Source organism: Numenius arquata, chromosome 15, assembly GCF_964106895.1.
Source record: "Numenius arquata chromosome 15, bNumArq3.hap1.1, whole genome shotgun sequence".
Lineage (NCBI taxonomy): Eukaryota > Metazoa > Chordata > Aves > Charadriiformes > Scolopacidae > Numenius > Numenius arquata.
In genome coordinates, this window is record NC_133590.1 from 13025860 (window position 1) to 13097544 (window position 71685).

The 71685-nt window shown below is 42.1% G+C and overlaps 2 protein-coding genes across 3 annotated transcripts; both read left to right on the forward strand.

The window, feature by feature from the left end:
* Positions 1-2221: 2221 nt before the first annotated feature.
* HMX2 (H6 family homeobox 2) lies at positions 2222-4264 on the forward strand. Its single transcript, XM_074159104.1, has 2 exons — positions 2222-2498; positions 3714-4264. The coding sequence occupies exons 1-2, from the start codon at positions 2222-2224 to the stop codon at positions 4262-4264; spliced, it is 828 nt and encodes a 275-aa protein (XP_074015205.1).
* A 1362-nt stretch (positions 4265-5626) lies between these two features.
* Positions 5627-20162, forward strand: BUB3 (BUB3 mitotic checkpoint protein). Of its 2 annotated transcripts, XM_074159016.1 has the most exons (9): positions 5627-5699; positions 6143-6280; positions 8474-8668; positions 9808-9877; positions 11288-11439; positions 14552-14710; positions 16145-16322; positions 16674-16890; positions 18948-20162. In XM_074159016.1, exons 2-9 carry the CDS (start codon positions 6272-6274, stop codon positions 18955-18957), a joined length of 990 nt encoding a protein of 329 aa, XP_074015117.1. In that variant the 5' UTR covers positions 5627-5699; positions 6143-6271; the 3' UTR covers positions 18958-20162. The 2 variants fall into 2 exon arrangements, with proteins under 2 accessions (XP_074015117.1, XP_074015118.1); XM_074159017.1 differs by lacking the exons at positions 5627-5699; positions 18948-20162 and having other exon boundaries at positions 6272-6280; positions 16674-16894.
* The last annotated feature ends 51523 nt before the right edge of the window (positions 20163-71685 follow it).

The window sequence follows — 71685 nt, forward strand, 5'->3', positions numbered from 1 at the left end:
CGAGGGGTGGCAGCCCCCAGGGCAAAAGCCGTCGAGGGGACCAGCCCGGCATCCCCTGGGGGGATGCCGGGCTGGTCCCCTCGACGGCTTTTGCCCCGAACCCCCTTGCCCCGCTCCCCGCCCGCGGGAGGGGTGCTGGGGTCTGGGTGCGGGGGGACCAGCCGGGGCGGCAGAGCGGGATGAAGGACGATTTCTTAAATTGTATTTCAGTGCGGGGTCTTTCCGGGTTAATGAGCTGACATCATGATTAAAGCTGACCATTTGTAATGTGTCGCGACCCTGTTGAAAAGCACTGAAAAGGTTAATGTGGTAAAACAGGACAGCACCTGCCCCTCGCAGGGAGAGGAGGAGCTGGAACACTTTTCCTAATCAATTAGTCCATTAATGAGTCTATCAAGTAGTTAAGTAGTTAAAGATTATGCCGCTGGTCTGGGTAACAGTCGTCATCTCGCTATACCTAATTATATTATAAGTACTTTATTCAATATACCAGACATAATATGGTGACTCGGAGTTAATGAAAATGTCATTTTAAAACGTCTTGACATTTGTCTCTATTGATTTGTATATTTCCATCTCATTCTTTGCTTTCCCCGATTTGATTTTTTTGGGGGGGGCGGGGGTGGGGGTAGGGGGTATGTTTTGGAGAGGAGGAACGACGGTACCGGGGTGGTGGTGGGGGGAGGCATCAACAGCCGCAGCCGGGCCGCCTCCACCGGCGGGGACCCCCCCCTCGGGCAACCCGGGGTTAAAAACCCGGTGCCGAGGCCCCCGCCAAGGCCGAGGTTATTGCACCTGGACGCGAATGCGATCAAAACCACCGGGATTTCCGAACTGGAGCGGCGCTTGCCACCCTCATCTCTCCGCGGGATGCCTCCCCCCGCCGTAGCCGGGGGCTGCAGCGGCCCCACGGTGTTGTTTTCCCGGAGCTGCTCCGCGGGATGGGGGGGGGGGGGGGGGGGAGAAAGGGGAGGCACTGGCCCAACCAACCGCAAAACTCGCCCCATCTTCGTTAATCAAAGATATTTCCAGGTGTGGCTGGCGGGGCCGATTGCGGGCTCGGGATCAGCCCACGGACACGGGTGGCCCCAGCGGGGAGATGGACCGAGGGAGGGGGTCCACCGCCCCCTCGGGCAGCCGTCGGGGCTCGGCCTCCGCCTCTCATCTCCGGGGCAGGCCCCGGAGAAACGGCGGGGCTCCAGGCCCCCTCAAACTCGGGGCTGGGGAGTTCGTCGGGCCCAGCCGCGCTCCTGGGCATGGTGGGGGACCCCGGTGGCGTCCTTGCCCTCGTCCCCTCGCCCCCCCCCCCCCCCGTTGTCTCGGGGGCAAGCGTTGCCCCCGCAGATTTCCAAGGGAAGGAGTGGCAGGGGCGGGGGGGGGGGGGGGAGAGCTGCGATCGCTGTGATTTATTTCCCCCGAGGGGGAAGAACCCCAGACTCTTGACAAAGTTTATTTGGAAATGCAGGAGGAGGTCTCCCTTCCCTCCCTGCCCCCCCCCCCCCCCCCCCAACCCCTTCCAGACCCTGGAAGGAAAAGGCGGGAGGCATTTCGTGAGACGTTTGTTACGGGCTGCGGCGCAGCGCAAAATCCCGTTTCTCGAAGGTTTTCCCGGTGCTGCCGAGCAGGCAACACACCCTAACAGGTTTTTTTTGTTTGTTTTTTTTTTTTCCCCCCTTCCTCTAATGAGCAGAAGGATATGCACAAGATGTTTATCCCAACACCCCCGCGCCCCCTCCCTCCGCCAGCGTAAGACATTCAGCCCACGTCCCTGGCGCAGAGGGCGAGGAGGGATGGCGGGCGCTCAGCATCCCTCCCCCCGGGGCGCGGGGTGAGAATAGCCCCTGGAGCCTTGGGGACGGCGGTGAGGACCCCCGTGGGGGTCCCCTCCACCCACCCATCCCCCGGACCCCTCGGGTTTCCAAACTTTCCGTGGCCGCCGCCGCCGTGATTGGCGCGGCGGAGGCCACCTCCATGCAAATGAAGCCCCGCCGCCCGCCGCCCGCAGATCAATAGGGACGCGGGGGAAGGAGCATGCAGTCCGCCTGGGCAGGCGCGGGGAGAGCCGGCAGCCGCACGCCGAAAACACCCCCCCCAAAAACAAACCCCCCGCCGGCTCACCGCAGGCTGCCGGCCCCCCCTCCCCACCTCCTCCCGCACACCCCGGCCCCCCGAGCCCCTCTAAAGCGAGAGCTTCCCTCCTCTGCTTTCTTATGAACCCAGGATGAGCAGCAAAGAAGACCCGAGCAAGTGCTGTCCGGCGGCTGCTCCCATCTCCAGTTTCACCATCCAGTCCATACTGGGCAGCGGTAGCGCCGAACCCCCCCGGGAGGCCGGCGGCAGGACGGCCGCCTGGCCCCCCCGCGCCCGGACCCTCTCCCTCTCCTCGGAGGACGAGGAGCCGGAGGAGAGCTGGAAGCACCGCGGCTGCTTCTGCCCCGAAGCTCAGGGCCCCGCCGAGCCGTGCCACAAGCACCAGCCCCTCAGCTTCACCTGTCTCGGTGAGTACCGGGACCGGACGGGACGGGGCGGACGGGCCCCGGCCCGGCCCCCACCGGGGGGAGGAGGAGGAGGTGGGGGGGGAACATATCCGCACCCTCCTTGCTTTGGGGCAGAACGAATTTGCGCCGTGTGTGGCTGAAGCGAGGAGGAAGGAAATCCATCAAAAATAGGGTCGCTTTTTTTTTTTTTTATTATTATCTTTTCCTTTTCCTTCCCACCCCGCCCGGGGGCGATTCCCCCGAAGGGGCGCGATGCGATAGATTTAGATCTCGTTTTTGTAGAATCTGTTTATTTACAGCGCTCGGGCAAGGGGAAGAAAGATGTTTTGGGGTTGGTGAGGGTTTTTTTGGTTAGTTGTTTTTTTTTTTTTTTTCCGCATTAATTCTGACTAAACGGTCTGTGAAATGCAATGCTATAAAGTAAAATCTGTCGGCTCGTGTCGGGTAGGAAAGCACCCCTATAGCCTGGTTACTCAGCAGCTGCCTTCACTGAGGCGTGCACAGCCACCTGTCCGTCATTCCATCCCTCCATCCATCCCTCCATCCATCCCTCCATCCATCCGTCCCTCCATCCTTCCATCCATCCGTCCCTCCATCCTTCCATCCATCCCTCCATCCTTCCTTCCTTCCATCCCTCCCTCCATCCCTCCCTCCATCCATCCATCCCTCCCTCCATCCATCCATCCTTCCATCCGTCCCTCCATCCTTCCTTCCTTCCATCCCTCCCTCCATCCCTCCCTCCATCCATCCATCCCTCCCTCCATCCATCCCTCCATCCATCCGTCCCTCCATCCTTCCATCCATCCGTCCCTCCATCCATCCCTCCATCCCTCCATCCTTCCTTCCTTCCATCCCTCCCTCCATCCCTCCCTCCATCCATCCATCCCTCCCTCCATCCATCCATCCTTCCATCCGTCCCTCCATCCTTCCTTCCTTCCATCCCTCCCTCCATCCCTCCCTCCATCCATCCATCCCTCCATCCTTCCATCCATCCCTCCCTCCTTCCTTCCATCCGTCTATCCATCCATCTATCCCTCCGTCCCTCCATCCCATGGAGGGACAGGGATAGCCTAGAAGGGAATGGCTTCTCCCGGCGTCGGTGGTGTTTTCCAGCGGGTGCCCGCTCGGTGCTTCCCCCAGCCGGGACGCGGTGTCGGCCGTCGGGGGTGCCGGTACCGGCCGCCGTGCGACCCCCGCCCTCTCCCTCTCTTGCAGGCAGCGCCAAGGGGAGCGGAGCGGCGGCGGCGGGCGGCGGGGAGCCCCGGGGGCCTTTCCTCTCGCCCCCCCAGCAGGACTGTAAGGAGGAGAAGGAGAAGCCGCTGGGTCCCGCGTCTCCCTCCTGCGGGGACCGGCAGCGGGACGGCGGGGACCGGCAGGCCGGTGCCGCCAAGAAGAAGACGCGCACGGTGTTCAGCCGCAGCCAGGTCTACCAGCTGGAGTCCACCTTCGACATGAAGCGCTACCTGAGCAGCTCGGAGCGGGCCTGCCTGGCCTCCAGCCTGCAGCTCACCGAGACCCAGGTGAAGACCTGGTTCCAGAACCGGAGGAACAAGTGGAAACGGCAGCTCTCGGCCGAGCTGGAGGCGGCCAACATGGCCCACGCCTCGGCGCAGACTCTGGTGGGGATGCCGCTGGTGTTCAGAGACAATTCCCTCCTCCGGGTGCCGGTGCCCCGTTCCATCGCCTTCCCCGCCCCTCTCTACTACCCCGGCAGCAACCTCTCGGCCTTACCGCTCTACAACCTCTACAACAAGATCGACTATTGAGCCGCCGCCGCCGCCGCCGCCGCCATGCGTGTCCCCTCCCCACCGACTGCCACCACCCTCCCCGCGCCCGCCCCGTCGGGGCCGGGGGCTCCGTGGCGGGGTCTCGGTCCCCCTCCGTGGCGGGGACGGAGGAACGGAACTGATGGGAGGGACAGGCAACCGGAGGAAGCCCGGGGTGACCGGAGGAGGAGGAGGAGGAGGAGGAGGCGGGGAGCAACTCCCCTTCCCCCGCTATCCTGCCACTTGAAAAAAAAAAAAAAATTAATTAAAAAAGCGTTATTTCAGATCTGTAAATATTTTTAAAGAAAGAAAGGAAAAAAAAAAACCAAAAAGAAAAATAAAACGTTTTAAGCCTCGTTTGTAAATTTGCCGGCTCGATTGCGTGTTCCCAGCCGGGAGGTGTCCCACGGGACCGGGGGGTGCAGCCGGGTCCGGGGCTCGGCGGGACCGGGGCACGGGAGAGGCAGAACGCCGTGTAACGCCCAGGGTTTATTTTTCTGCCCCGTTATCTCATTTCTGCAGGAAATCCCGTCCCCCCCCCCCCTTGCCCGTGGCCGGATTCAGAAACGGTTTTTTGTTTTTGGTTTTGTTTTGTGTTTTTTTTTTTTTTTTTTTTTTTGGAGTGTTTTGCTAAAAGCCGCCGTGACTTAGAAAAAAGCCACCGGATAACGGGGCCGGCAGCTCCCGGTGGGGGACCCCGGCGCTCGGCGGCTCCGTTCCCCGCCCCGGGGGGAACCCACGGCCGCCTTCCCACGCGGGACGGAGTCAATCGTTGAAACGATTTAAAAAAAAAAAAAAAAAAAAAGCAAATCCGGCGGCAAAGTGGTTGTTTAAAACGGCGGGCACCGGCTCCGGCCGGTACCGATGGCGGGGGACGTTTGCAGCAGCGAAAAAAAAAAAAAAACAAAACGGAAAAAAAATAATTAAAAAAATAAGAGAGAAATAAAGGACTCGAAGGGATAAATAAGGTGATTTTCAAGGCGTAGGAACGAGACCGGCGCTCCACAGCCGGTGTTTTCAGCCCGGTGCCGCCCTTGACTGGCAGGTAGCAGGTGCCCGTGCCGTCGCTCCACTTATCCGGGGTGCTTTTTTAGGGGGAATAATTAATATTTCGGGTTTGCCCGTTAATGTTATTACAGCCCAGCAGTGGCTGTCCCTACCCCCGCGGTGCTATGGCCTGTTTGGGGCCTGGACCCGCCGCCGCCACCTCCCCGTTAGCTGATGATACCGGGAGCGGTGGCCGCCCGGTGTGTCCACCCAGCCTCACCGCAGGGACTACAACTCCCAGCGTGCCCCGCGGCGCCACGCACGGCGCCTCTCGTTCGAACCGGCCAATGGCGAGGCGGCGCGGCGCCGGTGGGCGGGGAGAGCGGGATTGCGCTTGCGCGGTGGAAGTAGTGGCGGTTGTTGCTAGGCCGCAGGCGGGAGCGCTCAGGTGAGGCCTGGGGCCGGACACCGGGGCTGGGCGCCGGGGCCGGGGACAAGCCCCGGCGCCCAGCCTTGGGAAGGTTGAAGGGTTTTGCGGGGTACGGTCGGGTCTGCGTGGCGGCGGAGCGGGCGCTGCGCTCGAGCGGGTGCTGCGCTCGAGCGGGTGCTGCGGCCTAGGGACGGCCTCCCTTCCGCCGCCCGCCCTCTCCCCGCCGTTGGCCTCGGTTCTCCCCGCCGTTGGCCTCGGTTCTCCCCGCCGTTGGCCTCGGTTCTCCCCGCCGTTGGCCTCGGTTCTCCCCGCCGTTGGCCTCGGTTCTCCCCGCCGTTGGCCTCGGTTCTCCCCGCCGTTGGCCTCGGTTCTCCCCGCCGTTGGCCTCGGTTCTCCCCGCCGTTGGCCTCGGTTCTCCTCCTGTTCTTGGGGCCTTTTCTCTCACTCTCTTCCCTCCGCAGCATCTCCGCCGCCCCAGACGTGTTTCTCCAGACTGCCAGAGCGAGCCTCGGTGCTCCTCGTGTTCTGCCGCTGCCAAGGCAGGAAGAAAGGTTTTCCGTGGCGTTGCGGGAAGCGGCCAGAGGAACAAGATGAAAACGGTACTTTTAATGCCTTCTTAGATAAAGTGCAGGCTGGTGGTCCTAACACTTTCTTCGAGCAGCGCTAGCTGGCTAGCAGAATGATGAATGAGCGTGCTATGTTAAGAGGAGCTATAAAAGCAATGATTTCTTATCTGTTCAGTAAAAATGAGCTTTTGGGAATGATGGAATGGCAAAGGTGCAGCCTGTAGTTAAGTCAGCCTGGCGGTTTCTGCAGCGTGCATCTTCCCTATAGCGTCTTCTTTATGAGTTATCTTTTGTGGTGCTTGAAAATTTTACCCGGACTTTGTTGTTTGGGGAGGGCATGGCAATTACAGTTGGGAAGCAGTCGCATTTGGGAAAATATGCAGAGCTCTTTGTGTGGTTTTTTTTTCTTTTCCGTTTCTTGAGTGACATGTAAAAGGTAGGATATACTTAAGTTCTAACATTCTGTACGTTTTTCTGGGTTAAAAACACTTCTGGGAGATCCTTCCAGGTTTCTGCTGTACGTAACGTTGCTTCACGGAATGCTGCTTGTTGATTGCTTTTGGGCTGGTTTGTAACTGTTGTACCAGGCGCCTTAAATCCTCGTGTTTGTTGTTTGAGTTTTCTGCCACAAGTAGATAATTAGTGCATCCAGCCTCATTCTCGTAGTTGTTCTGAATTCCTTTAGGTTTTGTGTCTTTATACATCCCTCTGAAATACTCACTGAGGTGCCTTTCACCGTTCAAAGTGTGACGAAGGTGCTGCCAAATTCTCTATAGCATTCGTATAGAAATACATGTGGCAAATTCTCAAGCGGATCTCCCCCCCGCCCCCCCAAGTATTTCCAAAGCAGAGCTAAAAAAGGACTTAAGGAAGAAGTTTTTATTTCCAATTCTTAAAATTCTTTCTTTTTTTTTCTCATTTCATGTTTAAATAGCAGAAATGCTACTCTGTGTTTATACAGTGGGTATATTTTTTTAAGGATGTCTTACAGATCACCTACCAAAGCTCCTACTTTGGAAATTTTTCAGTGTAAGAATGTGTAGTGCTCACATTATTACACAACTTGATGATTGTTCAGTTCCTGGCAAGTGCTGAACTCGAATAATAGTGCTCTAAATGTGAACCTTGTCCTAGTTCATCTGCTCGTTCTCTCTTGATTTATTCTCAGAGGTCTAATCTTACCTTTGCAGTTGTATGTACAAATTCAGGAGTGATAGTGTTATGGAAAATCTGAGCTAATTTACTTCTCTGCCCTTTCAGCATAAGGGAAAATGTGCTGTTAAGGCATAATGAAGCTTTAACAAAAGTTTTGGTCATTTTGTTAGTGTCCATATAATGAACAATTTCTTCTTTTGGAGTGTTTGTAAGATCTACGCTGTCTTCCTAGCTGAAACTTGCTGCTCAAAGTCTCTGCTCTCCTTTCAATTTTTGTGTATGTAACTAACCAGTCCTGTGACGTGAGCGCTAGTTACCTTCATGGGCATTGATCTGTCATTGAATTGATGATATTTTTATATCTAGTCACATCACATTTACATGTTTTGGTCTACATTTCATTACCCCGCAAAGCATAAATTTCCTTTCTTATCTGACCTTTAGGCTCCAGAAGGGAAAAAAAAAATAAATCTTGAAGCTGTTTCATTGGAAATATTTTATAGCACTTAGGGAAGCTGAAAGATTGGAAAGTTGCAGAGAGCCTGAAACTAGTTAAAAGATGATCCAATTGCACTTCTTGAAAGTATATGACAGTCATACCAAATCAGCGCTTTACGTTGGCGTTTTCAAATGAGATACCTTTCTCCCTGCATGTCTTTTAAAGTAACTTCTTGATGTTTGCAGTAACTTATAAATACTTACTTTTAAAGATATAGCCACATACACAGTAGCATGAGGGAAAAATACATTTGTAAGTAATGATATCTAGGCTTATAGATGATCATAATAAAAGTACACTTTTTGTACTGTTTATTCTGTGCCATATTTGATATTTAAATTTAAAAGCTCTCTATAGGGGGAGGAATTTATTGAGGTTCTGGACAGTGATTTGCATCTTGAAATTTAGAGAGTTTGTCGGAAATGTGGGTGTTCTGAACTTCTGTGTGAAAGGTAGTAAACTTCTCAGGTCTGCTAACCTTAACATGGATCGGTGACTGACTAACTGGCTAGGCTTATGTTCTTGTTATTACTAAAATTGTATCTGTGCGTTACTGTCTTTTTTTTTTTCAGATGACAGGATCAAACGAGTTCAAACTAAATCAAACTCCAGATGATGGTATTTCATCAGTAAAGTTTAGTCCAAATACATCTCAGTTTCTGCTTGTTTCATCCTGGGACACGACTGTCCGGCTCTATGATGTTCCTGCCAACACCATGAGACTCAAATATCAACATTCAGGAGCTGTCCTTGACTGTGCTTTTTATGTAAGTGGTTTTTTTTAATTATTATTTTATAGACACAGAGTGCTCAAGGTACATGAGAAATTGTCAGTCCCTGAAATCAAAGGGATGGTGAAATCTTACCTGAAATGTAGGTTCAAAAAAAATAGCTTACTTATGCCAATTATTATTCTTTTAATGAATGTAATTCTAGTCCTAAATACAGATATTTCCTGTGAAGGGTGCAGGCACTCAAGTAATTTACTTCTGGTGGAAGTGGTGGGCAAAAGTAATTTGAGCTAGTTTGTGCTGTTTCTGCAACGCTGTGGTAAATTGTGTGCGTGTTTCCTACAAAGAGTTGCACGGGTAGTATATAGCCAGAAATCTTTATTCGCAGTAAGCGCTCACAGCCACTTAGTGTTTTCTTTTTAACTTTCTCATACTTGGTTGTTTTGGAAACACGGCATTGCTCCAAGTGAGCCAGTTACCAGATACTTGATTTCTGGATTTTTTTAATGCACTGGATTTGAAATATGAATAGGTTAAGTTTATTGGTGCCACTTTCTTGTTTTGATTTTTTTTTTTTTTTTTTTAATTAGGAGGCTTCATTTAGCATCTTTTTTTGCATTGTATTCTGGCATGTCCTCCAGTGACTTGAATCTTGATGTGTAACTGAATGTTTTAAGGATCAGTTTAGATTTTTAATTCTACTCGTGCTTTTTTCTGTGAACGTTTTGTCGCATGGCTAATACCTTGCTGTGGCTCGACATGCAGGTTCTCGAATGGTTTCTAGTTTCCAAATTAGTTTTAGGAGGGATACACTTTGCTTGTATGGAACTGGGTTAGGTTGGTGGTCATTTAAAAAATAAACATTATGTGTTTTGTTGTTATAGAAATATGTTATTTGATGTAGCCTCTAACTGCCTTTTTTTTTTTCTGTTTAGTTTTACTTTTAAATTAAAAAAAATAAATTGTATAGCTCAAGGTGCTTTACTTAAACATATTGCAAAGCTTCTGTCATCTGCCTGTTTAGATCTGGGCCGGATCTTAACCCTTGTGTCTTTAATTCCTGACTTCCCAAAACTATTGAAATCAAGTCCTGTGTTATGAACCCGGGCGATTAAATATATAGCAACCAGGGAAACTTAAGGCATGTCATAAGGTGAAACTTTTTTGCTTTATAGGATCCTACCCATGCCTGGAGCGGAGGGTTAGATCAGCAACTGAAAATGCACGATCTAAACACGGACCAAGGTGAGCAGATTGAATTTTGTAAGTGGTCTCAGCAGCTGGCCTAAGCTTCAGATTTATATACTTAGATGAGTGGAGTATGTTTCAAGTTTTTTTAGTTGGGGGATATTTGCTTTAAATAGTAGCCGCTGTTGATTTAAGGTGTCAGTGCTCAGCAGTCTCCTATGCTGTGCAGCCCTTTCTTGTCACCGAGGCACTGGACAAGGCGGTGTTCCTCACTCTGTAGTTGAAGATGGTGCTAGAACACTTCTGGCAGCAACAGATTCAGCCCTTACGTTAAACTGAGGCTGGAAACTCTTCCCATGATGAATATGCATTGATATATTTTACACGTATGTTTCTTTTTTAGTTTTTACTTACCTTAAAGCGAAAACGGAAGGACGGGAAATAGCTATATATTGTCACACAGTTGATTTCAGGTTCACAGTGTATGTGACTTTATTTAGCAGAATAACTGGTGGCCCCAATAAATACCACCTAAAAGCATGGAAGCGTTTGGCTGTTTGCCAGAAAGTTTCGTAGACGCTTGTTGCAGGATGCCTTGAATTGGATTTCTCAGGATAATCCTGCTCTGCCATAGGCTACTGTGTCTCAATTAGGGGGAATTAGCTCAGCTGAACTAAAAATGAGCGTATTATTTTTCAAAAGTTTGTGGTTTAGACATATTTAGAATGATTTATCACATACGTGCAGAATGTATGTAAAGCTTTTGCGTTGTCAAACGTCATGGCCTTACGCTACATTTTTTTTCCTAACAGACGTTGCTTGAAAGTAGCACAGTTCCAGTGCCTCGTTGTGCAAAATACGGAGCTAGTTTGTCTGGCTGCTTTTGTGTGTTTGTGTGTTAAAGAGAAAAGGGAATCTCAGCCTGAGACAAACGTGGTCACCAGAACCAGCCAATAGCCAGGGCTCGACAAACTTGTGTGTGCACTAATGTTATGAAAAAGGTCAAATAATTCTGTTAGAGATGACTTTCTAGAAGTGTTTATATAAACGTAATATTTTTATTAATATATGACATCCCTTTCTTTTGTCATAATGTTAATATATACAAGCTTAAGTTGCTTTCTCCATTAGTGTCTGCGCCACAGGTGGTGATGCCATTTGATACTGAGCGCTTCTTTATACTTCTGAAGATCTCTCTGTGGCTGCCTGAAGTTGTTAACTTCTTTTCATAATCTCAGGAGACACAAGTTTAAATTTAAACACTTCTGATCTTGGCAAAAATTATGCTGCTGAAGACTGAGCTATCCTTAAAGGGACTCCTGGTGTATCGATACACCTGTGGGAATGTCAGAAAATAGGGTGTTTGTACTGCAGTAGTGGGTCCCTTCTTAAAAAAAATTCTTTATTTTACACATTCTGACTGTTTGTAGAGCCAATAAAGTTACAATATATTATATTTTCTTCCAGAAAACCTCGTTGGAGCTCATGATGCTCCTATCAGGTGTGTCGAATATTGCCCAGAAGTGAATGTCATGGTGACTGGAAGCTGGGATCAAACGGTTAAGCTGTGGGATCCTAGAACTCCTTGTAATGCAGGAACCTTCTCTCAGCCTGAAAAGGTACGTACGGGGTGCTGTGTTCTAGGTGATATGTTAAATAATACACCCAGCGGCTGGTCAAACATCACCACACAGGACACTGCCTTCAACTCAATTGAATTTGAAAAGTTAGGTTTAATGGTTTTTAAGCTGTGAAAATATTGCATTTTAAAACATCGATATTCAGAATATATTGTGATTTTTAGGTTAAGGTTTTGAGCTTCCATGAATAGGAGAGGGTAACATTTCTTAGCACTTGTGGTAGACCAAATTCCTATAATTTAAAACAAACTTGAGGAAGGAAAACCTAACAAAACCAGCATGTGAAATTGATGCAATCATTAATAATCCTTGGCTTAATTGTAATATGCACTATCAATTTCCTTAAACGCTAAGACTTTTAGATATAGCGAATCCTGGCAGTTTTGAAATGTGCATAGAAATACAGTAGGAGCCCCTTTACGTTGCCTGAAATAATATTTTGGGTTTTTTTTCCACTTATATTAAAAGGTTGAGCAGAATTGCTTGTATTGTAATTTATCTGTCGTTGGACTAATGCCTAGTAAATGCAGACATTCTGCTAATACTCAAATCCTCTGTGCTAATGAGAGACTATGAGAAATGAAGTAAAATATAATGTCTTAACCTTTTCTAATGGTTATATGGTGTGTTAATCCTTATACTGTTTGCAGTGGTGTCATTGAAAGGATTATAGAACAATAATTTTTGGTTTTTTCATAGTCTTCTAAGCACAGGCTGAGTTGCTGGATAATTTAACATATGAATATTTTTTTTCCCTATACTTTTTTTAAATTTCATGTAGCTCTGTCACATTGTATTATCAAGTCATAATTATGAGCCATCATTACATTCCCTATTGCATCTAAATAGCTATTACTTTTGTTACAACACAGCTGAATCTACTTCTGGCAAGACCTTTGTGCAGAATAAAGTAATTGCATTATTTCTAGTTTTGATTTATCGTTGTATGTAGCATGTAAAGAACTGTGATAAATTGCTGACAGACTTTCACATAATGGACAGCCACAGTGAATCAAGCCGCTTATTGGTTCAGCAAGGTTCATTATGTCATTTTTTTTAATGCTGCCTTTGATAAATGTGTACACCTACTCAACTGCATGACAATGGTTTCATTTGATTTATGATTGTGTGGTGTAGAAAGAATACTTACTGTACAGGTGTGACATCGGTTTGTAAAGGAGATTTAAGATATTTAATGTTCTGTATGGCTTCGTTTCCGTACGTTTGTACAAACACTTTTTATATAAAGTTTATTCATATTTTTGGATCAATTCTTACATCAGTAATGAAGGGAGATTTAAAAAAAAAAAGTCTTGTTGAAGTGTGTAACTACTCGACTCAAAGTTTTCTTGCCCTTTTTATATGTAGGTGGGATTTGGCAGTTGGGATCATCAGAAAGTTTAGGCAACTCCTGTGAACGTTAAAGACATTTCCCATCTTAAGACCTCAGTCTTAAGAGGGAAGTTCAATTATCATATTTGAGAGCAAGAATGCACGCTGAGTGAATGTGGATTGGTCAAAGGAAGTTTATTTACATACACACAGGTCTACCCACACATACACACTTGTCTGCTTAGGTTTTTTTATTAGAAATTGTTTGAAAACACAGTTTCTCCAGAAATGTTTATAGCAAATGAAGAGAAAAGTTGCTTTTTCGGATATTTCAATGCAGTTTTGCCAGAACCAAATAGCTTTATATTTGGCTTTATCAGAGAACCAGAAAGTGAAACCAGGGGCTTGAGTGAAACCGTACAAGCACGTGCCAGAAGTAAATGGAATCCTTCTGGCGGGATACCAGGTCTCTTACACTTGTGATTCTTGATCTGAGGTATATACAAGATCTGTTTCCTATGTATTTAGCTACATTAGATCGCTTTTGAAAAAGCTTATTTTTACAGTTTGCTTTTGTTAGTGACAGGACAGCTACAGGTGGCTGGATTCCATCCTGCTTGCGTATCAACTTGTAACTCATTTCATAATACACAGTTTTTACTGAACCTTTTTTCCTGTTCTCTTTTAACATATTTCCAGAATAACTGCATCCCAAGTAACGGTTGGAAACAGAACGATTCAGAATGATGCTGAATATTTTCATGAGAAATTTGATAAACGAAAATTAGAACCTCTGAGCCAATTTTTGGAGTAGAGTTGAAATTCCAAATGATAGTCTTTTTTAACGATGTCAAGCATATTGCTTCCATCAGTTTCACTTAGTTTTATTAAAGTATACAAAGTACTGTGGTTGTTTTTTTTTTAAATGATTTCTTGGCTATTTATTTCCCTTTATTAACATGAAGTTCAACTTGAAATATTCTGTTTAAAAAGAAAACCACATGATTACCAGATGGAGGAAAACCAAGAAGATGTGTGCCGTAGTATTGTAGGACTAAGCTGCAGGATCATGAATTGATAGTGGGGAACGCAAGCTGTGCGTACCAAGCAAAGATGATTTCCAGTATCCGTACCCTTTTTTCCCCCCGTTACTTTTATATCTCTTTTCCTCTCGCATTGAAATATCCAATAAGTTTAATGCTTGATATAATTTTTGAGGAAAACTCGAATAATACTTATTTCCCTTTTGAATTATACATAAATAGTTCTGCACATGTGTAGCATTTAGAACATGGGTAATACTAGAAAAAGGAAGAAATCTCAGGTGTGGAAAATTATTTAGATATTGCTGAGATCTGGACACTGGTAACTGAACATGCTTGACATTTAGAATTCCACAAGTATATATGCATATTGAATTTTTCTATTTTTGTATTTGCTAAATTAGTTATATGTAGTATGATGCTGCATCGGACTTGATTTTTTTCTGGATGTGCTAGGGTACAGAATTCAGGGTGAGCTTTTAAGTGCTACATCAGTGTCTTATCACTAACCAGCTGCAAACTACTGCTCTTTATCCCAAATTTGAGTTATGAATTGAAGCTAAAGACAGTAGCTATAGGCTTAATAGTTATAGTCTTTATTGTAGATGTCGCCTGTTTTGTTATTGCATATTGCTGACACTTTATTTTGTACAATGAACAACGGGTACCTAGGCTGATAAGTGTTAAATATTGTATATTTTTTACTATTTTTAAAGGTCTACACGCTTTCAGTGTCCGGAGACAGACTAATTGTGGGGACGGCAGGTCGGAGAGTGCTGGTGTGGGATTTGCGGAACATGGGTTATGTTCAACAGCGAAGAGAATCAAGTCTGAAATACCAGACCCGCTGTATCAGAGCGTTTCCGAATAAACAGGTACAGGAACCATGTCAATAATTACATTTCTGCTGAATATTCTTTAGGAAAAAATGGTAGTTTATTTTTCAAGTTTTCTGCATCTTTCATTTTAAAAAAAATTCTGGTCTTCAAAGTTTTGTAATTAAACTTTGGGAGGAGGGGAAAAAAAAAAAGGTGTTGAGGCTTTTTGTTCCAGGTTAACTGTTTTTAATAGTGTAGCTTAGAAGTGTTTGCCACTGACTCACCAGCATATTATGTTTTAGTTTTTTTTCTCTGTTTTGTGTCCTTTTTTAAAATAACCTATTTAATGCATCACAATGCTGATGTGTAGTTAAATAACAAACACTGACACCCCCCCTCCCCGAAGTTGCAGAAGAAGAGCAGAGGACAGAATTGGCAACCTTTATGCATTATAGCCCTGGGTCCTTCAGCAAGCTGTGAACAGGGGCAGGATTAAAACTCTATGAATGCCATTTATATATATGTATTTATTTATTTTTTTAAACTATCGAGTCTGTGTCATGCGCTCAAGAATCCATGATCCATTATCTAGGGGGAATTGTACAATTTAGGTGATCATACAGCTGTTCCATGTAGGTTAACATAGAGAAATACCACAGATACACTTTCTGAAGTAAAACAAGAAGGTTAGTTTTTTCTGCCTAATTTGGAGGGGAGTTTTCCTGTGTACATAGTGATGGTTACTTGTTCTTGAACTGCCATGAACGCTTTGTCCATTTTCAGTTCTAGTTGTACTAAAACAAGGTGATCTTCCAGATCGTATTGTATTATGGGTTTTAGAGAACCTCACTATAGCTAGATATCATTATGATCCTATTTCTGAAAAGATCTATTATGGGCTTAACTCTGAAGTTATAATAAGCATCTCAGGTTGCTCTAAGTCAGGACTGTAATTAACGGGATAAGTGAACACCACTTATAATCAAGTTTCACTGAAAATACTATTTCAACTTGAGTGATTAGTTGCTAGTATAAAGCTCTGAACTAATTTTAATGTAATTCTGAAACGAAATAGTCTTGTGAATATCTCTAATATTTGAGATATTTAGGCCCTGGGGGATAGGTGGGCAAATACAAGGGGTTCTTAACTCTTTAACATTTTTTTCCCCAAATCAACCTTTGTTTAGGTCTGCAGGTGTAATTAAAAGCTTTACTGTCAGCTTAAAACTATGGTGAAATGAGAATGGCTCAGCAAGGTTTTTTCTTTTTTTCTCCTGCATTATTACTTTTGTAGAAGCAGATTTTATTGATGATGCCACAGATCTGTGGTAACAATTAATTTCTGGTTGTACACAATTTAAGACTGTTTAAGTTTCATTTATTTGAATTTAGAGGGTTACAAGATAAATTATATTGCAGTCTCTTCTCCGGTTGTAAACTTCTAAAATGCATATTCTAAACTTCTAAACCCTTCAATTTTTTTTTTTGTAGGGTTACGTTTTAAGTTCTATCGAAGGTCGTGTTGCGGTGGAATATTTGGATCCAAGTCCGGAAATCCAGAAGAAGAAATATGCATTCAAATGTCACCGCTTGAAGGAAAACAACATTGAGCAGATTTATCCAGTTAATGCTATTTCTTTCCATAACGTCCACAACACGTTTGCTACAGGTAGAGCAGATATTTAATTTTTTGTAACGCTTGCATCAACTCATTTAGTTTTTATATTTAAACAGGTCAACTTTTACTTCATATGCCCTTTTTAAGCATTTAAATTGTATTTCTTGCAACGAACAGTTTTTAAATTATTTGCTGCAGCGAGAGTTGATTGCTTTGGCAGGGATTTTGGGAAATACTTGTTATGCTCTTTACTGAATTATGCAACTCTAACCCGGTGTTTTTACTTAATAAGTAATTCCAGGTAGTTTTCTCTTTTCCCTTTTTTTTTTCTTCTTGCTGTTTTTGAGTCTTGCCGTTTCCCCAATTACAATTTACAAACAGTTTTTAAACATTAATTTTCAGGAGGTTCTGATGGATTTGTAAATATTTGGGATCCGTTTAATAAAAAGCGGCTGTGCCAGTTCCATCGGTATCCCACAAGCATAGCGTCACTTGCCTTCAGCAATGATGGAACTACCCTGGCAATAGCTTCTTCATATATGTATGAGATGGATGACATTGAGCATCCTGAAGATGGTATCTATATTCGCCAAGTGACAGACGCAGAAACAAAACCTAAGTGAGTATGCTTCACCTGTATTTGAGCTTTTCTGAGCATTCATCCCAAGATTTATTAATTTTCCTAAATTCATGAATAGCATTATTGATGCCAGCAGATAGTGCAGCTTGACAGTAGGGTTGGTTTTGATTTTATCTTGTTCGCCCAAGCTTTCAATATCCGTAGGTTGATAGACGTCTGATGGATAAAATTGTGCCTAGTTGTTTAGTAGGAGAAGAATGTCAAACCCTTATCCTTTGTGAATAGGTGCTATTATATGAAGCTGTGGAGTTATTGCTAGCTCATTGCTTCAAGAATTAAGTGAAGAATTCAAGAATAATTTATTTGAGTAAATGTTACTGTGTTTGGATATTTAAAACTTGGAATTAATGAAATCTTTACACGCTGAGTATGCGCCTAGCTGTCACAGCCAGAAGTGACTGTAGATACCGTTCTGGGAAGGCTGTGTAAAGGCATGGAAAAGCTCTCTCAGTTCCCGTGCATTGGAGTTTGCTGCAGCCCTATGATAACACACTTTTCTATCATTGTTGCTGTCAAAATGGGACAAACTGATTGATGGAGGTAAAAGATTTCTGTTAAGCTCGCTTTGGCGTGAATGTTACATAGAAAAATTGCCGTCACAGTGCAGGATTGCACTGCTCTGCATTATGCACGGGAGCAGTTGGTTTTATTCTCAGATTCCCGGGGTTTGTCATTGCTATTTATTTTTTTCTAGTCCTCAAACTGTCTTACACTTTATCTGGTTGTCTCCATTATTTAGTATCTGAGTGGCTACGTAAATAGACACACATAAGCGATCAAAGTTCTTGAGTTTAAAACCTCAAGACCTCCCCCTTCCCCCCTCCCTCCCCTAAAGTGACTTGTATATTGTTTGGAGCAGCCATTTCATTGCCGTGGAGATGCGAGGTGGAAGTTACAGAAGAATAAATACACCATCTCTCACTTGGAGTTGTTTGTTTGAAAATAAATTTGGTACTCATGGAAAAATAGAACCAGAACTATTTCAGTATTTTTATCTGTATTATTTTATATTCCTCAAATAAAAAAAAATAATAAAGAAAACCCCAAAGATGAGAACTCAAATTTATTTTTAAAATCAGATTGTACTTTTACATACATTTGGGAAGGTAAAAAAAAAAAAAAAGAGGTGATAAAAGAATACTTGCTGCTATTGGTCTTGTAATGGTAAGAGCTACTTTCGGTTATTTTTGTTCATTGCTAGTTATGGTTGCTAATTCTGTAGATGCTTCATTCTGCCGTATGAGGAGGTTAATCTACAATTAAACAATATTTCCTCTTGGCCCTCCATTATTTTCTGAAACAGATGGTTCATCATTTCCTGGGCTGTTAAACACAGCAAGGTTAAGGTTAGACTCTTGGGAATCAGCTAGTTTTGAATCTTATTAGGCTGTAGAAGGAAAACTAATAAGAATACTCCTTAATATCATTTTGTGACTGTAAACAATTATTTATTAGCAAACAATTGATCCCAGAAGGGCAAATTGTTTGAGTCAGTAATGAGCTGAGAAAAGACAGAGCATATCTGTGTATTTGGAAAATAATTGTAACGTAATTGCAATGCATTTAGACAGGCATCTTTTTGGACCTGTTTCTATCTTTAAATGAATTTCTGAAAACATTAACAAGGTTTGTATGCTTTTCTGACATTTACAAGTTGCTTGTGCCAACCTTAGGGCACTAAGAATGATGCATATATTTTAATGTTACAGTACTGTGAGTCATCTCTGGCTCATTCTAAAAATAAGTTACTTAGGACAGAAGACTAATAGTTGTTTCATAGTGATCTTTTTGCATATTAATTTAAATCGCTTGGCATTTCTGCACGATGCACTCTTAAATGCATCAAGGTGGTGCCATATTATATAAAGAAAACTTGGCAAGATCAGCTTTTTGAGCACTAAATTATTATATATTGTATCTTGATACAAGTGACAGCGGTCTTTTTACACATTCCTGCTTTTGTGGACTGTTGAATGTTTTACCTGCTTATGATGACTCTGAATATTGCTTGCTGAAATGCGGTTTATTTATTTCAGGTCTACTTAGACTTCTGTTGCTACTTCTCTCCAAGACCTGCCCACCTGCTCCTAACAAGACTAAACTAAACCAGTAGAAGTGAGAAGAACAATCTTTGTACTGATGTTTTTAACGAAGAAATATTTGTTTGTATATTGTAGTATGTCTTAACCTGTCATTACTTTACTTGCCTGCTTATAATGTTAGTGAAACTGTTTTCTTTATCTGCTGTCTGCAGCTAAATTAGTTCAGTCCTGTAGGCAACCTTTATAAAAACTTACCACATTTTGTAGTACCTGATTATGAAAACTTCCAGCGGTCTCATAATTGTTCAATAAATATCATAGGTTTTTTGAAAACAAATGCTTTGTGTAACAACCTTTTACTGTTTGTGAAACAAATGTTAAGACCAAACCTTTAAGTTGTGAGAATTCTTGAGTTCTAGATCTTCCTGATGGAAAAATTTCTGAACCTTTTGTTTTTTTCTGATGAAATGAACTGGGAATTCCTTCATTACTGGGGAACATTGGCTCTCCAGGCAATGGTTTCACAGGGCTGCGAAAACCTAAAGCTGTGTTAGATGGGCTTGTTTATCTCAGTGGCTTGATTGTTGCTGGAGAGCAATTAACTGTTTCTGGAGGAAAGAACTTGAACGTGTGGTACTTTGCTTTTTTTCACATACTGCATAAAAGCCTAAAATTAATGATGCTTGGGAAGAATTGCGGGTAGATGGGAGCAAATGCAGTATCACCTTGGTAGCTGAGTGGTCTGTTCCAAGCCTGCAGATCCGACCTGGTAGCCCAGGATTAACACAAGTGGTAAGGTAGAAAAGAGGAGCCTCCCCAGAGTGGGAATGTCATTCTGGCCACAAACCCCATGAAAATATGCTGTTTCTTTGAATGTCTTGTGTGCCTTAGTGCCAGTTGGTAAGAACTCTAATCGGATTTTGTATCAGCCTCCTGAGGAATTTGGAGTTGGGGGGTGGGTGTGAGAAGATGCTTGAACTTGGACCAATTAAAAATTTCTTAGGAAAATGGTATTAGAAAAACAACTTGAACACTGTGTGTTGATTTTTTTTTTTTTTTTTTTTCTAAATGGGAATGTAGATCTGATCAAGAGACTAAACCTCCAAATCCATCTTCTGGTAAAAAAGGATATATTAATGCTGCACACTCTTGACTGGCTTGTAATGATAAACACTTTATGATTTACCACCAATAAAAGCCATCTCATCCAACGCTGTTTGCAGAACAGACTGTCAGACTGCACCCTTCATAGTAATTTGTGTCTGGGAAGTACTTAATATTTAAGTATTTGCTTTGTAGTGAATAGTGAGGAGGGACAGAACAAAACTCTGGGGGGCCTTATCAAAGATGATTAAGGTGTGGATATTTTGGAGTGCTGATTGGATTCACACTTTACTTCCAACTATTTCCATTCTGAGTTATCAGTGCCTGCCTAGCCAGTGGGAGTACTTTACGACCGTTAAGAAAACAAACTTGCTGACAACAGAAATAGTGACCAAGCGTTCCAAAGAAGGTGGTGATGGAGAGGAAGCTGAGCTCTGGGTGTGCAGAAGGCTAACAAACTTACCAGGTAGACATAGTAAATGAGTTGGATGTGGAATATTTTATAGTCTGTCATGAGTTAGATACGGATTCTTTGATAATAGAGACTAGTTTTGATAGGTTTGGAAAAATTAAAGATCTCCCTGAATTAAATGTGAATAATGCCCTCACTGCAGTAGCATCCAGCCTCTGTTCTGATAGACGTGCACCATCCCTGTTCCTTCCCACTTTAATTGGCTTTTTTGCATTGAGGGTACATGACTGATGTTGGGCAAAGGTTGAATCTTTGATGTCAGCTTAGGAAGTGGTGAACCCTTGGTGTTTGGGTGTTGTTTTTTGGTTGTTTTTTTTTTTTTTTTTTTTTTAAATTTGTTTGGCTTTTTGAGGTATGAGTTGATACGTAGGGTCTGAGGCCCAACCACGGGAATCAAAGGTTTTTGTGACAGTGACTTAGCACAGAAATAGTAAGCAAAATCCCTAGTTTGGGGAATAACTGTAGGTTGAGACAGCAGACTCTGTGTTAAGAACACTGTCAAGCATTCCAGGGTCCCGGACCACAATGTGTATGTGTGTAGAGGTTTAAATACAAACATATTTGTAGAGCAAACGTACACAATATCTTGTTTCTCTGTCTCTTCTTAGCTGAGAGAGTATAATGTTACAAAACATAAGCTTGAGCCCACAAATTAATTATTTTATTGTTACCTAGAAGCACAACAGTGACCTGCTTGTGGAGAAAAGAGACCTGAAGTGAGGATGGGTCCAAATAAATAATGTGTGAAGGCAGAAACAAGCTGGGAATGATGAAAAGGTGGCTTAGTGATGATGTGGAGAAAAGAGTATGTGGGATGGAGCGAGGATTGAGTGGGGAGCGACAGGGGTAGAACTGTGGGGAGCAAATTGAAGTAAGAGCAAGGGAATGTAGGGGAAAACAAAGAATTCGGGGAATTCCAAATAGTTTGATTAACAAAGTAGACACGTAACAGCCTGGAAATGATGCCACCTCTGCAACTTTTCATTCATAAATACCAGGGGAAAAAGCCCTGTTGATGCTCGATGTACTGAGATCTTCATGCTCCAGTGGAGAAAGGTGGCCCAAAATAGGTAGGAGGAAACGGACTTACTTAAAAACGGTAGGAAGATTCCTTGTGGTATGTTGGTGTTTTATGTAAATCCTTGAAACAAACAACCTGTCGAAAATGGTGAGACAACCGGGCATAATGGAGAAACATTAATTGGTCAGGGCTACAGCTGTGCCCGTAAGTTGGGTCCGAACACGGGCGCTTGGAATATGGATATTTCTCTTACAAGATTAATCTTCCTTTTATTAGCTTTCTTCCAGAAATGCAGGTCAAGGCAGAGGTTCATAAACTGGAGAAATCGCGAAACAAGCCTTTTCTGACCTATATAACAAGCAGCCGAACAAAGAGGATGCACTGACTCTTGATCAGAGGAATCGAGATCTAAAAAAGCACCTTAAGCCATTGCTTTTTGCTCGGTGTTGAGGGCCTTACAGAAAACACGGAGTCACAGCCGTCATTCTAATAGAGTCATCAATCACCACTGACTGCTTGCAGGAAAAAATACCCCGGGTTGTCTCTCACAAGAGCCTCGTAATGTGGTGGTGTTGGAAGCTAAGTGGCATCTGTGCCCCGAATCTTACAGGAGCTGGTAAGTACTTTTTTCTGTTGGCCAGTACTTCAAAATAATCAGCGTACGGTTACCACGTACAGGGCTGGAGCTCTGTCCCATCTCAGACGTGATGCTTTGTGCTGCTGCTGCCATTATAATAAATATATATTAAAAAACTGTGTCCTTTAGATGGGCGTTTTCCAAAGCAAAACCAATCCCGAGCTGAACTCTGAGCTCTGAACACAGAGAGATTTTAGTGATGCCGTTGAGAATGACGTTTCCAAAGCTGTGTAGGTATTGCTGGCTCCATCTTCCTTAACTATCTCACGCTTTTCAAAGTGTCCAGTAGTTTTTACTGCCTTGAAAATGAAAGGTTTTCTGTAGTTGGCGTCGTGTAGTCACTCAGTTCAGCAGTAATTCGGCTGGTGCATCTGTTAAAGGTAGATACCCCAAAAGCCAGGTGTTTCTGCTATCGGATGCTCTTGCAAATGTCGGCCTAAATGACACGTCCACCATCAGCAATTGGTATCAGTGGTCTGGAGCAGAACTTATTTCTTTTGAGTAGCAGACATCTGTCCTGGTGATTACGCCATTAGCTGCTTTTATGTTGTTTAGTATAATCATGACCACAACGCTAGTAATTTTTTTTTGTCAATATGCAACTGATATAACTTCTGGCCCTCCAGCCGCGTGGCGCTTGCTTTGAAACGCGTCAGGCTCCTTTGTTCAAAATAGTATTTAAGTGACGCTTTGTAATACGTTTAGATATGTAGAATTCAGAAATGAAAAGTCAAATACAGGACTCGCCCAGATATTCTTATAACTAATATGCTAAAGGCACTTCCCACGGAATATGTCTTATTTCATAAAGCCATGTGTGTGGCACTTTTTAAATACATCCTACCTTTTCCTATAGCATGAAAAGGTAGGAACGTGCCAACGTGTGACAGCAACACGGGGGGATGTAATAGATCTTCAGAGTCACCTCTGATTACCTGCAAAGTGGAAGGGAATAAACTGTTCTCCATGTCCACTGGGACTGGGAGGAGGCGTAATGAGCTTAAATTGCAGCAGAGATTAGTCTAGACATAAGGAAAAACTTTCTATGTGTGAGGATGGTTAAGCCGAGGAATAAATTGCTTGGGGAAGCTGCGGCATCTCCATCTGTGGAATTTCTCAAGTGCAGGTTGGACGAGCATCTGCTGGGAATGGTGTGGGTTTAACTGGTTCTGTCTTGGGGCAGGAAAGGTAAGCGAGTACCGATTGTACTCCTGGTTGTTGCGCTGCTCAGTTTGTCTCTCATCATTCCTTCACCTGCCATTGCTCCTGTTACAGCCAAGTAGTCTTCTTTGTAACTGAGGCAGGGATTCCTATTAATTTAAAGCTTTGAAATTCTTAAGGTTTCATTTTCCTCCATGGCCCACGCCACCATTAGCAGAAAAATCTCATTTCAGCTCTGATTCCTGCTTCCCGGCTTCCCGTCAGCGTGTCCTGGCACACCTGGGAGAAAGCTCTGCAGGACTGTCCTGTTGAACAAGACCATCGTATTTCTTAAATTCAACATATGTATTCATTGTACCTGGTTAATAAAGCGGAGTACCTGATTCTTATTTGCTATATAAACATTTCTTTTGCATCAGTCTCACAATTATTGTAGTTTAAGCTTGCACCATCAGCTGGCACTAAGCATCTTGTACCAGCGTTGCGTGTAGTCATGTATTTTAATCAATTCCCCGCTTAGAGAAACCCACAATACCCTCTTTTGGTAAAAAAAGAGCAAGGTAGCATCAAGCAAAACCAAAGCTATAGTTTATCCACTTAGGCTGAAGAGTTCCCAATAATTAAACTGAGCAAGGGTTGCTTTTCCCTGCTTGTGTCTCCTGCGACCCACCGCTCTTCTGCAGCGACAACAATGCCACAAAGACAACACTCGCCTTATTCTCAGCGCCGCACAGATGCGTTGTGAGAAACGATCCCGGCTTGAGAATTTGCTCTCTAAATAGATAAGGGAGCCAGAGGTTGAGAGAGAAGAATATTCTCATTCCACAGATGTCAACAAAGGCACAGAATAAGGAAGCGAATTTCCTTGTCACAGAGCAAAGGCAGGGCTTGAACAGATTTCTTGAATCCTTGCTCATGTAATTGGTTTAATTTTTTGCCTCTGCTGTAGGCTTGCTGTGGGGAGTTATTTGAGTTAATCTTTTTTTATTCCTGTGATGTAATTTTTTTGTCAATCGAACAAGCAGTGCTTCCGTGTAAAGGTAAATGAGACCCAATTGTTCAAGGAGAGTTAAGATCCTTAGATGAATCTTCTTAAATGCAAATTTCTCTTACATGATGGTACAGTATACACTATTGTGTTGATATATAGTAGTACGAAGTAACATAAAGAGGTTCCAATAGAATACAAAGACTTATTTTATTTGCTACTTTAGTGAAGGGTAGATGTAACAGGATGAAAGCAGAAAGTGCAAGCATTTTTAGAGATTGTGCGTTGAAAAATAATACTAAAATGTGCCATCATATTTCTATGTATTAACTAGGCAGAAAAATAATGTATAATTCAGGCCCTGCAAATCAAAGACTATTAAGTAGAGAATTTGTAATATAAAATAAATAGAAATAATATATTGTAATATAATTATATTATTGTAATATAAAATATATTATTGTAATATAAAATAAAAAATAATAATTGCAGAGCTGTAGCCTGTGCAGCAGACAAAAGAGTGGAGACATCAAGAATATATAAATATGTATATATTTTTTTTTTCTTTTACCATGTTCCACACCCTCAGTTTCTGGTGTCTTTTCTTGACGAATGGGTTTTCTTGTCCCACAGAGACACGTCACATTCCGCTGGGAAGTGGGTGGCTGCGGTTGCTGCAGGGCCACACATGGAACTCCGGCTTTGTGCCATGTGGGATGCTCCTCCGCTGCTGCCGAGTTGTTGGGAGGCTGTAGGTATATTTTCCCTGGAAACCACCACGTGGGGTATTTGTGAGTGGGAGATGTCTCCCTGTTCCCAGTCCCGTGAGGGCATGTAGCCTATTCTTTGACATTTACTTGAATATATAGTAATTTTTAATTTTTTTTTCTTGCTGCTGATAGTCCATACCATGCTCTGCATCATTTAAATATGTCAACTCATGACATAGGATAAATCTCTCTTGTATTTGTAAATGACGTGTTTTGAGAACATAACCTCGTCTTTTTCTCTTCTATCTCTATTTTTTCATGCTGAGATTGTTTGATTCTTCCTGCGCAGGCTTTACGTAGTGGCCTGCAAACACACGATCGCTGGAAGGTGAAGCTGCCTGAGCGGTAAGATAAGTGCCCTGCTTCTGTCAGAGCACATTAATTTCTGCTAAGGAGATTTTGGAGGGAAACATTGCGAGAAATATTAGTGGATAAACTTTTCAAACGAAGCATCTGGCCTTTTGTGCAAAAACCTCGGTCCTATTCCACAAATGAAATGGCAGGACTATATCTGGGGAAATGTATTTATCCGCTCCTGTTTAAAATCTTTGTTTTTAAGATCATGGTGCTTGGTTTGAAAAATAAAAGTAGTGCTTAAAGTCCTTCAATTTTTCCCGTGGTTATAATGGAGTCACTGTTCTTTCCCTGTCATCTGCGATTCTCGGATCCTTTTAATCAAATCCTCAGGATTTAAATTATTAAACATCTTTTTGGGATTACATTTTTTATTCCTAATTATACTCAAAAGATATATATCATGAAATATGCAGCATGTAATTGCGATTAAAGCGTACAGTCTCCCAAAAGATGGGTCTAACAGTTTTACACATCCAAAATTTAATTAGGCAGATAATGGGGTTAGAAGTGAGATTTTTAAGGATGGGCTGAGGAAGGAAGGAAATTTTTGGAATTATAGCTTTTCTTTTTGATGGAGGCGAAAATCAATATGGAGGCCACCAGTGCAAACCAAAGTCTTATTTCTTTCCTGATCTCTTGTGTCTTCTTTCTTCTTGTGTCGGTCTCGGGATCGTCCGCACACAACCTGAATTTATCTAAACAGCGAGCAAGTAATTCAATGAGTCGCAGGACAAAAGTCTGATTTTCTACATAGTTGGGTTTTGTGGTGGTTTCTTGGACACCTGAGACATCAAGTTTAGACTTAAACTCTTCTGCAATCAGGAGGAAACTTTTTCCAGGTAGATTTCCTGGCCCGCCCTTCCCGGGCTCGTTATTAAAGGCTGTCTCCTCTGCTTGGCTGCCTGCTTTCATGAGGGAGACGGGAACGTGATACCTTTGAGACCTCCTTCCTCTGTCCAACTCGGCTGTAATTGGTCAATCAGTTCCAAAGTTATTAGGGGGATGAGAGGAGAAGACAGACACAGACAATTTCATTGCACGAATCTCATTTCCTTAGGAAACCAGGAATAAAAAAAAAAAAAAAAATCAATTAAGGTTAAGACCCTCCAGTACCCTTCTTCAATTACTTTGTAAGAACAATGCCTTTTGCTCAAGTATCCATTATATACAATATCTTGATGGGTCCAACATGGGATGAAACCTATTTTGGAAGTTGTTTGCAAGTGTCCAAATACAGGATAAACCCCTGGCTTTTCTGTAACCAGTAGCTGAGGTTGCGGAGCCTTTGGCAGGGTTGGGATTCACCCTGCCTATTGACCAGTTCCTTCTCTCTCCTCGTGAGCGGTTCTCTGATTTCCTTCACCTTCGGGCAATTTCACTGGTTTCCATAGAATTCTGTTTACCCTCCCTCTCCATGACACTGGTAATTTTATTTTTTGTTTAAATATTTAAAGTTTCATTAAGCCTCTATTTCTACAGTTGGGAATAATTCAAATAATAATTCAAGTAGAACTTCGAAGTGACACACGTACTGAAATACTGAATAACACCCTGATGGTTTCACAAGCTTTTTCCCGGATTGTCTTCTAAATCGCCATCAAAACTCCAAACTAAAACAAAAAAAACCCCAAGCAAATAGGGTTTTTTTGCTGTTCTGATCAGAAACCAAGCCTATGTGAGAGTCTGAAATGTTTACGATCTCAAAAGCAGGAAAAAAAAATAATCAATTTTCTGCTATCCTGCTTTACCCAGCGGAGATGTCCAGATTCAACACTTTGGGGCCATATTTCCTGTTTCTTCCTCTTATTTCAGTATTTGTTGCGGTAACGCCTCGCTCTGCTGTGAACTGTTTACAGTAAAGAACAAGTCACCCTTATTTCCCGAGAATCTCTATGGTGAGGGGTTTTTATGTTTACGGAGAGAAGGAAATGAAGGATGAAGATGTTAATAGAGGAAGCGTACGTGTGTCAGGTGATGCATTGGATGTATCCCCTTATTTCTTGTTTTGCTTCTGCATTTTTAATTTCTCTAAGGATGTTTTATTAAAAAAAAAACCAAAACTAAACAGTGATGCTTTTCCTGTACATCAACTCGAAGACATTTCCATGGGACTTTGCTGTAACGTCACTTGAGTTATTTAGCTCCTCGCCGAGTGATGTGGAACCAGGATTCAAACCCTGACCAAAACCTTTTGAACTCAAGGGAGAGCTTTTCAATTTAGTGACTTGCTGTAAGGCTTGGAGACAATTCTTCTGGCTAAAATCAGTGAGGAGAACCTTGTTTCTCTTGGCACAGGGTCAACCTCTGCATTGAAATGGTGGCAAATAATGTTTTCCAGTTTTTATTTGTTACTGTAGCATCAGAATCACCTTCGCAGGCAGATATGGAATTCGTAAAATAGAGATTGTGCTTTATGTCATTTGCATGTAATGCATTATCATGGGCATTATTAATTCCCCCAGTAACTCTTTCCTATTAGAAAAAAAAATTGCATTGCAGGACAGTGAGTATCTATCAGCAGGTATGCTTTTTTTTTTTTTATTTTTGAGCTGGCTTCTAATGCAGCAGCCTTTCATCCCTCTATATGAGATTTACCTTTAACCTAGAATCTTTCACCCGTTATCTATAATGTATAATTATAAATACATTGTAGTCTTGAGTAAGTACAATTAAAAAGGGTAATTCATTTCCCTCCCTCTCTCCCATCCTCCCCACCCAAGTCCTTAGGTTTAATTTTCATGATTATGTTAGATTATGAGTCATTTTAAATCATGGTATCCAGTAGAGACTACTCCTACTCTGCAGCTCTTTTCAACAGTTGTTTATGGTAGTTTCAGCCTCTTTCTGCCTCTCTGAGGCTCTTTATTTTTAAAGCAAGGCAGACAAGGCCTAAAATTATTCCATTAAAGAGGTGCAATTTTTGTAATGGGACTTAGAGTGCTCTGCAGAAGTGCAGGCAAGTTTCTTCAATATCCTGAGCATTATTCGCTCATTTAGTTAAATGATGTTTCTAATTCCCTGGTAATTACATGTAATGAGGCACTCTTTCTCTTCTTGATGAGACTTTAGCTTAATATGAGATGTCGTATTTTTTTCTTTTTCTTTTTTTTTTTTTTTTTAGGGATAATTACCCTTCCCAGGAAAAGCAGGGGGTTTGTTGTGCAGAATATATAGCAAATTATTTTATTTCCTGCCATCTTGACTGCCAGTAAATTATAAAATTAAGTTTCAGTGGAGCATTAGCACCATTTTGGAAAGGCTTGAGTTTTTTTTTTTTTCTTATTCATGTATTGATGTCCTTTGGGACTGTTGAGCTATTATTCATAGAATAGATGTTTTTCTGCCAGTTCCTAGTATTAGATGGTATTGAAGCAGCAACATGGGTTTAATTTTTTTTTTCTGGATAATATCCAACGCAGAATGGTCTTGTTAGTTGCTTTTTATATCAGATAATTATCTTTATAAAGTTTTAGTAATATCTCCCCCCCCTCAACATTGGAGACTGATTACATTTATTTTTATGTGTGTTGTAATATTAAATGCTGAGGAGCTTTTTGTTTTCAATTCTGGGCTTTTCTTTCTTAAATTTCTTACATTTGAAAAACATCGAGGGTATCGGAATGAATGAAAAGCTGTAGGATACATAAAGTTAACAATAATGTGGCATTTAACTTTGGTAAAAATAGAATCAAGAGCAGTTTTAATTTCTTTGAATTTCCATCTTTTGTCAGTGTCATTTTCTTCCTGGTATTGTGGTAAGGTGATTCTTGTCTGCTTTTTGTTTTTAAATTCAAAATACTGTCAAAATTATGAATGGAATAGCAGCTGAGAATAAAATGGTATCATGGCCATCTCTGCATTAGGAGTTGAATTGTCATTTAAAAAACCACTTAATTGTTTAGTTCTTATAGAAAATCTAGGGATGGGTTTATCTCGCCTACCTTTATCCAAAAGCAAAGTTTTCAGTCTAAATGAGGAAGCCACCTGGGCCTCCCCTATTTGCAGTTTTTGAAGTATTGTAAAATAACATCTGTTTTTGCAAGAAACGTATGTGAGGGGTGAGGTCTGTTGATTACAGTGTTCCTGATAATTCAGGTTTTTTTTCTCTGAGATACGACTTAAAGCTTTTGATGCCTGGCAAGGAGCAAAATCTGGGTTCTGGATGTTTTCAGGTGGCCTTTGGGCAAGTGACTTTACCTTCTCCACGTCAGTCTCCATTGATAATGGTGTTAATGGTGGCCGTCTCCTCTGCAAAGCCCCATGAGCGCTACAGCCTGAAATGATTATGTAGCAGCCAGACCCAGCGTTCTTCTAATTCTCTAACACCTGTGCAACAAACGTCACTCCTGGCCATCGGTGCAAGACACATCTATGTTGAGAAGAGTTGCCCTGCTCATCCTGGCATCAGCAGGAGCATGTAGGTTAGAGAAGGCCATGGAAGAACCTTTATTGACATGAAAACGTATATTTCTATATGTGACTATGTTGCGTTTATACCCTTTGAAGGCAATGAGACTACCTACATGCTCTAAAATATGTTCATTTAAGGGTTTTGTAGGGTCAGCATCAGAATCCATAGTGGTCGAAAGACTAAGTCTTGAAAATGGTGGGTATCAGAAGTGTTACTTTTCCTGTCTAAGGAACTGCAGTGCTGCAAAGTTCTAAATATAAAGGCCCATCTTCATGATAAAACCAAGATTTTGAGAGGCTAAAGTGCAATCAGCGGTAGAAAATAAATGTCATAAATAACTTTTTGATCCCAAATACTGTGACCCCAATTCTATAGAAAGAAGCTGGAAAAATATGACTGCATCTCACTCTTTATTTCATCTTAAGCAATTTGACATCAATCAAATGACTATAGAGGCAAAGGCATGAACGTTTATTTCCCAGCCCACAGGATTGCTGTCAAATTGCAATTTTCAAAATTGAAAGAGTCGTTAAGCTAGATTTTCTCCATTTTCTTCCTAGTTCTTTCCCTCAAACTTTCCGAAATGTGCCTCTCAATTTTGCAGTGTACTATTCTTCAATGTGCGGGGAAATTAAAGAAGCTCCTGAAAAAATACTCTTTACCGCGCGGTGGTAAAATCTCCTTTTCCTGTCTGCAACTCAGTGTATAAATCTGAAGGAAGACTACATCAAGTGAATGAAAATTGAGCGTTAAGATACGGCCCTAGTGAGGTTGGCAGGTAAAAGGAACAAGTTTGGTACATTCATGTTACTTGATTTAAAGCTGTCTGGCTTCGACTGGTTACCTCCAGTCTGCTGCAACTCAACAAATGCTCAAACCCGCTATGAAGGTTATGAACAAGAGTAAGTAAATTTAAATACAAACCTGTTACCTGGTGGTTGTATTTTATGGGTGTCGACTTGGAGTTAAAGCTTTTCCTCAGTATTATTTGGTAGGCAGGACACGCGTTCATTAAATGTATGTTGCGCTTAAAGAAATGAGGCAACCACATCCTTATAATACAGAGGTTCAGTGAGATACATTTCAAAACACAAAATGAGGCTCTACAGGTGTTGTCCATCTACTTGTGGCTTTTGCAACAACAGCGTTTGGGAAGCCCCAGTGGAGATCTGTGCTCCGTTATTGAGGGAGCTTCACAAACCCACCGGGGCAGCACCCACCCAGAATTTACACTCAAACCAGATGATACTGGTGATGTGATTATTCCCATTCTTACCAGTCAGTCCCAGAAGTAATGCGCTGAGAAAGTGCCTTCTCTTATTAATTCACTTGTGTTAAGTGGAATTTATGAGGAATGTAACCGCCCTCTCAGCTGCTGCAATACTTTGGGAGGTCCCTAAATCTCATCGGGCCTTATTTTCTCTTAAGTTTCTCTAAGTTTCTGAAAGCCAAAGCTCCTTGATAGACCCGAGCAGGTCAACATCCCCTCATCTTTAAAACCAGCTATAATGTTCTCCTCGTGTCTTCTGGTTGTCACAGTCTGGTGGTAACTTCAAAGCCTGACTAATATATGCAATTTTCTCTTAAAACAACAACAACAAAAAGCTTCTAGTGGAGAGAGTGCCCGTCTCAGCTGTGGTGACCCATGTTCAGCTGTGAACTCTGCTAGAAGGGATTCCAGCTTCTTTCTAGGATGCTGTTGCGGTACAGAGCTGCTTTGAGATGGCAGGTATGATGCAGGAGGTAATGATCAGCACCACAACTGACTCATATTTAAATAAGTAAAAATATTTAGGCTTATTTTGCTACCGTTCCACATGGCTGCAAATCTGCAGGCGTTCCCTGTGTTGCCTGAAGTGTTTGGAGTTGTTGACCCTGGAGCAACAGTACCCGTCTGCCAGTTTCTCCCTGGCTCCAGGAGATCTGAGCATGTCACCAGGTCGTTCCCATTGAAAGCTTTCTTAGGTGGCCACTTGGATGCTTTTGGACTGCCACTGAGGAAGGAGCTGGTACCCAAACAGAGCTGAGCCAGGCACATCCTTAAGCCATGAGAGATGGGTATGGAGTCCTGGGCATTTGGGTAGATCAATCATTTTCTGGGAGCAGCACACGATTTCAAAGCCCGGCTGCAGGCAGCTGGTGGTGGCCTGAGAGCAAAGGCCATGGCAAAGCAGCCATCAGCTGGGCTGCCTGCAAGCGGTAATTATCCCTTCCTCTTCTGAAATATTACAGGATTTGGCCAGAATAAATGATGGGCAGTCTGAGGGGGAGAGCAAAACCAAAGGGTATGGTTTTGGCAGAGATTCCTGCGAAGCTCTAGACTCCAGGGACAAGGCCAGGTTGTCCGTGGGGATGGTGGCACTGCAGATATCCCTGCATCAGAAGCCAAATCCAGAGAAGCTGGAGGTTCTGCTGCTGTCTTTGCAGTTTTCTCTGGTATTTCCTCCCAGTAAATGTCTGAAGGGCTATAGTGCAGGGATTACAACAGCTCCACTGTGTATCTGGCTGTGGATGAAAGCCTAAATCCCAGGAACCCCATGGCAGTAGGGTGTGTGTGCAACCACCGTAACACGGCTGGGCAGCAGGAAAGCAATAAAGGTAAGTTGGGCTGATACAGGAGGCTGGGCTTATCTGTACCTGATTTGCTGTTTTTCAAATGATATTTTTCCTAGGGTCTAATGTTTGGGTTTTCCATTGTCATCTTTATCTTCCTTTTTATTTTGCTTTAGGAATTTCTGCTTTTGCTGCAGGAAAAAGGTAAAAGAGGGCAGGAGTGGAGAATGGGAAACTCAGTCTATACCCATTGCTTGTATTGTCCTTTTTTGATAATACCACTTTAGGAAGTTTCAGTAGAAAACCCTGAAACATCATGGTAATTTGTGGTTTATCCCGAGGCTTAAATATTGACAGAGGTCACCAAGTTGAGCTTGTCTTACTTGCCAATCTTTAAGCATTCAGATACGTAAGACATGCGGTTTTGGACGGTATAGCAGTGGAGAATTATTCACTGTCCTTGTGTGGAAATGGTGATAAATTGACTAAAACTCCCAGGTCTTGCTTTTTTGGCTCTGTGCTGCAGCTGAGCAGCCTGCCAGGATGGCTCGCTCTTCGTGCCTGCCAGATGTGAGACTAGGAGCAGCTCTTTGGAGAAGGGTCCACCCTCCAGAGCAGCGTGAAGAAGCAAGCAGCAAAGTCACAGTTTTCACACAGGCTTGGCAAAGTCCTGGTGGTGGTTGCCTGGAAGGCAGGAGGAAGGTGGTCTTGGCTGGTTTTTCCTCTCCTGAAGTACATGGTCCAACAGTCTCAGACCTACCAGTCACGGTAGCATCAGTCGGTACGTGGAAACCTGTCTACCAGGACTGGACTAACTCCGACTCCCTTTTCAGAAGGGCTAATTAGGAGCCATTAGGTTAAATTCACTGTTCCTTATTAGAGTAGCTCTAAGCCAGTGGCCTATTGGCAAAAAACCTCCCTGTTAGTAAATCAGAGAAGTAACCATTTGTTGACATTTCTGTCTGTTAGCCCCAGACATGGGTATTCCGATGGTAATGTGGCTCTTTGTCATGTGCACTTCCACCACCGCAGATTAGGATACTCGCTTCAGATTGTTACAAATGCCTTTATCCATTCCCATTGACATTTTAAACAAACGGTGATATATTTAGTACAATAATTACAGTTATTTGATTACCTTTCTTTTAGCCTGAAGTAGAAGGCGACTGACAGATGTGAATACCTCCGAGACCAATACTCTGTAATAAACTAACATTATTTATTACAAAATGCATTTCATTAATAGGAATTGGCAGTAATTAATTCACTAAAGTTGATGTTACTAATAATTACATGTAATTCATAAAATATTTATGAAAGAAAACTGTGTATAAAAATGACGCAAAGGTCATTTAACTAATTAGTTAATAAATACCACTAACGTTTCTAGTGAGTGTCTCTAATTCTGAATAACTTCAGATTTTCCTTAGTGAAATAACTTTTGAAAGATTTTTTGTTCGTACATGGAATCTTGATGTGGAAGCCGACATTTCTGGTTATTGTTTTGAGCCAATGTATGTACTGTTTCCTTTGCTAATTCACTTTGTCCTCTTTCCTTGTTCATAGTGAAAGGTCCTAATTAGAGATAGCACTAGCTCAATCTAATTTAGGTTATCAGTGAGTTGTGGTGTCTCCCAGTTCAAGGATATATGAATACATCTCTGTCTTTTTAACTTGATTCCACTGACTTTCCTTGGAATCAAATAACCATCATCCAAATTAATAGCTGACATCTGAACTGGAAAAATCTTAGAGTCATTTCTGCTCGCTTTGAATTCAATGACAAAAAAACGCCCTCTGACCTTGTGAGATGCAGGATTAGACCCTGGGCTGTTCCACGTTCATGCCTGGAACAGTAATACTGGGCTAATTTAGTAGCCTTTTTCGTAGGATGTGCTGGTGATATTTGTAGAGTAAGGTGCAGAATAAGGTCATCTTGTGGATTAGGTCATCCTGTGTAATACAGGTTATAGAGAAGTTCACTCTCTTTTGAGTTAAGCCAAATGACTTGTGTTTGGTTAACACCAGTCTTTCAGAGATGTTCAGACATGGTTTGAAACGTGAAGAGCCAGGGAATCCACCACATCTTTCTCTTATACGCCCCAACAGCCAGCCAGGCTCACTCTTCAAACATGAATGGTTCTGGCTTCAGTTTCTTGCTGCGAGTCAAACACAAATTATTAGGCTCAATGAAGAATTTGCTGTATAAAATTCCATGTTGTCTTCTGAAGAAGAGCAGAGTTGGTGATCTAATAACGTTCGTTTCCACGAGTCTCTGAGAGCCACCTTTGTGCTTTCCTCATTCTGGCCTTGCTTTCTGCTCAGTCATAAAGCAACCGTCAGCACTCAGCCTTTTGGCAGGGAAGAGAATTGCTGGAGGACTTCAGGGATGAGGAGGTGAAGAGTGCGCCGTGCTCATCACCTTAAGTTCAGACGTGAGGAGCGGTGGCCCAGGGCTGATGTCACTTCTGTCTGGGTGCGTTACGTGGCTCTGGTGCGGCTCTCAGTGGGGAGATGGACACAGGGCTACCCTAAATCAGGAAGGGGCTGGCCCCTATTCATGCGCTTTCTTGAATAGTTCTTTGCCTCTGTGGTGTTGTACTGACCAGAAACAGATTGCACTTAGACAACCATTGCCGTGAGGTCCTTAAGAGCAAACCTACGTGTGGAACCACAATTCCTCTTATTTTGTGAATGGGAGACTGCTGACCTGTGAGGAAACCCTGGTCTTTGGTACTGAGAACTCGTTTCTCACGTGTGTCACTCACAGTAACGAAATACACCTAGAATCCTCCTTCTATTAAGAACTGTCCATGTTGGACAGTGTATGAGAATGTCCTTCACGGTTGCCTACCCACTGGTATTCCAAGCATACATAGATCAAACTCATAACCAATGTCTATGATCTACATGTAAACTGGGTTATAGGTCTGTAACTGGTCTGAATCTGAATGGCCTCAACAGTGTCTCATGCCTTATTTAGTTTTTCTGGACTAACTTTATAAAAGAAATCTTCTTTAAAGAACAATTTTATTTTATGGTAAGATCTGATACAGAAAATATTATTACATCAGACAATAAAATATATCTGGATCGGCCATGTAGTCTTGAATGGCTAATGAGCATCAATAGAAACTATTCTGGCTGATAAACATTTGTCTTTTACTTAATAGCCGTTATCCTTTTTAAGCACAAATCGTGCCCTGTTAAAGTCAAAGATGCTCAGCAGAACAGCACAGATCTCTGTGTTTTCTGCTACTGGGGTTGGTCAGTCTTTAACATAATGTGCTCTGCAGAAGTCATTCATTTCTGGGCAAATATGTTTCTATGCCTTTTTTCTTAAGGCAGCAGAGACGATATTGTGCCTGGCGCTCTGTGTTTGTGAGGATGAAATTGTCCTGCAAGGCTTTTCCTGGCATTGGTCAACTTTGAGAAGAAAATATTCTGGAGGAAGAGCTGGTAGATGAGAGCATTTTGTATTTTCCTGTGAGCGGTGCAGGATTCATCCCTCTTCAGGGTCCTACCAGGTGGCAAAATGGTGCTGGTGATGCTCGGGGTCTGGATGTTACTGTCTGCTAAGAACTCGATGGAGGAGTTCAGATGAAAGACCTGTGGATGGAAATGACATCTGCTAATATCAGATATTAATGACTTGGCTTTGCTCTTTCTAACTCTGCTTTTAACGAAATAATGTGGGTTGTTTATTTTATTTTTTTTTTTGGTGAGCCCCTCAAAGCTTCGAGGTGATGTTCCTCCCAAAGGATACTGGACAGAGAAGTGGAGAGAGAAAATGGTAGCAGAAAGTAGGCAAGAAAGGAATGGCCTTGCACTTCCCATCCTGACTTTTGGCTTCACCCCTTTTGTTGGGCCGATTCCTGATGGGGTGAAAGCTCCTCAGGCTCTGCTGGCTGCTTTTATTCCCAGCTCTCCTTCAGCTACTGAGACATATCTCAGAAGGTTAGAGACCTGGACTGGCCAAACACCATTGCTTTGTATGCTAATATACCAGTATATACAGAATAATACACTGGTTATCTCCGGTCTGCTTTCTTTAACATGAACAAGTATGAATTTATAAATAATATCAAAACAATAAAATAATGACCATAAAGGATGGGTTAGAAAGGAATGGTCCCTACTGAGGTGCCTCCATCCTTGGCTGATGGCAGTCCCTGTGTGAAGCACGTGCCACCCTGTGTTATGCTAAAAAAGATGGGCTAGAGCCATATCCATCTCTGCGTCTTCCCCTGGTTAATCCATCTCAGCTCATTAATAAATGACAAGATTTGGTCTTGCATTATTATGTAGCCTAACTGAATAGGGAAACAATTTTCTGAGATTATTTGAATTGCCTGCCCTGGAAAATAAAAATGAAAAAGCTCTTGTTATTTTCAACTAATAAACAGACTCTCAGGAAGGAAAAGGCTTCAGCGGCAAACAGAAGGAAACAGCAAAACAAGGTAAGAGGAATATGCACACGAGGGTCTGCCGCAGGGAATATGTACAAATCCAGGGTCCCTCTTCCTGCAATGAAAACCATTTTGGTCTCTACTTCAGTTACAAACAGTCTTCCTGACGGGCAATCGCCTTGTTAAAAAAAAGAAAGAAAAAAAAAAAAAAAAAAAGGGGAACGATTTTGAATTGCCTCGAATAAGCTTCCTAAGAGGCAACTGGTTCTGATAGAACAATTTTAAGCTCTCTGTCTCCTTATCTTCTGCCGACATCATTTTTCAGAAGGGGCAACAGGACCAAATTAAATCGCTTTGCTGCAGACAGTCTGTCTGTCTGATTGCATTGCGACTGTTGCCCATTTTGAAGATTTTTCTCGAGCAGTTTAAAACCAAGACGGGAGGAAAGTTCATGTGTACCCACGCACACAGATGCGCACAAACCTGGGCTTCCCTTCCCTTGGGCTTACTCAATTACGAGGTACATTTGCAGCGTAAGAAATGCGGAGTCCGGTTGTTCTACCCCATGGCCAGCTCTGTCCGGCTGAAAGTGTCAGACCAACCACCCTTTTTTTTTTAATTTCCAAAGCCAAACTAAGAGCTTGAAAGAGAGAAAATAGTAGGAAGATATATGTGGGTTATTTTAATCCCAATATTACTTGTGGAGAGAAGCGAGGGAAGCGTGTCGGGCAGCGCTGGAGTCTGATTTGTTGTGTTCCCGCTAAGGCAGGAGAAAAGGGCTTGATTGGCTTTTGTTTTTGGTAATTCTTGTGCCGCCTTCTCATCTCTGAAGCCTCGCTTCTCTGCAGAAAGTTTGATTTTTGGCCGAGCTGCAGCTGTTAGGCCTGAATAGGAACAGTGAGGGCGGTGGAAGAGAAAAGAGAGTGGGAAATGAGATGCACTGCGGCCAGCAAATGGATTTGGAGAACCTGATTGCTGTATAACAAAAGAAGCCTCTGGGATATATTTTACTTACTGGCGGAAAGGAGAGAGCTGGGGTCTTGGGACATGTTTCTAAGGCCTGCAATGCACATTCATCGCCTTTGGATTGTGTCCAAGTGCTGCTCAGAATCCCGATGGCTCTTGAGCGGCGTTAAATCAAGATGGATGTCACTTTACATCTCATTGCAAATGCGCTACCTGAGGCAGGGGCTTGCATGTAGCATTCCTTTTCAGGCAGAGGCTTCTGCCTTGAGGGAGGTTTGATCTAGCTGGGAAGAAAGGAGGGAAAATCATTTCTTGTGGCCCGATCTCATGGCTCGGTGTGTAACCAGCTATGATTCACCAAAACCTCTTTCTCGAGAGCTTCGTGTTGTGTTGGGGGGCTCCAAGTCAACGCTCCTCGGCATGTCTCCCTACTGAGGGCATAAAGAAGGGAAGCAGACGAGCTGTGTCTTCAGGCTGGAGCAATTCCCCACTGCTGTAACCATTTTTAATAAGCTGTTATTGGGTGTTGGCTCCTACCTCAGACCACCAGCTTGTGTAATTGCTCCATCCCCACTGACTACAGGCTGATGCTCTCGGTGTGTCCTGCTGAAGGCTTCCTTCCTTGTGTCTTAACATCTTAGAAAGTCCCAAACTACTGGGTGAAACCCTTCCAGCTAACTTTACAGAGGCAATATAAGTACCTGTGGAGGGAATATTTCATAATTTCTACGTTGGGAGCTAACTGCATAGTTGACCCAGTATTTATTCATGTATTTATATGAACCCCAGGTGTTATCAGTAAAGAAGCAAACATGTAAGACTGGTAATTGTTTCTTCAACAGCAAATTAACATAAACAGAATATAACAATATATTATTAAATATGCAGGTAAGCAATATTTTTTTTTTAATAAAAAGAATTACTGGTTTGTGAAAGGAAAGAAAATGCATTATTAAGAGAGAGTCTTCTCCTCCTACTCCCCTGTGCAGAAAGGTATCTTAACCTTAACCAAGACAGCTATAAACAGAAGTGGAAACCTTGTCATATATGCTCTGGAAGTAAATGTGAAGCAAGAGGATGGTGGAAGTATATAAATTCAGTTGTCAGGTGCCCAGGCAGGTGCTAATTTCCAGGAACACACTGTATATTGTTTGTATTTGCACTGCGTAAGCATAAATGAGAGGTTGACACCCATTCTCGGTGTTGGCCTTCTGTCAAATCACAGAATGATTTGGTTTAGAACAGACCTCAAGGGACTGTATGGTCCAGACCTTGCTGAAAACAGAGGTACATCCTCAGGTTTGTTTTGCTTTCCCTGAAACGCTCTGTGTGCTACTGGATCAGCATGAAGTTACCTTTACACAGCCAGGCATCTAGTCTGAGACAATGCTGGGAACTGTCCTCATTTGGAAAAAGGAAAATGACAAAGGAAATGGCCTCAGGTTGCGCCAGGGGAGGTTTAAGATGGATATTAGAAAAATTCCATCACTAAAAGCATTGTCAAGCATAGGAACAGGCTGCCCAGGGAAGCGGTGGAATCACCATCCCTGGAGGTATTTAAAAGACGTGTAGATGTGATGCTGCGGGACGTGGCTTAGTGCTGGTTTTGGCAGTGTTGGGTTGATGGACTCAATCTGAAAGGTCCCTTCCAACCTAGACAATTCTATGATTCTATGACATTGTTATAGCTGGGAATTTAAATAAAACCATGAGTACTGCACATACTTTTGGGTCTGAATTCTGGCTAATTTTACTTCTGGCAGTGAAAAGAATTATGAAAGGAGTAAGATGCTGTGCTCTGCCATTACAGCCTGTCTCTTCATACCCATGTTTGTGGCACGTGAAAGCAGTATCTTGTTTGAATTAGATGGTTGTTCAATAGAGTGAAGGCCTTTTGGCGTTGAATTAGTGGATGTTGGTCACTGAAGTGTGGGTCTAAGAAAAACATCTGGAGTCCCAGCAGAGGCACGCTCTGTGGCTGACAAAGCATGTTCTTACAAGCTGGTGGAGCTGGGGCAAAGCAGCACTCATCCTTTCCATTTCTACTCAGGGAAGAAGTAACCAGAGGTGGAAGGAGATGCCTGGCCCCAGCGTCAGCCTTGACCACCTACATCTGGTGTGTTACTTGGTGAAATGGGGCTTGGGGGACACAGAGAGAGATGGTCCTGGCACCTTCATCCCCCTCAACCCTCGCACAGCCCTTTCTTTCCTCGGCACCATCCCAAGGTTCCATCCCAGGGATCCCTTGGCACCATTCTTGACATCCAGCCCCCGGTTCCTGTGGGTGCCCTTTGCTGTCTCCTGTCTGCCCAGCCACGCTCACGGCTCTGGGTATTCACGAGAGAAGACAACACAAGGGTGAAATTAAAAAAGAGACCATGAAGGAAGCAGACAGTGAGGAAACCAAAACCACTCTTTTCTCTAGGAGCCCTTGGTGGAAACCCTAGAAGGTGTTAAATTGATTTAATCCTTGCCTTGTTTTATTTGGCCACCGCTAGCACAATACTGCTGTTGATTTTGGCATGAAAAATGAATTATGCCCATTTAGCCAGTGTTTCTAAATGTAGTCTTGAACGGGGATGTTTTTAGAGATGCTTAAAAGAAAAAAAAACCACAAAAAACCAAACCACTTTAAAAAAGACAAAAGCTCTCCCATACAGTAGAATGGAAGCTTTTCTAAAGCCCTTTCCCCCCTCCTTCTTCTTCTTGGAAACACATTTGTAACCATTAGTTTGGTGTCATGTTGGGTGATGGGGTATTTTCACCCTCTGCATCCCCGGGTGGCGGGGTGAGGGCTGGAGGGGGGAAGGCCGGTGCTTCTCCATCCCCACCGGTCGTGGATCATGTCAGTGCAGGGGGAACCCGAGCTGGTCCCCGGCTCAGCCAAGGGCTCCGGGCTTTCCCATGGAAATTCTTTGGGAAGAGGTTTTTTTTAGGCTTCCTTTCGTTAACGGCAGCATCGCATTGGAAACTAATTAGAACTAGAGGTTCCTCTGTCATATTATACACAAAAAGCAATTTCTCCTGCCAGTGTTGAAACGCCATCACGTAATAAGGAATATTCCTAAATTTGTTGAAAAAGCAGAAGCCCAGTCAAGCCAAGCAGCTATAGCAGAATAGATACTTTCTACTAGTACGTCCTGTCGATACAAGTTCAATCCAAGTCACGAAACTGGAAACTCTGTTAATTCCTTTCTAAATGTGTAAGTTCTAAGTAGAGTAAGCTTTCTATTTAAGGGTTGTCCTCAGGACGGAAAATGATTAAAATTGAAATAAACAAAAATATTTTCCCCAGAAAACAATTTCCTGTTGGAATCGCTAACTTTGATAGTGAAATATTCCGTCTCATAGAACCCTATAAATAAAAGCTGAAAAACAATTAGTTAGATACTAGAAGAAAGAAGCAGATCAGAAAGGTAACGAGTTGTGGATATAGTCTTTTCTGTAGCGGCAGTATAATAGTTTACAGAGATTTTTCTTTTTTAATCCTCGTTTCCTTTCCATGAGCCTGATTCTGGGCACAGTTGCGTGCACGTCTGTGCCCAAAGCGATGCCACGTTGCACTAGAAGCTCGTTGTTTGAATAAGGCTGGATGGCAGTGACATCTGCGTTTGCATTGGACCTTCTTTTTGCTGCTGTTTTGCTTCCAGAATGTTTAAAGTGAAAACCAAGATTTCCTATGAAAATATGGTTGGCTCTACAGAGAAGTTATTTGGTATGTTTCCAGACCACTGGGATCCTACCTGTTTCTAACCGATAAGGTAAATGTTTATAATTTCCTTGCCCCTTGTTTACATATTTATTTACCTTTATTATATAGCCTAACTGAATAGGAGAACAATTTTCTGAGGTTATTTGAATTGTCTGCCTTGGCACCTCCACCTGAAAAACTACAAAATTCTAAAAACAGGTTTTGGTTAACAAAAGCTCTCTTGTAGTTGTTAAAGATTTTGTTGCTAAAGTATTTGGTGTTAATTAGTTTTTCTTAGCCGTTGACTGAAATATACCCTTCATTTTGAGCAGTTAGGATGGGTGTTTGTTGTGCTGTTTCTGTGCTTCCCCCTAAATTTGCCTGCACTATTTTTTAATGGTTGTCACTTGCACACACCAATAATCCAATTCTATGTTCATGCTAAGAACAAATAAAGCCTTTGGTGTTTCTCTTCCTTCAGAGGCACATGGGTCAGCAAAGAAGAGCTGCGCAGCCAGCAGTGGCCCTTGGAAAATTACAAAATAGATGTTATTTCTTAGACCCAGCTCACGTGAGGATCTTGAAGAACATAGAGCCAGAGGTCTTGATGTTTGTAAGTGATTAAGCATATTTTGCTGTGCTGAGTAACTGCTAAATCTACGTGGAGATCCAGTGATTAGGAAGCTATACAGGGTTTTAACGTCAATGATGCACCAGTTTGTATAATCTCTTTATTCTCAGTGTTTTCTGTACCATTCCTATCTATAGGAGGAATATAGTATATAGGAGAAATATATTATGGCGTATAATAAAGTATATAATATAGATATACTTTATATATACTATATATAATATAATATATAGCAGGAATATGGTAGTACCCCTATCTATAGTGTACTGGTACCAGGCATGCATACCATTTACAAATGCAAAGTTGAAATTTTGCAGAAAGAAGAAAAGATTTTTTTCTGTACAAAAGATTTTTAGCACCACTGTTGATTATGTATTGCATAGATTTATATTTTTTTTTTAAAGCAAAGGTAGCTCAGTATAAGGTTTGTGTTTACAGGCAATTCCGTGTATGAATTCAAGTCCCTCTTCTCATGCCTTGCATTTGTCAATATTGGCTGTTGCCGCTGTCATGTAGTCAATTTATCTACTTGCTGGGTTTCTCTGATATTTCTGAACTTAATCAGTGCAAATTACTTTCTAATCCACAGCAATATTCTACTTCTCACCTCTCACTGCCTTTTATAATGGCCTCGTCTGAGTGGTTTTGAGAAAAGTTTATTAAAAGCCTTAAGCTGAGTTTCCCCCTTGCTTACTTCCTTCGAGATCTTAATATTACATAGAAATAGCAATAATAAACACTGTAAAGTAACATTTTTGGCTAGTGCTCCATGATTTTTTCTTAATTTCTTTTTGATGTGAGGCAGAGGTTGGCCGTTGAAAGCCAGCTCTACAGTGCATGGTTTGTTTTGTTTTGATTTTTCATTTCCCTCCTCTTCCCCCCTGCAAAAAGAAGCATTTTACTGTTGGTATGAAGTCAGATTACACTCGGGAGGGGAGAAATTGGGGAGCTATTTTAAGTAGTTTTCTGACCAGTCCCGCAAATAACCACTCAGAATGGGACAAGTCTCTCAAAGGCAGTTTCGGTGGCACCGTGTCTGGGTTCATTACCAAATGAAATCAATTTGCTTTCAGATGCAAATCTGCTGCTCATGTAAAACTTACAAAGATTTGCAAAATCACATTTTTAAAGCAAAGAAAATGTCAACAAACTTCTAAACGAAAAAACTCCCTCTTTATCCAGACTGATCAATATGAATTATTAGGATGAGGAAAGACATAATAGGGCTTTCAATGAAACCAAACTTTTGAATTCCTCCTAGCACCCCCATACTAAAGATTTTTAAGTAAATTGCTGTGGCTTTTTCTACAGTATATTGTTTCCATGTTGTTTGACTTCTTTTCACTTGACATCAGATTAGCCAACAGGTTAAATATTGTGGTTTCAAAGTGTTAATTTAGCACATTTGCAAATTAGAATTTTAACATATTTGGAATTTTGATGAGACTAAAAGCCAAATTGTAATGTCTAAAGCAGCTGATTTTAGGTGCAGTTCAGCAATTAAGTTAATTTCTAGCTTTCTGATGCTGAGAAGGACACTCAGGGCCGATAATAGCTTATTTTCTGGGACGCAGATTGGGGAGCTGACTGCGAACTTTCAAACGAACACGTGTGCTCGATTTGTCTATTTGTATTCAAGTTTACCTTTTTTGGTTGTCAGGAACACTACCCCACCTGCCCTATACAGCTTGTAGTGCTCGAACCTATTTGGAAAATCATGTGAATAGGGATTTACATCATTACAATTTCCTTTCCATTTAGGAAGCATCTGCTATATCTTTAAAAGTAACAGGTTTGAAGAGGCCACAGGCTGTGAAACAGACTAAACCATTATTAAAATGAAACAAAAACTTCAAAAAAAAAAAAAAAAAGGCAAAAAAAAGCTAGCTGGACCTAATTCAACAGCAGTTTCAGCATGTTTTTTTCCCCTTCTCTTTTTACCTTGAAAAGGTTAAAAGCATTTGGGTCCTTGTGGAAAATGTAATTGCATTTCACCCTTGTTTATGTGTGAATCTAAAGAATACTGATAATCTGCCACGTGAAAAAGTTCTGTTCTTCTGCTAACAGGCAATCCTTCTTGTTCCTAACAGGTCTTTCTATTAAGTAAACAGTTAAGGCCTAATTGGAGCTTTTATCTGTACCATGTCACACTAACTGATCAACCATTGCTAGCAGTCATATAAATGTCATTTTAAGTACTTCAATTGTACAGATCCAAGTGCTGCAAGGGATGAGGAAAAACCTCAGCTGCAATTTTTCTTAATAACAAATAAAAAGGAAAGTTCTATGAAGATGTGTTCGAGCAGGTTGAGTTAACAATATTATCCCCCTAACCTTCATGCATATCATTTCCACGGGCAGCTGGAGGTTTTGTCAGGGGAATCGACTTATCCCAGGATGTTTCTTTCTCTAATTAGGTTTTCCGTTCTTTTGAAGGTGGGCAGCGCCATCACTGCTTGTGTCTTAGTTTGCTGTTTCTCTCCTAGGAAAGCTCTAACACAAGATATTTCTGCCAGACTTGGACTGTTAATCTGCCTATGTGATCACTGAGAGCCCTACACGACAGAAATACCTGACTTCCATGATTCTTCTGGAGCGGGACATGCACTTTGCTCCCCAGCTTCTCCCATCCTTACTGTGTCTCTGCCCAAACACCAGCTTCGCAGGAAGAGAAATGACACCCCACCCTACCCCCCTCCTTTTAGAATTGTTTTAGACAAGTAGGATATTTTGTTTGTTTGTGTGTTTGTTTGCTTCACTTCCTAGTCATTGCCTGAAAGTCCGGCTTTGGCTTCTCCTGAGTGCCATTGCACACATCCCAAATGGAAAGAAAAAATATAACTTCACTTTCCAAAAGCTCTCAGCATTGGTTTGTTCTTGCTTTCAGTGGGAGCACGGTTTAGCCAGGGCACAGCGAATTCCATCCCAATCTGTGTTAGCAAACAAGGTCCAGAGAACACTTGTATTGCTTTTGAAAAATTACAGGCTGGCTTTCCAGGCACAGTTCCTCTGATTATTTTTACTTCTCTCTACACGTCCCCTGATCCAGAAATTGAAGGTTACTTTTTTTTCCTGAGAGTATCACAGTTCTGAATCGGTTGGCAGGAATCACAGAGTTGCTATCAGTAGGATTATTATTAAGCTCATTAGAAAACTACAAAAGTGTTTCAAATGTGATTTTGAGTCCTTCAGTTTTGAGCCCTGGACTTGGGAGAAGAATCTGACTTTGAAGCAATGACAACAACTCTCTCTTTGGACACCAAGCCTTTTAAAATTGTCTCCCTTCTGGCACTGTCAAATTAATGGAGCTCTAGAAAATAGGTCATTGAGCTCATTCCTTGTCTCAAGGCAGAACTGAATGTGTCTGAGTCATTTGTAAGAAAGAAAGATGAATGCTGTCTTCTTAAGGTCCACCTAGCCCAGTATCCCTGTCTTCAGCAGCAGCTCGTAGCTTTTCCGTCCTTGAATACTCTTCTACCTCCTCATAGTTCAGAGGTTTTGTGATCCAGAGGTGATCCTCAAAGTCTGGGCTGCCCACGTTGTCGTAGGGTATGGATTTTACATCTGTCCTGCCCTGGCTGCGTGAAGCGTGCAGAACCCTTGACGAATGGGCAGGGTTCAATATGGTGACATCTATTGACTTCAAGGTGCATAATGCAGCTGCCAACCAGGTCATCTTGCAAGTCGAAAGGGAGGGTGTTTTCACTCCGGTTACCAAGCAAGGAACATCAATTTCTGCCCTCGACACAGAAAGCCTCTAAAAAAGGCACTTAGAGAGCAGGTACTAAACCCAGGTGTCTCATCTGCCACTATGGAGATGGCAGAAACCAGACCAGCTTTGCCATGTGTTGGTCTTGAAAGCAAATCTGTGTTAATCCAAGCAAACAGGACACAGTGGTCATACCCATAGGCCATTGCATTGCTCATCCCATTTGCTGTGCTGCAAGCTGAGAGAACAATTTGAGTTCACTGGCTCCTGATTTTTCTGTGGCTCACATTTATTGCTCACGGATATATTGCAAATCCTTTTGAGAATTTCACATCAACCTCCTCTTTCCACCTCTGATGCAATATCACACCATCTCCCACAGCTGGGGTTCAGATGAATTGTTTCAGTTCAGATCCTGCCCAGAGGGAACCATCCCCACCAGGGCTTTATCCTGGAGAAAGGATCTCTGGAGGGTCCAAAGCAAGCCATGCACCTCTTCCCTATGGCTGAGGTGGGAACAAGCTGTGTGGAAAAAGGCTGACCTTAAGCTAGTCGAGTTAGCAGACAACCTGATAATCCAGGTTTGGTGAGCTCTGGGCCAGAGGAGCAGTGTAGGAACATTCAGCACAGATCTTCCACCCACAGGTGTGGTCTTATTTATGAAACATTGGGCTGATGGAACATTAGTGTGATGGGATTGTAGCTTCAGTATTCATTTGACCTGGTGATGTTGATTCTGCTGTGTTTTGTTGGTGGAAATGCTGACTCTGGTTCCTCCAGGCACACTTACAAATTTGGGCTCTGCTGCTGCAGCCAAAGCTCTGTTTCAGCACCAGCATTGCCCTCTGCAGTGGAGATACCTGTGTGTATGACCTTCCCAACAAAGAAGGAAGCAGTGAGACAGGACCACTGAGCTCTTGGTGAACCAAGAGGAATAGCTGGAGCGGTTCATCCCTCACATCAGCAAAGGAACCAGGATGCTTGGCTGGACTGGGACCAACTGTGTTTTGCACAGTCAAACTGAATAATAATAGCACCATCTGCCATGTGGGAATACAGAGGTGCCTGCAAAAGTACGTATACACACACATGAAAATCCTCGTTACCCATCCTTTCTTTTCCAAGGCTACTTTGACAAGGAGATTTCTTTTTATCCTCCAGAGTTTCGATAAGAATTGGGAGGTGTCTCCTTTCAGGGCGGCTGTTTCAGCTCCCCAGCAGCATCCCTGCTCCATTGTTCGCAGCAGCAGGGTGAAACTTTTGTGCCCCATGGGTTGAGCTCATGCCCTCCGGCCCCAGGCGAGATCGTTCTTCCTGCAATTACTATTCATGGTTAGCTAAGCAGAACTTCTACAGCGCATCTTCCCTGCTTTGAAGGTTATGTTACATGGTTTCAAAGTGGCCAGGGGAAAGATTCCTATATGAAGAAGATATCTGGGAATATCCATTGTCTCGTGGATTTAATGCTTGCATTTTGGGCAGGATTTCCTTGCTGTTTATTCAGTGCTTTCCAATGTAAGACATAATAAAGAGGGACAGCCAGTAAGAACAGAGTGGTTTTAAAATTTTTCCATTGAATTTTGTCCCAGGTTTCAAATCTCTGTCTTGGATTTGGGAGAAGAGGTGGTATTTTTATTTCTTCAGAAGGTTTGCGTGTGTTGTTCTTAAAGTTTTTGCATTTTTTGCAAATATAGCAAACGTATTTTTTCTAATACTGTATGTATAGAGACCTCCGTATACTTGATCTTCGCTGAAAAGGTCAAAAGTGACAGAACTTTTCACTGGTAAAACTCCTACTGCCTTGGAAAAAGGGGTGATACCGCTTTCCCTGTTTTATAATTGAGGGTAACTGAGGCAGGAATAGTTTAAAGGACTTTTCTAGCAGCAGAGTTAGAAATATGCCCAGGACTCCTGCGCTGAAGGTCAGTGTGACAGCCCTTCAGTGCAGACTGACCACTGACGGGTTCAGGACAACCATGGTTCTGGAAGAGGATCTCCCACCTGGCTGCCTGTTGCTCTGAGACCTTTCTTTCTTTCTCTTTACAGGGGAAAATACTGTGGATGCTGTTCCTGAAGATGAGGACATGTTAGCCACTGACAGGACATAGACAATGTCTTTGAAAATAATAGAATGGTTTGGGTTGGAAGGGACCTTAAAGATCACCTTGTTCCACCCCTGGGCAGGGACACCTCCCACTAGACCAGGTAAATAAAATAGCCGAAGAGGTGGAGCCCTTTGTCAGTTTTGTGCATAATCTGAAATAAACCGCTCTTATATACTGTATCTCGTTAAAGAATTTTCGTGGCCCCAAAGAACACTTGCATTGCTTTGATAATAAACCCATTGGTAAATGAGTGATAGGACCCCCTGGATTTATCACCCCTTATCCCTGAGATACAGTGATGGCTGCAAGATAAACGTCACGTTTTGTTTTGGAATTTCTTGGTTTATCCTTTGCCATTGAGAAAGAAAAGTAAAAACATTTTGAATATTACTTAGATAAGAATGGTTTCATTAATGCATACATCGTAGTAGATACAATAAAGCTACAGAAACTTGCTAACGTGACTAGCGTGTCTGTGGTAAAAGACTTTGTTCCATGTTTGTTCTAGGTCACATTCAAATGATCTCTACTGTCGTGTTGTTCTCATTTAAAATGACATGTGTGAAGTCAGTCGTGAGCAGGATTTCCTATGAGAGACATAGGGGAAAGTTGGGATGAACAAAAAAATATTCTGAATGATGGTGACACGGACAACATGCTGCATAAATGCCTCCTTTGCTATAAATATCTCCAGGTTGAAGCTTTTGCGTGTGTAAAATGGTGTAAGAGCCTCTCAGAACCTGGGAACATGAGCACCTGGGCAAGGATTTGCTTATATGCAAATGAAGTTCCTGGACCAGCCCAGCCCCGGGAGACCCCGGAGCCTAACGTTGCTGGGTCCGGCTGGAGGAACAGGGAAGGCTGATCTTGAATTTTACACCCCATACTAAAAGCCATTGATTTTTCATTTCACGTGTATTTGTTTCCCCTTATTAGCTCAAGTTTTATTGGGAACAATTTATTTTTCAGACTTTTTAGACTAACATTGATGCCAAACTGGGGATGATATCCGGCTCCTGCCTGTAGCAGAGCTCACGCTCTCTGCTCCGGACCTTTGGCTCGGCAGCTTCTTGGGAATTTTATCTATACACAAGTATAGAATTTTTTTCTATATGCAAGTATCTTGTGAATTTCCTGGTGGATGTTGTTCCATGTGATGTGCAGCCGTGTTGCTATATACAAATATCAGGCAAATGTTAACAAATGCTTCATTCCTGGAGAGGGTGGCCGTGACCGAGAGCGGCAGGGAGCAGCACAGGGGTTCCTTGGTTCTCCCTGCAGCAACCTCTGATGTTCCAGGAGAGTCTCTGTCAAAGCAAATTTTGCTGTGATACCATGAGCCAAACAACTTCTCTGTCCTCACTGGTCTGCAGTGTGTTATTCACTGGTTGCTTTTACCCCCTATTCTAGAAATAACTGCTCTTCATGAACATATCTTTTTTTATTACAGTATCAGTTCTAGAAATAACTGCTTTTCAAGAACATCACTTTTATTATAGCATCTAATACTGGACTTATTCAAGCAACACTTGAAATGGACAGTTATGGATTTGTCCTAAAAAATGCCGGGTGATTTGGGTGTTCTTTGGGCTGAAGAGCAATAAGCATCGCTGGCGATACAGCCTCTTGATTGCAGTTGCCGGGTTTGGGAAAGGGTCTCTAACAGTAAAACATTTTTTTTTTTTGTTGCCATGCTTGAAATGATCTGTGAAATAGATGGTTTTAATGGATCAAATTATTGGGACGTTTAATTTTGGCTGGGGCCTGCCAGTGCGTAAATGGCCCTCGAGGAAAGTTTGTTCGCTTAACAGATAAACTTTAAAAAAGGCAGTATTCTATTAGCCTGTGGGGTAAAGGCAAAATATAGTTTACCTGGCGGGTTTTAAATGGATAGTTATGAGTTAACTGTGACCAAAATATCAGTGAATCACAGGTGATCACTTTTTCTAATGTAAATCATTTAACATCAGTAATTTTCCTCCGTTGCCAATGCCATTAGTTATTTCAGAGGGAAAAAAAAAAAAAAAAGGATGTTTTACTTACTTTTTTTTTTAATTTTATTTTACTAGGTACCCATAGCTTAACTTAATGATTTGTATAAGTGATAGTAATTGCTGAAACTACAGTTGAGTATTATTAGCTATAAAATGAACATGGTTATATGTCCAACACAACTAGCAAGGAACAGAAATGCAGTTGTATCCAAGAGAAAATAATTACAGCAATAATCAGTGTAATTCATGATAATGGCTGAATTGAATTTCACACCATAGCTCCAAGCACTTACATTTAATGAATGTAGTTTGTGCTTGTTTACTAAAAAGGTTTTTAGCAGAAAATCGATAATGTAACTTCAGTGTTTCTAATTGCAAATGCAATTTTTTTAAAAAGTAGTGGTTCAATAAGGATTTTGTAGGGAAAATTAAGGTATGTAAGTACAGCAAATGCTGTTACTTTAATTAGGCTACCTGTACATTAGTAGTATAGTTCCTTAATATTTATTTATTACTACATATTGATTAAAATTGGTTTGTATTCAATTTTTAAGACTAGCTAATGTAATGAACATTGAAACTTTTCAGTAAGTGCTGGCTGTGACTAACTATATCACTTTATAATGGGACTGTCCGCACAAAGAGGTGTTTTTACCTTAAAAGCATTATCATAAGAGCAGGGGAATATAGGCTGGTCTACAAAGGTGCTTTCTACTCGGTGAATACAAAAGAGTTGCTGGTCCTTTACTTGGAATAGCAAACTAAATAAAGTGATTGGCAGTTGGTGGTGTAATTATAATTGCTTAATTGGCCCAAGCATATTCTTGCCCTCATTTCCTATGAGGAAGACCGTCAATTTTAAAAAGGACAATGAAGCTGAGGAATGTAATGCCAAAAATGAAGATTTCCTTTCCTTAGCCTCGCGATCTCCACTGTGATCTCCTAGAGCTTTGGGGTAAGCAGGTTGGCTGTGGTACGTAGAGGTTATTAAGATATGCAACTCCAACAAGAACAACTGTAAATAATTATAGGATATATATTTCTTTTATATATATATTATTTATGATATGTAGGAATAAACCCTACAGTCCTACTTTTACTGAAGTCAGCAGCAAATCTCCAAATGTCTTAACTGGTGGAGCGTGACGGCTGGTGCACGTCTGAGGCTGGGGAGTATGAAAGAGGTTGGAGTGAAGGTAGAGCATTTAGAAAAAAGAAGGGAGCCCTCAGAGGTGGGTTTTCTGGAGCTCAGCTACAGGTCAGCAGAAGTTGCTTTCACCTGTGGGATCTTTTTTGCTCTGGGAAACAGAGTCCCAAGTGCTACTGATGGGAATGGGAAGACCTGTGAATCCCTTCTGAACTTCCTAGTACAAGTGACTGAACCACCTTTATAGTCTGCAGGGACCGCCTGCCAGTGTTAAAAATCACGGCTAGTGGAGGTGTTCTGTCTTAAAATCATAGAATCATAGAAGGGGTTGGGTTGAAAGGAGCCTTGAAAGGTCATCTGGTCCAACCCCTCTTGCCACGAGCAGGGGCATCTTCACATTGATGAGACTAAAATCATTAAGTCCCAGATCATGCAAAACCAAGCTGATATTCCAGCAGGAGGGACCTCACTACCCAACCAACAGCAATAATATGGTAACCAGCCTTAAAATGTGGCAGCAAATTAAGTGGGATTCATTGGGAAAATATTAAGACATACGGAAGGGTTTAAAAAATAAACCTGGACCACTCAAGATTTGTGCTCTGATTATTTTCTGTGGCTACCTGCCCTCACCGCTAGAACCAGCGTTGCATTTTCTGCTGGGTTCAGTAAGGCATTTTACTCTACAAAAACAACTAGCTCCTTTCCAACCAATGATTACTTGTAATTATGCTTTCCCCTGCTATTATTCTAATAGACTGTCATGCTGCACAGAGGAGGCGTTTGGAGGCTGCTTTTATGGATGGACTGTTGGAACACTTAATATAGCTCTATTTTTGAATTATCAGGTTCTATCCTTTTGAAGTCTGTGTTAGTGGAACTCCTATTTATGAAATGTGCTGTGCTTAAAGGTTTGCTATTGATGAAGAGGTCCAACAGAGGCCTTTATCGTAAGTACTGTAGCATTCTCCCTGAGAAATAAATAGCCTTGCTAAAAGGTATGTTGTGTACCAAGGTTGCAAATTATCAGCCAAGCACCTTATAACTGTATACTTCAAAAATACCTTTCTGCTTTCTGTTTGTTCTCTTTTTCCACAACATGAGCGGTGTTCCTTAAAAACACATAAGGAAAAAAACAAACCCCAAACTGTTAGCTCTTTAATTGGACAGCGTGTTCTCAATGTAACTCTTTAATATACATATATATCTTAGTGGAAGGCGCTGTTTGCAGGCTTGTCATTCGCTGCATTAAGTACTGCGAGTTTTGAGGGAGTTTTCAGCTCCCACTTGGTGAGAGATTCAAATTGCTGATTTATTGCAGGATTCCATCACTGTGGCAGTGATGCCAATGCCTCCGAAGCTGTGAGCTGAGGATTACTGCCCAATTATTTAGGAAACAGTAATGAGAACAATGTCATACATACAGAAAAGAATTAAAAAAAAAAAAATCAGTTAGTTTTACAGTCACTAAAAGTTTACAGCCAAAGACCAGGTAGGAGGGATCTTGGTAGCTTCGTTTCCTTTTGTGTTGAAAAGACTGGGTGCCAGGTACTGCCTGCTCTTCCTCCCTTTTGGAATTGGCTTCCAAACCCTCTCTTTAATTCTGTTATTTGCCACCGCTCTGCACCTTCAGCTCTTCAGACCTAAAGCCAAAGTGTGCTGATGATATGATATATGCTGATTTCTCCATATGCTGCTGAGTTGTACCCTGGTTTAGCACCAGAATAAATCAGAAAAAAGCCATGCCAGTAGCATTTATTTCAAAAATTAAAAGGAAATATTATTTTTCATTATTTACTTTTCTATTATCACAACACACTGACCTCTCTGGAAGGTACTACATCCAGCCATGACTTTCATCTCCTTGGGAGCGTAGCCTTAGGCTGCCTTTGCTGCTTTGGGGTGCTATGGTGGGACTGGGGACCAGAGCTCCTGGTGTGTTTGGGGACCTGGGTCTGGTGAGAGACCCGCCATGTGGACTGATCCTGAGGGGGCAAGGTGTCGGGGTGTCATGGTTTGGGCCTCAAACCAGGACAGGGGGGCAAGAACAACACCGAGGAAAGGAGAGGGCACGTGAAAATGCAAATGTAGTGGATGGAACAGGCTTCCCAGAGAGGTGGTGTAGACTCTGGAGACATTCAAAACCTGCCTGGACATGTTCCTGTGCAACCTGCTCTGGGTGGACCTGCTCTGGCGGGGGGGGTTGGATTAGGTGATCTCCAGAGGTCCCTTCCAACCCCATATCATTCTGTGATTCTGTGGATGCCGCCTCATGGAAGGGTTTTACATTTAATACAACAAATAAGGCAAGCCTTGCTCGAAAGTGTTTATCCGGAGTTTTTCGTTTGGAAGCGTAATGTATCAGAACCTTGACTTTGTACTCCCTAATTCATCTTTACTTATGTATTTTACTATTACCGATAGCTTTCCCCTTAAGCCTGTCTATTTGCTAGTAGATTTGACAGATGACAGCTACTCTTTGGGATGTTAGATGGCGTTTGTACGGCTATGATGCCAGGAGCGTTCTGAGCGCTGGTGTTGCATATTTATTGATCTCCATATTCCCAATAATCTGATGCACGTCACATTTGACAACATTATGTGGAGAGGTCAGCTGTATGGGGCTAATGAAACTGTTTCAAAGATGGATGTTGTTTTCCACAACATTAACCTTGCAAATAGCTGTCACTAGTGCATTTCACTATGGGGCTTGGCGTTTGAGAACCTCCCTTTTTTTTATTGTTGATGTTAACATTAAACAAAACCTAAAGCCATTAAATCTCAGTATTTATATACAATAGAAAACATGGACGACGTGGCATCACTCCAAATGAAAATCTTATTAACAGCATACGGTGCTTGTGGCAAAGTCCCGAACAATCTGAAAATTGGTTTGGCTGTCTGAAATGTTTGACAGATTAGCTAAGGATGATGTAAAAGGACTGAACAGGGAATGGCTGAATTCTAAGGATTAAAGTGGCAAATAGAAAACCCTGATGTAATCAAAAAGCGCATTGCACTTTCATATTTTACTGCAATATTACTGTTCTCACCAGGAGCTTATTACATCCAGGGCGATATAAAATTTAGATTACCCTTTTATTTTAAAATTATTTCACTAGCATGTGTAATGTTACGAGGAAGCACTCGATTTCTAAAGAGGTCTCTTGAAGTTCTTTTTCCTTAAAAAATACTGTTATGGTGATTTAAATATTTAATTGTAGGTTTTCTGCTGTCGTGCTGAGGCATTTCAAAACAGGAGTCCTAAGGGCGATAAAAATAATCCTCGGAGGCTCCTTTTCCACATTACAGTGTTTTAGAACAGTTGTAGTAACTCTTTTTCGATGTCATACTGCATCTTTTGTAATGTAAATTTTGCACATACTTACAGAGCACAATTCCAAATATGATTTTGATAGGCAAGCGATTTAGAAAATGCTTATGTTGGCCATCTCAGTTGTGAAGTGCCACATATTTTTACAGCGTCTTCTGGGACTTTGGTGCTTTTTGAGTGAGATGGAAAAAAACCTCGACCCTGGTCCTGCTCTGGAAACCCATGATTACATTTTAATATTTTAAAGTGCCATCGGTAAATGTTAATATAAAGCCCGTTCGCAGAGGGTGAGATCCTGACCACGCAGAATTCCTGTTAGGAATAAAGGTCAGACCACTGCGATAAGGACAGCGGCACGTGGCCTCCCGAGGTCTTTAAAGTGATGAGAACTGGAGCTGTTCAACGTCTCTGAGGAGCAATATGTTCTAAGGCTGCTCTGCAGCCTGCCCTACTCGCCAGCTGTCGGTGTGGTCATATTAGGCAATAGTTTTGCTGTTTAAGGTTGCTTTAATATAGCCGTGAACATTCATCCAGGCTCTGCTTGTAGGTGAGACTTGCCCCTATGAAAGGTGGTGGTGGGTGTTTGGCTCATGAGCTGATAAAGGCACCCGAAAGGCATCTCCCCGTTGAGCTTCGTGAGCTTCAGATCATGCCCTCAAATGAACACCCCAAATTAAAGGGTAAAAAAGGTCAGCTGAGATGGAAAAGACTTAAGGCAACTCTTTTAAAAATGCTGTCTAGGGCGAGCTTAAAGTAGGTCGTGATTCATTTAACTAATTGTAAACTGTCCAAAAGTTAAATGTTGTCTCTCATCTAGTCACTCGGACTGTCTGAGCACTCGGGGGGGAGAGAGGCAGCTTTGGGGGGCAGCACATGGGTCAGGATGGGAGGAGCTGCTGTCTGGAGCCATCTCATGACTATAGAGGTAGAAGGGCTAAGGTGGATGCTTAACTTTTAGACCAAAAAACCAAGGAAGGTTTTTTTTTTTTTGGTCTAAAAAAGCAACCACCCCAGTAAACTACAAGAATATTTGTTTCTATAGAAACTTCCACATAACATGCTCTTCAGGCTCCTTTTGAGAATTTTATTAAGACATGGTCAGAAAGGAAAAAGAATGTACTATTTATTTCTGGTTTATTTTATAGCACATGTTCTAATAGGCAATTTGTTTCTTAAAAGTTTGTTAAGAATGCAAATATTCACAAGTCATAAAAAGAAGGTCTCTCCCCTCAATTTCTGGCAGTTCCTTTGGTGTCTGCATTATTTATTTAGTGACTTAGTATAGGGTCATGGAGAGTTTCTGCAGAAGTACAATCTGATGCCAAGTGAATGCTGTAAGGGCAGTTAAAACAGATGATTTATATTTGTAACATCACTTAGTAACGCTTAGCACTGTTAATTAAAAAAACATCCTTCTGTAATAATTCTCAAGTTGCACAGAATCATTATCATATGAAGCTGTGCAAAAATGTAATACACTTCTATAACATGATTTCTGATATTGCTAAGCTCACATGCTATAAAATATTAAGTGTTCACCAAAAACGAATCAACGGAAAAAAACCTTTTACTCTAAAAGCTAATGAACTATGATTTCTTTTTATTTGTCTTTTGGGTTTAAAGCCTCCAGACCTCATTTTCAAACTCTCTTCTGAAGCCAGGAGAGCTAGTTTATTTTCTAAAGAAAATAGAGAGAGGTCAGCAGAGCCTCTCACAAATACAAAAGCTCCAGGAGCTTGGGCTTTAAGATTTCAAGTGATTACGACACAAATAGCTCGAGCACTGTTAGAAATGCTCTCTCTTTTTTTTTTTTTTAAATATATAATCTTTTTAAAGATGTTAACATAATGGATGGGTTTCCTTGTTGTAGAAATATACCCTTCTGTACTTGGAGGCATGATGTTACTACAATGATCAATCTGTTGACAATCTAATGCTCCCAATCTGTCTTGGGATTGGGAGCAAGGACCACATTTTATGACCTGGGATATTTTTTTCCTCCTCTTATTTTCTGGGAAGTAGAAATTCCACAGCTAGCAACTGGTTCCTGGATGTCCCCCTGGGCAAGCACAGTTTGGGGAGGGTGGCTGTGTTGCCAATAGCACGTAAAGGTAGGACTTGGCCAGAATTACTGCTCGGATGCCCAGTGTGAAGGATCAGGTACTGTTTTCTGATGGGTCATTTGGCCTTGGCTGCCACCTGGAGCAAGGCTGAGAGTTGTATCTCTGTGTCTATAATAAGGTGCTGCGATGCTCTGCCACTACGTCCTTAAAGACTGAGAAATACCTGACCTTAATATCACTAATGCCTTCAAAATAATGCTTAAGTGGGACTTCAGGGGTGGAATAAGTCTAGTTCTAGACCTCTGGACAGAATCAAATTTAATCCTTAGGGAACCTCATCTCTGCCTCAGAACTGCAAAGTGCTGTGCACTCTACCCTGATTGTTCAGTAACTTGCAGAAATGAGCCCATATAAAACATTAAAGAACTTCAGAGCCCGGCATTTGATTGTGTGGAGTTAGAGAGAGAGACAGGAGAGATTCGAATAGCAGCCACAGGACCTAGGCCACAGACCTGAATTAATGGGGATTTCTAAGCAGAAGCTCCTACCTGCTGGGAGAGGTGGAAGTGCTGCTGGGGTGAGGATTGCAGGATTTGTGCCGGAGTCCTTGAGACCCAGAAAAACTAATTGTTCTTAAAGGCAGGATTCATTAATCACTTGTTTAAAAAATGTGTGAACTGCTATTTATGGTCAAGTGTAAGAGCACAACTGCATGAATCCTGCACTTTGCAATTTCTCCTTGGCATCGCCTCAAGGATGCCCATCTGGTACCAATCATGGATGCTCAGATCCTCTGGGTGTTTTGCTCCTGGGTCCTGGCTCAAGGATCAGGACCTGGCAGTCGGGTGAGAGCACAGGCTGATCCCACCTCTGATGGAAGAGGGTGTTCTTGGTTTATATGTGTGTCAGGGGTGCTTTTCATCTGAGAAAGAGGATTTAAGGAGGCCATATAGGTATGTGCTTGTATGACACCAGCACAAATTCCCACTGAATTTTAAATTAAAAATATATTTTTTTGGAAAGTTTCAAAATGTGAGTTAAAATGTTGTCAGCTTTGACTGGATTGTATATTTTTAGCCTAGTTGTCTGAAGTGTTGAGGCTTGTTCTCCAAGGGCAGTGTGGGACAGGGAGCTGAGGAGATGCAGATGTGCTGGGGGGCATGTTGGGAGAACTTGCACTAACGAATGTTTGGGGATGTTAGGACACAAGCCATTAATCTGCATGGCCTCAGTTTTTCTTGTTCTACTGTTAAGGACAAGTGTGTTATTATTTTCATAGCATTTTGTATCTCAGTACTAACAGTTGAATTTAACACACTATGCTGCAATATGTCATTGTGTTACAACCACAACATATATAGTTACAACTAATATTCCATTAATTTCATATATATCTATATATTTAAATCGTCAAAGGATAACTAGGGCTGCTTGAAACATTATTCTTTTGAAAATTAAAGTATCTCCTATTTGTTTTACAGTGAAATGCCTTACAATTTCATTTCCTCCAGTTTTGGGAAGAAAATGCCTAATGTGAAATGAAGATGCCAGTTTTGGCCAACTGGTTCAGAGGAAAGTATGAAGAGCTCATGGATAGGTAATAACCTGTCTACCAGGTAGATTCTCCCTAAGACTTACGGATCAGCTGAAATCCTGTGAATCAGGACTGGATATTACTTCAGAAGCGTTTACTATTGATGGGTGAGGGCAGCAATTTTTAAGCAGCTTTTTAGAAGTTAGAAAACATGCAGAAGATGGGAAAAGAAGACTTACTCTTCACATCTGTGAGTGCAAACCTGTGAATGAAGAGCTTCTGCCAACTCCATACTCGACTGAGAGTCAATCTAAACACCCAACATGGCCTTCAACAGGCTCTTCACCAAAGCCAGTGACAGGGGGCACAGAGGGAGCACGGCAGAAGCACTGGTGGAAGTGGACTGATGGTGAGGATGCTGCTAACACTGATATAAAGTTAGGGGAGCAAAGCAATGCTCTGAGACAAGAGTGCAACAGAAGACCTGTTGTGGCTGTTGGGACATATGTACTATCTGTGTCATGCTCAGAGGCTGGGATCAAGGGCAATTCACCAGCCAACGTAAAAGCAGGGGAGGAGGAAGGAGAGAAGAGGGAGGCAGGAGACTGTGGGAGATCCTTGTGTACATATCCTCTTTCCAGGCAGCTTGGTTTTAGAAACCGAGCCCTGTAACAGGGACAATTTAATGCAAAGAATTACAGCACTGGCTTTCTGTTTGTTGTTTTTTTGCCACTAATGGTTGGGTTTACAAGTGCAACGGGTGCTCCCAGGCACCTGGAGCCCCACTCTGATGAGCACAGTAACACAGAACAAGAGATGCAGACAGACACCCGTCCTGCTGCAGCCCGCGTTGGCCAGGATGGGACCTGGGTGTGCATAGCAGGATGGAGCTATGGCTGGTGGTGGCTCCACTGCCCCAGGGACGGGCTCACGGTGAAACCTGGCAGAGATGGACCAGGACTTCACCACCACCTGTCTCCCGCTGTGGAAATGCAAAACATTTGTGTGTTATTTGGTTTGTTTTTTTCAATATCGCAGCCTGTTTATAGTTAGCAATTGCGTCGAACTGGCTTCTTAAATGCGGGTTAAAGGCCTTGATGAAACACAGAACACCTCAAAAAGACAACCTAAATTTTTGCCATGTTAAACTTTGCATGGCTGGCATGCTAGAACAGCCACCCAGGTTAATGAGCTGTGAGTTTAAATAGCAATTGAAGAAGTCGGTTATAAATATAGAGCAGTTTGCTTTTTGCCTTCCTGTTGCTTTCCCGGGCTTCTGAAGGCCTTCCACTGATGGAGAGCTTTTAATTTCACATTTTGGCCCCCACCACAGGTGATAAACAAAGGTTTCCCATTGCTATGACTCGGGTCAGTGCTGTAGCCTTAGCGTCAATCCCGCTGCCTGTAATTACACACAAAAGGTTACCGGGATCCGCAGCTAATTTGCAGCCTCTGTTTAGCAGAATTTAATAGCAGGTATTACTGGTGCAGCAGTAATTAAGGACCTTTGTCAATAAGACGGAATAGATGGCCACACTTTGTTGTAATCAGTGGACTCTTGAGAACCCAGAGGAGTGAAAAGCAGTGAGAGGAGCAATCCATTTTGCGAATAACATGGCTGTCCTTTCACCCCCCCCACTCCCTCCCTCCCCCCTCCTGAAACCAGCAATGGAATAATAATTCCCCAGGCAATGAAAGTACAGGAATAAAAGTACTTACCCTCCAGCCTGTGATTTTTTTTTTTTTTTTTTTTTTTTTACTTTTTATTTACTCTACTGTGCTTTTTATTTGCTTGGGGCTGCATTTGATGAAGTATTGTTTAAACAACGCCGAGCAAAATGGATATAGGGAGATGGAAAATAGAAAGAGGAGGAATTTTAACCAGGTGGATATATGCATTTGCCTTTAAGGTGGATGGCGTTCGGTTTATCAATTATTTCCTTTGGATTTTTTAAAAAAGAGAAAGAAATGACAAAAACAAGTGGCTTGGTGAAGAGGTGGAGAGAGTCATTTAGAGCTGTCTCTGCACAGAAGCCGTTCAGCTGTAAATGGGTCGCAAACAACAAGCGAGAAGTGAACTTGGCGTAGCATTGTAACCCCCTCTTCTTCCTCCCCTTCCTCCCCCCCCTCCCCATCACTAATGTACCAATGAATGGCCTGGCACAAGGCTGAGAGCCCAGACACACACACACACGCACACACACACACACACACACTGGTGGAGGGCGAAGGGATGGGGGGGAGCGCGGGGAGGCTGGTATGACACAATTCAAAGAGTGCTTTAAGGTGTACACTCCTTTCAGTAATTGGTGAAGAAGCTGCATTTCACTCACTGATTTCCTGCCTTTTTACAGGTTTTAACAAGCATGATGCTTTTAATAGCGGTTTGAGTACTGGCTCTTTATGAAGGCTCTCTTTTTTAAAGCAGCTTTAACTATACCCTTTCTGTCAGTAATGTCTGAAAAACTTCTACCTTTAATCATTCCTGGATCAGGCAGCAAACAAGCAGCTCCTTTTCCTTTTTCAATTACATGCTGGATATTCAGCACACATATAAAAAAGAAAAAAAAAAAAAAAAAAAAAGAAGCATCTTGAGCCTATCATGTATTAAATGCAGCTCTTTGCTGCTGCATTAAAATAACACCAAGGATCTGGCTTCAGCCAACAAAAGCCAGAAATACTAAGTAAAAGCTGCAGTCCTCTTTTTTATCTGCTCCATTGTGGTAAGGCATTGTAGCACTCTTAAAACAGTGGGGCTTTTTCTATGCCTTATGGGCGATGATACTTAGCTAAGAGATCTGACTTTTCTGATTCCGAGACCCATGGCAATTTTTTTATGGCATCTCATGGATGGGCTCTGCTTGGTGTTGCTCCGTGAGGCATTGGATTTATTTTTTTGAACTGTTAATTCAAGAAGGGAACGAGGTAACAGCAAACTGGTGCTCTGGCTAAGTTTGTTTTGAAGGTCCACATCTTGATGGAGGTCCACATCTTGATGAGGTTACTTATATAGGAAGATGAGGTGAGTGGTCCTTAGTGGACACTTGCCCACAATAAAGAAAAGGGATCACTTCAAGGGAGGCTTGAGCTTAAAATACAAAGGAAGTTGAAGGTCAGGGCTGGTTTGAATCATAAGAACCATGGTGGAAACACCAGGAAATATCTTTACAGATGTTGGTCATCCTTAAAATAGTTCTCTGGGTCTTAGATACAGATTAAATCTGCACAGGGAGGGCATAGTTGACTTAACAGTCTTCTTAACTTCTGGTCTTCTCTTCTTCTTGCTTGCAGAAAGCACCATGTGGGATATGCATATATATACATAATCCAACTGCGGTGGAAAGCCTGGTCTGAAAGGAAGGGATCAGATTGGATTGATCTAACAGTGCTGGAGAAGTTAATATCACAGCCAAATCTCTAGTACCCAAAGCTCAGGTGTTTTACCCTGGTGATCGTGGATGGTGTGAGCTCGCAGAGTGGGCTTGAATTGGTGGTTCATGGGCAGAACTTCCCCATTCTGCTTATTACTTTGAAGATTCAGTCTGAGTCTTCGAATTGCTTGCAGACTGGGAGCTGATTTGCATTGATTTCATCTCCAGCCCCGGACATGCTTCACTGCAGTATTTCAGTCTGAAACTACAGGGAAAGAAGAGGAAGAGAGAAAAGCACTTTTCAGTAAGCACTGTGCATGATGCTCCTGACACCATCGATCGTCCTGGTGGACCAAAGAGACCTCTTCCCACCTCCTAAGATTTCATACATTTTGAGGAGTATGAAGCTAATATCCTCAAATGAGGCAGTAGCATTCGCGGACTGGTGAATCCTTTTAGTAAAATGCAGAAGAATGGTCATGGCTGTAGAATGGAATGGGGAAAACCCCAACCCTTGTTGAAGGTCCACAAGGTTATAATTTCATGTGTAAATAAGTAAGGGATGAGGACTGCTTTGGGGTAGTGATGTTTTTGAACATTTTAGCCTTTTCATACAATTCTGCCATTAAGACAGCCCTTGGTGCTCGTTGGCAGAGCTCACCTGAACCCAGCTGAAGATCCGGTTTATTGTTTTGGATTCAGATGATGGGTCTGAGAAAGTAAGAAACAATAATCTCATTTTCAAGGAGGAGACTGAGGAATTGATTCTGAGTTGCTTATATTGCTTTTAATAGATCTGCTTACATAGGTGAGCAGCTGCTGGAGTATCAGTTCGTCATCTGGCCAAGGGAAAGTAAATGCTAGTTGTGCAGAAAGTCTGTGATAGTGTTGGGAGTTGTATTCAGTATTTTTGAGTCAATAGTATGGTGCCATAGATCATATTTGTTATTTCTCCCAACAGAAGACCAACAAGCCATGGCAAATGCAAGGGAAATTCTGGAATGTGTTAGAGAAGGAAAAAGACGATGGATACAGGCTTTTGGTGGGTACAGTTTACAGCAGTGTGTTACAGTCTTTGATAGGAAAAGGGGGTGTGCTTGATTGAATGCAAGCAGAATCTGAATAGGAACTCCTTGAAAGTAAAGTTTTTAGTAACAACTTTGATGACTCTAAGGTGGAGAATCACATACAGATTTTCCCCTTTGATAGATGTTAGTTTAATCTGCAATAGATGAAAATGAAGATATAGTCAATGGAGAATAATGTTGTTGCAGGATAACGGTGTCCTGTTGCTACTCAAATATCCAAGGCTAACCCAGGACATTTATTGTCCAGGCAGGAGCCATTTATGTGGAAGGATGTTTGCCATTGCTTTTTTGGGCAACCCTGCAGGGAATATGCACAGATATAAGATCTTGTGATGGTGAGTTACAGTAGATTAACTAACTTCTGTGTTGATCTAAAGTAATTTGGGATGATGACTGTGATGAGGCTGAAAAAAATGGCTTATTTCTGGTCTTGAGATGTTGCTAGTTAGAGCTAATGGAATCTGGCTTTCCCATGCAGGTAACAAAGGGCAGAATACAGCCAGATGAACTCCAACCAGATCAGAAGTGTGGAGCAAACCTGATCTGTTCAGGACTGTTCTTCTGAAGCTTTGTCAGTAGGAGCCAGAAGGTAAAAGATGAATATGAAGGTCTGAGGTTCCAAGGTTAGTTATTTTCCTTAAGGGAAAATGTATCTCCTGCAAGAAGAGTTGAAGGTTAGTGTTCAACAGGTCACACTGTTTAACCTTTCTTCAGCGCTATTTGGTCATTTGATATCCAAGCCACTTCCCTGTAAATGCAGAGCATGTTACATACAACTTCCACAGACACAAATCTGTACGCTAGAAAAGTCACAGAAGAAAGAACAACATGTGATGTTGCCCCACGGTTTCCAGTGTCAGTAGAGAAGTCTCCCTGGTCCAGTTGGAATTTCACAAGTGGTCCTAGTTTCTAAGAGAGTTTTGCCTGTGAGTGTTTGTGCTCATGCATGTGTTAGCAATGGATTACTCATTCTGACTAAAATGGCCCCCAAGCCTATAAAGTAGCTGAGCGTATGTTTGAGGGAAAAACCCAACTGGTACCATCTAATCTGATGTCCTGAATTGCTGTTTATGTCAGTAGGAATGGAAAATTCCCTTTGAAGGATTTGTGCTCCAAAAAATGTATATAGACTTGAGCTTATTAAAAGGGGGACAAGATCCCCCAAGACCTCTGCCTACGGGGTAGGCAGGGACTGAATTAAGGGGCTCAGTTTTGAACACAGCTGATTTTGGAGAGGGTTGAATTTTGCATGGCTCTGATCTTGTCGGTTTGTCCATATTTACCAAAGGGAGAGGAAAAATTGATTTGACCAATAATTCCACACTAGCACTGTGCTCTAATTGGTTTTGGCTTTCAGAGTGCTTCATTAAACTTCAGTGCGTTCCCCAGCTGGAAATGACACTGTCAGCTAATTTACAAGGATGTTTTGTGTCTAATCGCAGAGATATGGCCAGTCTCGCTCCCTTCTGTGCTGTGCTGGGACCAGAGCTGAGGAGCTGGGGTCAGATCCACCCCTCAACCCATTGGTCTTGTCCTTGCAAGGTTTTTTTTTCTCTTTTTTTTCCCCCGATCCTGCATTTTTAATATAAATAAAAAACTTGATCTCTGCCACTGGGAAACTGCATCCCATTTTTTCTCCTAACAGAAAAATGGGAATAGGTTTCCTTTAACTAGTGGAAGGGTCTAGACTCTAAACAGGTTTTTATTATTGTGCGCCCGGGGTCCTTGGTTTTAGACATTTATCTTCTGGCGAACCAGTAGGGAACTAGAAAGGCAGTATTTTGCAACTCCTAGACCCCCAGCTCTAAATAATGACTCAAAGCTGAAATTGAAGCAGGTGCATCATCTTCTTCATTGTGTCACTTTTAGCACAGACATTATACTTTATGGGCTTCCACTATCAAAATAGTTTGTGCAACGGACCCTAAAAATGGTGATGCATCAATCAATCAGTCAAGCTTTATTGCTTCAACTTTCTTTACGGAAGGCTTATAAGCCATATTATAATACACGATAAGGAACACAACAGAATACAAATGCATTGTAATGCAGCACCGTTTCTGTGTATTTACTTCGAGGTCTGTAGCTGCACTCTTAGGAATATCCTGGAGAATCAGTCACATCGAGCCAAATGCATCCCTGGTGTAACCTCATCGATTCTGCCTCGCCAGACCAGCTCCGAGGGACGGATTCAGCCAGCCATGGTGGCTTGCACCGGCTCCTGGGGTAAGCCACGCTCCGGCTGGGCTGGAGATCGGGATGGGACATGGTGTTTAAAGAGGACTGAAAAAAAAGGAGTAGGGTGACAAGCTGTTTTTCTGCAGAGCTGTTGGGTCTTCATCCATCAGTGGGACATTTCCACATCCTGGATTTGGGATGTGTGACTGGTGCCCCCTGCTCCCAGTCCCTGGGGCTTTAGCCCACAGTATGAGGTCCTCGTGTATAGCAGTTCCCGATGGGAACGGCCAGGGTTCCCTGTGCTCTTTTCAGTTGTTTGGCTGCTTTGGTGTGAAGGCTTCTTATGGACTTTCCTTAAACATTCTGTGTGGGCATTAGTTTTGTCATCAGCAAGGATGATTTTGTGTGGGATAGATACATCTATAGTGACACCAAAATAAATGCAAATATAGGCATGGCCTGCTTTATGGAAATGTGACCAAAATCCAGGAATATTAAACTGTTAGTGCAGTCGACAAGTGGTCATCTATGGATTTTTACTTGGGTATTGCATGAAAACTTTGCAGTCTGAGCCTTAGGCTTGAATTTAAATATCTTGGTTTGAGGTGGCAGTGGTTATGCCAGATGATAGGATCCACGCTAGTGCTTACATCGGACACACACAATAATAAATGTTACCTTGAAACGGTATGCTGATGTTTGCATAACTTTCTCATGTCATCCGTTCTTATGCAGTTCAGAAAAGCAACTTAGAAAAGGTGAATTAGGAAAAAAATATTATTAGAGTGAATAAGAAAAAAGAATTTGGCTCCTGAATGTAAAATACTGTAAGATATATTATAAAATATGCCCAATACAGAATGTGATGCTTTGTTTCTTTTAAAGAGGACCAAAATTTTAGGTACTATTGTAATAGAAGTTGTTTATAAATATGTAACCAGCATCTATTCTGCAAAACAGAATATTTTGTAATATTTGTCCCTTCCCCAAATACTCGTGTTGTTTATATCAGCTCACAGAGTTTATTATAGTATTTGTAGTGGAAATCTCTAATTTGATATTTCTCTAGTGAGTTTAATGAGCCTGAAAAGTGACATTTAGAGCTAGTTTTCTCTTTGTGCTTTGAAAAATGAAATACAAGTAGTTATCTGTTAAATGAGATAATTACATTGCTACTTTGCTAAAGGCACATATTAGTGATTTTTAGCTTGTTTCACTTAATTAAAGCTTTACAAAATGTAGAGTGCCAAACCGTTAATAGACCTGTTGGAACAGTTACTGAGACCGTGAAATAAAACCAGTTGTTCTAAACAAGTCACAAAAAGAGATTGATGAAATGGCTGGCAGCTCAGACATAAATTTAAGCCTTGGCTGCATTAGAGCAAATGTAATAATAGCAGCAAGTAACCAATATTTTTAATTTTACTGATCTTTCTGCAATAATTATAAGGAACTTTTAATGTCTGTAATTAGAACGTTAGAGATAGGGTGACTTAGACCAGTGCTGCACTGTGAAAAATTGGATACTTACCATAATTGAAAATTAATCACTTTTCATTACCAGGAAGGGATGCAGTTATTATTTTGAATGGGCTGAGATACATCATATTAATTATGGGCAAACAAATTCACATATTTGAAGTTAGTGAGTTTGAGGGCAGTCTGTACCAGAAGTATCTCTGCTGATGTAATGTATTGGGTAATGAAAATCGGGATATATTTGTTTGCCTGGTAATTGCAGCCCAGAAGTTTGCTTTGCTAAAAGTTCTGATCGGAGGACCACTGAATTTTATCGGTCATCCCTCCAGCGAATAAGCTTTGGGCATCGTTGTTTTAAACATCTGAATGGGCAGAATAGCCTATAAAGCCGGATGTAATCCAAAATAAATTAATGCAGCTCTCTCGGAAGCCTCTGAGCAAATTTGAGCAGCGAGGTAAGGAATAACTGATGATGTTCATTAAAAGGGCAGGAAACAGTGCAAGTGCTTTGCTGGAAGTGTGAACTATTCCCTGTTACTTGATGGTAATGTACAAAAAAGTGGTATAAAACCCCAGCTCCTCACCGCACATAAACAGGGAAATCTCTGGAGTTCAGGAAGGTTTGGTCTCCCTGCCAGATCCAGTGGGAAGAAGGCATAAGCAGTTTGCAGAAAAGACCACTTTTAGGCATGGTGCTCTGATGAAATTGTTAATTTTGTGGGCACTGCAGGAAGCATAGTCCAAGCAGGGAAGTCCCTTGTAATTGAAGATGGTACCAGATATAACATTTCTGGACTGGTAGCAGTTTCACATGAAAAAGTATTTTGAAAAGCTAAATTTTCAGGTGAAAATGTGGATGAAAAGAATTTATTTTTCTGTTTTGATGAAAAAGGTCCAATTTTTTTTTTTTAAACCAGCTCTGCTCTTTTGCTGTGTGTATTTGCTGACGCCAGATTCATGACTTTATCCATCATGTGTGGCACCCTCAGCACCCAATAATGCCTTTGAGTTTAAAAGGTGGCATTTCATGCTCAAAAGGTGTTGTGAAAATTTCACCATCTTGATCAACAATTCTTCTCCTTGTGCATCTGTCACCCCTTCCAGCTGGTGAGTGCAGGGGCAACAGGCATAAAAACTCTGCTCCAAACATTATATTGTACATCGGCAACAATCTCTTGTCCAGTGGTGAATTTCCCAGAAAACATCTAATTTTGGGAGCGATAAATGAGCATAACTGTGAGAGAGATGGTTCCCTTCACCTTGGCTCTAATAGCTTTGTTCTGGCTGCTGCAGAAAAGGTAAAATAAAAGCCTTGGCTGTCCCTGAGTTTCCATATGCACAGCTGTACTGTCCGGGCTATACACCTTTCTTCCTCCCCTGTCATTAGGCTGAGCAAGGATGTGGCTGCTCATGACTGGGTGATTGATGTCAAATGTAGTAGCAACATTAAATTTGTCTGAAATGGACAAAGAAAAGCATTACTCACTGTAAAAATCTTGTCTAAAGTTCCCATCTAGCCAGTGCTGTTCCTAAATTACATTTGTATGAATTTTAAAATGGTTTTTTAAATTTCTTGGCCCATGATTGCTCCCAAGGTCACAAAATCAGAAAGCTGGGATCCAAGGCTTGTTAAAGCTGGTAGTGAAAAATGTGCCTGTAATATATCTTCATATTTGCAAATGTATTTTATTGCTGTCCATATCCTGTGAGAAAAATCCAATGTTCTTAAAAGACAAGCACTGCTTGTTATATAGACACTTATTAATGTTTATTAGAAACTCATCTCACTAACATCCATGGCTTTATTGGAAGTTCCTTAAGTAGCAAATCCAATTTCCTTTCTTATGCTTGTGCTTACTTAATTAACATCAAAAATTGAATGAGGCAAAACAAAGTTTGATATTCATTTTAATAAGTTATATAAAGTTAGCATAATCTCATTGAGGACATTCTTCATTGCTCCAACTGTATACGCAAAGTGCCTTTGCAGCCGTTTATAGTTTTACATCATATAGGTTAGATAACCTAGCAACTAACGAGGCAACCGGGGGAAGAAAGGAATTAATTTTCAAATAAGCCCTTTTCAGTCCGCGTTCTGGGGATACAGGACTTTGTGCCGTATACTGGTGCAGGTAGCTGGAGATTCTTTAACATAGAAAAGGGCCAGGACCTAATCCTGGGAGGAGATATTTTGCAGAAAAGCCTTCAGAAAGCCATCGAGGAGCCACATGGTATAATGTCTATAACTAGGATACAGGGGATCTACAGCATGTTTCTGATTATGACGCTTTTTGTGTGTGCACCATCCCACCCTGCAGAGAGCTCAGCCCGACATGTGCACCAGCTTAAGGCTGCACCCGCTCCATTTACTGACTCTTATCAAAATATTTACCTGATCATGTGATGTCTGTTGACCTTAGAACAAGCGTTATCATATTGGAAAGTAATGATAAAAAATACTGTACTACAGTAAAGCTATTATAAGCTGTAGTGTTTGTGCCATTACGGGGGAATATGGTATTGATTTTTTAATAAATTATGCCATAACCTACATTTTTGCCTTAGGTTAACATTTAACACCATAAGCAGAAGAAAGGTACAACATTATACTGATATCAGAATAAGATTTACCCGACCACAGACTTCAGCACATGCTTTCAAATCAAGAGTGGTGGGGGCCATGGACACTTTCATCCATGATGGTCTCCTCTCCCCTGGCTCCTGGGCAGGGGACAAGGACACTGAGGAGCAGCAGTGTAACCCTAGGTAGGTTTGATTGCTCTGCTGCTCCATTTCTCTTCCAGATGGTGGAGGGTTCAAAAGGGAATTGTGACTGTTCCTTAGCCATAAGATAACCTTGCTCCGGTAGTGCTGAATATCAACAAGAAATGTCCCAGAAGTAGTTTTATGGAAGCAAAAGAATAAAGAAATCCAACCTGAAAACTGTTGTGAGTAGATGTTTTCACACTAAAGTGAAGCTTTTTCTCTGTGAGAGTGTTTAGGTGAGGGTTTTCTTTATAGATTTTATTTTTCAAATTTATTTTTAATTTTGGAAGGAAAAATCATTGTTGTCAACTTTTTCACCCTATCTTTTTTCCAAGGAAGGGGAGTAAAATAGTTAAGAGAGAGAAAGGAAGTCCTGCACCGTTCTTCTAGTGGCTAAATATAAATATCCATGTAAACTTTGAGCTGTATCATACATATTCTGCTGGTAAATGGGAATTAAAACCAAGAGTCTTTGCTAGAAGGGCTTTCAGTGCAAACTAAAAGGCATCTCCATCTGTGTGTATCAATATTCAGCTCAGAGAGAAGGTGGGGAGGGACGGACATCTCTGCTTTGGATGGAGACCTGCTACTACTGGGTTGTAACCTTTGTTCCCGAGACAAATATTTCAAAAGCTATTTTTGCCTCCCATTTTCCACCCAGTTAGCATCAAACAGCTGCTCTTTTCCTCATGATTCATAGGAGTCCTAGGCAATGTGATGTTTTCTAGGAGGTTCTGAGAATATTGCTCCGTTACACAGATATGTCATCGTCAGGGACAAAGGCGCCGTAAGTAGACACAGGTATGAAATTATTGGTTCAAAATGATGGAACCAATGTTTTGATGCAAGTACTTGTGCATATACTTTCCCTGTTCACGTATGATGGAAAATTCAGGAGTGTAAATACCATCACTGTGAATTTTCTTACTTCTGCAGACACCCTGATTTACCGCAGAAAGTTCATCATTGCTGATCCCTGAGCCTTGTCTCCATTGCCTGAGGAGGCCAGGACACCCGTGGCAACAAAACTCAAGTGTCCTAGAAGCTAAAATGCCTGAGAAGTGGAAGTTAGTGAGGGATGCATCCAAATCCATCCCATATCCCCACATCCTGAGAATAGGCAGTAGGATAAGCTATTGAGAAAGCAGCTGAGCCAAGAAAGAGAGTGAGTGATTCAGGAGAAGGTTACGTTTCCAGAAGAAGAGGAGCTAATGGGTAGAACGGAGATGGACTCACCAGCACCACAAGTGAAAAGCCTATTTCCTGTTACAAAGATGTCTTATTAATGCTATACTGACAAGGTGAATTAGCTCTCCAGGATAGCAGTTTTGGCTGCAAAATCAAAATCTGCAATGAGGAGTGCATTTGTCTTTCTAAAACCTGCATTTGTGTATCATCTCTGCACACATGCTTAGAGACTACCATGGAAATTTTGCTCCCTCAATGTAGGAATAAACTCAGACAATTTTTAGATACTTACCAAAATATCCTCTAAGTAAAAAATTTAAAAGTCCCCATTAGTATTAAACATTTCCTCTTCATGCTGTCAGTGCTGCCGTAGAAAGAGAAATGTACCTCAGCTGGGCTCAAGCTTAAATTCCCTCTCTTCTTGTACTCTTTAAATAGCAGATTGTCAGCTTAAGAAACTTGTTGCTGCCGATGACTATGATTCATGATCCATCTAAAAGAACTGGGAACTTAATGGCTGTTTTTCATATTCTGATAACCGCATTGTACTCTAATCCCCTGGCTTCTGGTCTTAAATTCATTTAGATGTATTGTAGTGGCTGTTTCAGCTTTCAAGCCCCATGGGGCCAGGTTTTATGTTCCTCCCAGTGCTAAACCTGGCTTCAGTGGAGCTGCTCCCGACTCACCCTCATGGAAGAGTGTATCAGGAGGCTGTTGGCTTTCATGAGAAGTCAAACAGCTGCAACCAAAGACAGGATTTTTCTCTTTAGTTTAAGATACATGAGCACTTCTGGAGCTGTGTTACTTTGAAATACCTGGCTGGATTCTATGGGACATAACCATTTGAAATTAAAAATCATGTTTGCAAATTCATATTAATTAAAAAGGGACATCTGAAACCAAACAAAAAAAAATCAATGAACTAACTGGTCCTTCCTCAGTTAAGTAACATAATTTGTTCAATTTGTTTTATGTCTCTAAGTGAAGAACCTTTTACTCACTTTGATTCATGGACGGAGGTTAGAAAATGGTACAGTAGAAAGGAAATTAACATTTAACCTGCCTGCCTGCATATCCTAGCTGATGTCTCAATGTGACTGCAGCTGTGAGTAAATTCTCCCAATAAACCAGACAGAGTATCTATAATACTCATATGGCTATTTGTGCCTTCAGGAAAACTCAGACTGTTTTGTAGCTAGTACAGAGCAAATTAGGAAAAATAATCTGAGCAGGATGTATTACTACTTGATAAATACTTTTTTTTTTTTCAGTTAAAATTTAAGGGACACTTTGTTAGCCACATACCTTATTGCAGCTTCACGAACTTAAACCCTGAAACCCTTAAAGCTTGTGAGAACTGCTAATTTGACAGCCTGGAGGCTATAAACTGGTTGGTTGTATTTTTTTTTTTCAGAATACAGTTATTCAAGAAGCGGCAATGGTAAAGCCAAACAGTGGCATTACTCCACAGGATCATGGAAAATAAACTTCGACTCTCCTTATTTATCCCAATTTAGGAACAAACCTGTGTATAATCAGCCTTGAGGCCTTCTACATATTCTTCCTTTTCCCCTCAGAAACATGTTATAACATGACTGGCTACAC

Excerpts from the sequence above, each read along its gene's own strand:
- BUB3 (XM_074159016.1), top strand. Across the intron at positions 9,878-11,287 it reads CGATCTAAACACGGACCAAG|AAAACCTCGTTGGAGCTCAT; the intron begins GTGAGCAGATTG and ends ATTTTCTTCCAG. Across the intron at positions 16,323-16,673 it reads CCACAACACGTTTGCTACAG|GAGGTTCTGATGGATTTGTA; the intron begins GTAGAGCAGATA and ends ATTAATTTTCAG.
- HMX2 (XM_074159104.1), top strand. The coding sequence starts at position 2,222 with ATGAGCAGCAAAGAAGACCCGAGCAAGTGCTGTCCGGCGGCTGCTCCC. Across the intron at positions 2,499-3,713 it reads CCTCAGCTTCACCTGTCTCG|GCAGCGCCAAGGGGAGCGGA; the intron begins GTGAGTACCGGG and ends CCTCTCTTGCAG.